Here is a 72,089-nt window from a genome sequence, read left to right on the forward strand (position 1 = left end):
GACAGCATCTGTGGAGAGAGAAACTGTTAAGGTTTTGAGTTAAATCTGACCCTTCTTTAGAACTGAAGGAAGGTAGAAACATGCTGGCTTTTGTGCCGTTGAAGGTAAGAGGGAAGGAAAATCAAAAGGGATAGCGTTGAGGACAGGAGAGATTGAATGACAAAGATCTCATGGAACAAAAGGCAAAGGGAGTGGTAATGGTTGTAGTTAAGAAAAAAACCATTTGTCCAGAGTGAGTACGAATGCTTTGTTTTTTTAACTACTATCATTACCATCGTTTTGCCTCTTGTTCTGTGACATCTTTGTCACTTAATCTCTCCTGTCCTCTACCCTATCCCAGACATTCCGTTTTCTTCTTCCTCCCCCTCTCCCTTTCAAATGCATAAAACCCATCATATTTTTACCTTCCTTCACTTCTAAGAGAGAGTCATATTTGACTCAAAACATTAACTCTATTTCTCTCCCCACAGATGTTACCAGACCTGCTGAATATTTCCAACACCTTTTGTTTTTATTCTCAATCTGAATACTGTCTGAACTCTAAATATAATTAACATAACTATAGAATATTCAACTATCCTCATGTATCCACTAATCAACTCAAGCCTATCCCCATCACATGTCATAAATGCTGTAATCATGGAAAATGGTTCATCTTCAAGGACTAAAAACACTATGGAAGAATTTGTGTTTTTTTAAAGATACCATCCCTTAAAGGGTTAATGCTAGGACTCTAGTTGTTGCTGATCCTGGAATAGACAGCATTTTACATGAAAACATAATTAAGCAGCTTTAAAGAAGTTGGAAACCTATTGACCACAGTGGACTGTTTACAAAAGGGTCACATGGTGGTTTATGGCTTTGAAAAAAACAACTATGGCTTTGGAAAACTGTGTTTAAAAGCTGGTAGGCTATTTTGCTTTGAGGAAAAACAAGGAGGATCAACTGCTTGGATAAAGAAGACAACAGCTCCTGAAGCCCCTGACCCAGTCCGAAGCAAAAGGTGAATGGAAGTTGCTCCAAAGTCATTCTATATTTTGAAATCAACTGACTGCAAGTTTTCCTCAAAGTCGGCCTGAAAGGTAGTGCAAGTGTCATCGATTGTTTCCCAGATGACTGCTGAGAAACCAACCGTGTGTGTGTGAGAAAGAATTAACGTATTTAGGAAGAGTGATTATTATACTTTCAGATTTCATACTGTATGTTAATAAGCTTTCCCTTTCTACTTGACAAGCCTGGTTTAATAATAAACTAATTTTGTTGTTTATTGAAGAAACCTGGGCATTGAGTGGTCATTCTGAGATTCATAGGTAATTTTTTAAAATTCATTCATGGGATGTGGGCATTGATGGCTAAGCCAGCATTTATTGCCTATTCTTAACTGTCCTTGAGAAGGTGGTGGTGAGCTGCCTTCTTGAATTGCTGCAGTCCATGTGGTGTAGGTACACCCACAGTGCTGTTAGGAAGGGAGTTCCAGGACTTTGACCCAGCAGCAGTGAAGGAACAGTGATATATTTCCAAGTCAGGATAGTGAGTGGCTTGGAGGGGAACTTCCAGGTGGTGGTATTTCCATGTGTCGGCTGCCCTTATCCTTCTAGATGGTAGTGGTTGTGGGTTTGGAAGATGCTGTCTAAGAAGGCTTGGTGAGTTCCTGCAGTGCAACTTGTAGATGGTACACACTGCTGCCACAGTGCACCGGTGATGGAGGGAGTGAATGTTTGTGGATGTGGTCCAATCAAGCAGGCTGCATGGTCCTGGATAGTGTCAAGCTTCTTGAGTGCTGTGGGAGCTGCACTCATCCAGGCCAGTGGAGTATATTCCATCACACTCCTGACTTGTGCCTTGTAGATGGTGGACATGCTTTGGGAAGTGTAGAGGTGAGTTACTTGCCACAGGATTCCTAGCCTCTGACCTGCTCTTGTAGCCACAGTATTTATATGGCTATGGTAAAGCACATACTTAGGCGTATAGCCAGCTAGAAAAATTATTTAAATATATGTTGTGACCCTTGGGGTAGTGGAACATCCCCTTGACTCGAGCAACCTTTGGAACTAGCAACCATAGGCCTGTGGAACATTCTCTGGGATATTAAGTAGCTCTCAGTTGACCAGTTTGCAGTTTTCAGCATTACAAAGGGAAATGGCCTAATTTAATTCAACGTCAAGTGAAAGATTAAAATATCAGAGGGCACAAGCCAAACATCAGGAAGTTAGTGAGAAGGGTAATGAGAAGGAATTTTTTAATATAAACTGTTATATAATAATCTATATTCAGATAGGTCAATGAATATTTTGTGAACACACTAATTTCCTATCCACAAATTTTACTTCCAGCTATCATGACTTTTTGAAAACTTTATATGTCAACATTTAGAATTGAAATTTTCTATGTAAACATTTACTTGTTATTCTGTGTTTCCAAGCCAATGCTTTTTACAAAGAAAATTCTGACATTTTGTCTCATTAACTTAAATTTATAATGGCCAAAATAAAGTTCTAAACAAAATTAAAAATGCAGATGATTACATCTTTCTCTCCAAAATTTTCTCATTGTAAGTTCCTACATTGTAATAGTGACTACAATGCAGAAGTACAGTCTTTGGCTGTAAAACATTTGGGATGCTATCTTCTTTCCTTCTTTCTTTTATTCCATCTCCCTTCACCTCTTAATTAGTTCTTTTCTTTCTTCAATCTCAGCCTTGACCATGATTAGTTTCTTTAACTCATAACAGTTGTCCAGAATTTTCAGCCACATCTGTGGATTCTGAGCATGTACACCTTGGAGAATTTTGCAGAAATCTGCACCTTGGTAGGGGTTGAAAGGTAGAAAGTCTGACCCTCATTATGTGAAGATCTAAGAGTTTATTTACTTTTTCCAAAAGAAACGAGATTGATAACTTAATTCGCAGAAATGATGGACATAAAAATTCATTGACAATTGTGTTTTTCTGTTCTGGACTCCTCACAAACAACACCTGTGAGAGGTAGCACATTCAGTATGGTGAAGAGTCTGTGTTTTTATGATCAAAAATAATGTGTTCAAGAATAGATTGCTGGTTATTGTTGTTGAAAATGCAATTTAAAAAAAATTCCCTCTTCTGAACTGTTTAAATGGCGATGAGCATTTTATGAGCTACTCCTTTGTTTGTTTGTTGGCATTTTTTTTGAAGGACTTTAATCCAAGTTCACTTAATAATGCATTAAGTTTGCCAGATTTGAATCCATGCCACTCTTCTTTGCCTTCCAATTCTTCTCTGGAAATCCTGCCAAATTCTCAACTCAAACTACTGTTGAGTTGTAAATAACCTTTACAAATATGATCAGAATATTTCACTAAGGTCTGAAAATGTGGGAAATTGTTCCTGTCTTTGTGCAATGATTGATATTGGCAGTTTGCACTATGAAAGTCACAGTGCCTCAGGACTCTTCAGGGATTTATTTAATTTTGGCTGTTTTATTTTTGTTGATCCAGATGTTGACAGCAGTAACAGAATCCTGTATTGGAATTGAGCTCATTTTTAAAGAACTAATTTTCATTTCATTTAAGCATCAATATTTGTTAACCTGTCAGACTGAAAAATACTGTATATGGAATTCTCATAATGCCTTTTTAGATCAACAGGAACAGGAGCAGAAGTAGGTCACTTGGCCCATTGAACTTGCTCTGCCATTCAGTAAAATCATAGCTGATCGCAACTCCATTTTCCTGTTCTATTGAGCAAGCATCCACAGCTTCTGGGATAGAGAATTCTAAAAATTCACAAACCTCTGAATGAAGACATTTCTCCTCATCCAGCCCCAAATGGCCAACCCCTTACGCTGAGACTATGATCCTTAGCTCTGGGCTCCCCAGCCAGGGGAAACAGACTCTTAACAATTCCCTGTCAATTCTTCTAAGAACATTCTACATTTCAATTAGATCATCTCTCATTCTTCTAAACTCCAGAGAATGTACAACAACAATTTATATTTATATAATGCTTTAATGTAATAAAATGTTATAAATGCTTCACAGACGCCGCATAAAACAAAATATGACACAGAGACACATAAGGAGATAATAGACCCATTCTAGTCAATCTCTCTTCATAGCACAGCTGTCTCAACCCAGGAATCAAGAGAACCTTTGTTACATCCCCAATACAAAAGCAAAATACTCCAGATTGTTGGAAATTTGAAATGAAACAGAAAATGCTGATGAAAGGTCGTCAACCTGAAAAATTAACTCTTTCTCTCGCCAGCACTTTCTGATTTTATTTGTTACACCCACTTTCTAACAAACATATCCTTCCTTAGGTGCAGAGACCAAACTTTGGTGAGACCACAGTACTCCTGATGTGGTCTCACCAAAGCCCTGTACAATTGCAGAAACACTTCCTTACTCTTTTATTCCAACCCTTCGACAATAAAGCCTAACATATATACCTTCCTAATTGCCTGCCATACCTGCGTGCTAACTTTCTATGATTCATGTATAAGGACACCCAACTTCTTCTGCATGCCAACATTTATAAGTCTCTCACCTTTTTAAAAATAATTCTACTTTTCTATTCTCCCTACTAAAATGGATAATTTCACATTTCGCCATATTATATGCCATCTTCCCTCTTCTTGCACACTCAGTAAGCTGGTCTATATCCCTCAATTATGTTTTATTTTTAATCATCTTTGAGACTGTTCTTTTGTTTATTTTTCTCTCTACCTGTATATCTCCAATAAAAAGATACTTCTTTTAGGAACAGATAAAGTTGGCCATGAGAAGCTTGTGAAAGTTCCCAATGAGTCACTGTTAAAGTGACGGAGGAGCTGTTAATTCTGCTCATGGTTCTCAATCAGTAATGATTGCTATCAAATCATTTTCACTCTGCGATTTGCTCCTGGAAAGAACAGACCCCTTCCTGACTCAATAATTTCTTAAAGTTTCCAGTTCATTACTGGAAAGAGAGGGAGTCTCAGCCAGAGAGGCAATCATATCTCTGCACTGCGGAGAGATTTGGCAAACTCTGTGAAATTTAGTTAAAGTCACTCTCCTCAGGATACAGATATGATAATGTCACACACACAGCCTCAGGACTGAGGTACAGTCCTATCCCAGCTCTCTGTTGGAAGGGTGATATATCAGAGTGATGGTAAAACTGATTCCTTTTAGATTACCAGCTGCCCTGCACCGATACAAACACAAGCAACAGCATCAGCGATTTATCAAGAGCAAGGAGCATGAAATTGATTCTTAACTTCTAAGAAGTCATTTGAAAAGTGTACCAGGAAAGAGTTACAAATAGTCTGCTCAAAGCTGCTTGGGGAACGTGAGGCAGACACGGGAATTTTCGGATGCTAAGAAGGGAGAGATGAATGGACCCTTCTTACCGTTACGAGATGTTGGGTACCAGTTGACATGAGGTAGCTACTGAGGGCTCAGTTAGATAGTGCCATCCTAAGCTGTAGTAAGATGAAACTGTTGTATTCATGTTGCTGCTTCTTCCTGTCTCTTATTTTCTTCTCTTAAACGTATAAAATTCTAACAGGGCTAGACAGACTGGATACAGGGAAGATGTTTCCCCTGGTTGGGGAGTCCAGAACCGGGGGGCTACAGTCTCAGGATACAGTGCAGGCCATTTAGGACTAAGATGAGGAAACATTTCTTCACTCAGAGCGTGGTCAACCTGTGGAATTCTCTTCAGCCTGCTCAGGAACTCATCTAGGAAAAGGGCAACTCCAAAACCAAACTTGCATCCTTTCAGCTGCTATGTTTGTGGTACACATGGCAACAATGTAGTTAGCTGCCTTGGATGAGGGAATGGGAGAGGCTCTGCACAAATTCCACTCACTTAAATATACTTAACCTGCAGGTTGTTCAGCAAATCATCAAGCAAAACACCAGATATACCAATCCTTGTGGCAATGGGAAAGTGGTAGAGGATGCTACTGGCAGTCTTCAATCATAACCCTGGCCTCAGGATGACGGTTGGTCTCCACAGATCAGAGCAGATGTGGAGTTTGTATCCGCCTGAGGCAACAGAGCAGGCCTTTTCAGGCACAGCACTGCTCTCCCCAATCTGAGGAAGGAAAGAGCCTGCCTTCCCTGCACCAGCCCAGGTTACCGTTCCTGGATGGTCATCCATTCACTACGGTCAAAATGCAAAGAACAAGACTACTAGTCATCATATGAAGCTTGGCTCATGGAATGGCAGAATACTTCTAGACAACAATATGAGACTAGGGTGCAGAACAGTCTTCATAGCCAGAATGCTGTGCAGGTGCAACATCTACATAGCTACCCTGAGCGAAACAAGGCTCGCTGAGGAGTTTCAAGTTGAGGAGGTTGGTGTAGACTACACATTCTACTGAACTGGCAAGGCCAAGCACCAGCTTTGACAGTTAGGCATGTGCTTTGCCATTTGATCTGAACTGGCGCGCACGCTTGACTCACTTCCTATGGGGATCAGCGATTGACTCATGGTTCGTCACTTAAGTCTCACCAATACCAGCATGCAACACTCATTATTGCCTATGCTCCGACAATGATGCATACAGATGAGGTCAAAAACACACTGATGATCTCAGCAAGACAGCAAGATAATTAAAGGAGTACCCCACCAGGAAAATCTCATTACTCTTGTTGATTTCCTTGCTTGAATGGGCACAGACATGGAGAGGAGTATTAGACACCATTGTATTAGCAGATCAAGTACCAATGTCCAGCTCTTTTTCTCTAAGTACAGTGAGTTTGACCTAACCATCACAAACACAGTCTTCCAGCAAGCAAACAAACTGAAAACAACATGGAGGCAGCCTATGTCCAAACACTGACACATGTTGGACCATGTTATTGTATGACAGAGAAATCACAAGGATGTCCGCTGTACCCTTTCGCTTAGAGGAGCAGAATGCTGGTCTATCGGCTTGTCAGGGGTTTTTGAAGATAAAATCTAAGGCACTTCAGCACAAAGGAAGCTTGATGTAACTGTTCTTAAAGACATGGACAAGAGGCAAGGACTGGAACACAAACTAGCCACAGGAATAGCTGATATCCTAGAGGACAATAATGCCGTTGAAGATTTTTTGAAAAAGTAAAAGGATGTTACTTACAGCATAGCATCTGAGGGCCTAGAATTTGTTAAACAGGAGCACCAAGATTGGTTCGACATCAACGACTGAGATATAGGTACACTTCTAGACAAAGTGTACAATGCTCCCAGATCTTACACATCTCACAAGAAATCACCAGCAAAAAAGTGCCAGATACCATCACACAAAACACACTAAGAGAGGTGAAGAACCGATGGGTGGAATAACAAGGCTGATAAGCTTCAAGCAGCTGCTAATAAAAATGTCCTGAAGGCTCTTCTTGAAGGCTTATGATCAATCTATGGCCTCAAAACCAACAGTGTGATACCCATCCTCTCAGCAGATGGCAATAAGCTCTTAACAAATAGGCAGGACATTCTCTTCAGTAATCTCCTAAACCAGGGGTGGGGAACCTTATTATGGGCCATTCACACATAGACAAAATCAGTTGCGGGACACAGAGACATAAAAATGAACTTAATTTAGTTTTTTGGAGAGAATACAGAAACATTCAACTCACCCGCTGTTTTCATGCAATGGCTGAATTTGAATATTATATTGTTAAATATTATTATGGTAATTTAGCTGAAGCTTTTATTCAAAGCAAGTTCATAATGATGATGATAAATTTTATTTTGAAGATGCTACTGGCATAGGTCTATATTTTTAGAAGTCCTGCTGCAGGCCAGATGAAATTCAGCAACAGGCCAGATCTGGTCCATGGTCCATAAGTTCCCCACCCCTAGCCTAAGCCAACAATCCATAGTGTGCAATGATAACATTGAGTCACTTTCACAGCACCACACACTGGAAGATCTTTCTCTTTATCCTTCTCAAGCAGAAGCCATGAAGGTCACAAATGGCCAAGTCACTCGGAGATGCTGAAGTATTCAAATACAGAGACTCACATGGTAAGGAAACTCATTAGTCTTTTCTCTCTAACCTAGAACCAGGGCGCTATGCCCCAAGACGACAAGGATGCCTCCACAACTCATCTCCACAAACAGAAAGGGAGCAAGTCCATCTGTGATAATCATCGTGGAATACCACTTCTTTCAACAGCAAGAAAATTTCTTGCAAAGGTTATTCTTACTTGAACTATCATTCACCTAATTGACTCTGTATCCAGAATACAGGACAGAATTCTCCCGTCCCGCCGGAAGTGGGTTTCATGGTAGGCAGGAGCGGAGAATCCAGCAGCAGGAAAGAAGTTGCAAATCCGCAGTTGTGAAAATAGGTTGCAATTCTCCCGATGGTGTGTTTACGGCAGGTAGGTTATCTTGCCGACTAGTGGCACAAAGGCAATTTGCATTCATTAACATGTCATGAATGCTCTTTAAAACAGCTGCTTGCCAGAAAATTGCAAGGCCTTCCAATCTTGCGTCACGCCAGAAGGAATTTACCTCAGCCTCAAATTTGTTAGAAAAGTGGTGGTGTGCACAAGCTGGACCTCAGTTCAGTGGTAACTTTGAGGTAAGTGGCACATACATTGCCTACCAGCCATTGCGCTGCGCAGGTCTGTGATGAATGCCTTTCTGCTAGGGCTGGAGGGTTGGTCTGATCCTGCTCATTGCCTACATTGTCCTGAGGGACACCGCTGTGCTCTGGTACTCATGCAGGCCTCCACTTTTAGAAACTAGCATTTCAACCAGGGGTGGGCTGTGAGGCAAGGGTGGGTGTTGATGAACACAAGGGGGGCAACGGGGAGGGAGGGCTGTGGGATGGCAGTGAGGGAGAAGGGCAAACACAAGAGTGTCTTTCTGGGATCGTCCTCTAACTTTTTGTTGCTGCAGGAGTGAGCAGGAGCCTGCTTAGAAAGAAAGGAGAAAGACCTCCTTGCGATGAAAGCCACTAAAAACCAATGACTTCATTAGCACTGTTAAAGGGCTACTCAGAACTCAGTGGCTTCACATCACAGTCACTGTATCTCAAGAGTAACACATAGGAATTTAGAACTTGGGAATGCAGGCAATAGTGAAGGAGGCACAACTGTATCATATATGACATTCCATTAATGAAGGCTTGTCACCTGTTCACCAGATTTAACATTCCTAACGAGCCAAAGGGCATACACTCATTGACCACGTTGTGGTGTTTGGAGGTCAATTATCTCAGCTCCAGGACATCACTGCAGGAGTTCCTCAGGGCAGTGTCCTAGGCCCAACCATCTTCGGCTGCTTCATCAATGATGTTCCTTCCGTCATAAGGTCAGAAGTGGAGATGTTCGCTGATGATTGCACAATGTTCAGCACCACTCGTGACTTTTCATATACTGAAGTAGTCCATGTGCAAATATAGCAAGACGTGGACAATATCCAGGCTTGGGCTGACAAGTGGCAAGTAGCATTCACACCACACAAGTGCCAGGCAATGACCATCTCCAACAAGAGAGAATCTAACCATCACCCCTTGACATTGAATGGCATTACCATCAACATCCTGGGAGTTACCATTGACCAGAAACTGAGCTGGACTAGCCATATAAATACAGTAGCTACAAGAGCAGACCAGAGGCTAGGAATCCTGTGGCGGGTTACTCACCTCCTCACTCCCCAAGGTCTGTCCACCATCTACAAGGCACACGTCAGGATTGTGATGGAATACCCTCTACTTGCCTGGACAAATGCAGCTCCAACAATACTCAAGGAGCTTGACACTACACAGGCCAAAGCAGCCCACTTGATTGGCCGCCCATTTACAAACATTCACTCCTTCCACCACCGACACACAGTGGCAGCAGTGTGTACCATCTACAAGATGCACTGCAGAAACTCACCAAGCCTCCTTAGGCAGCATCTTCCAAACCCACGACTGCTACTATCTAGAAGGACAAGGGCAACAGATACCGCCACACCGCCACCTGGAAGTTTCCCTCTAAGCTACTCATCATCCTGACTTGGAAATATATCGCCGTTTCTTCACTTCACTGGATCAAAATACTGGAACTCCCTTCCTAACAGCACTGACACCACAGGAACTGCAGCAATTCAAGGAGGCACCTTCCCTTCTCAAGGCTAATTAGGGATGAACAATAAGTGCTGGACAAGCCAGCAATCCTGTAAATGATTTTAAAAAAATGATTGACCTTGTGAGATTGGAGCACAGAGCTAGGTTGGGTCACTCATCTCAATTAAACTTTAGCATCCCAAGCAGGACTCAAGACGTTACATCTCTGCGATGCCATCTTGGTCACTTCAATGTGTGTGCTAGTGTCTCAGAGACAAGGCAGCATCAGCCACCATGCAAGTATGGCAGGAAAAACTATGGACCCTTACAGTTTCCATACATTTGATCTTCTGAGCCTCACTTTCTTACTCCTTGATTCATTAATGTCTTCAATGTTTCCTTGCAAAGAGAAGGCAAAAGCACATATGGATCCAGGGCTCAATGCTACCTTTGTCAATGTAGGAGGCGAAGGAGGGAGGTGCAACTCTGCAGACAGCTCCAACAGGAGGGACATGGTCAAGTGGAGCCACAGCATGAAAGGAGAATTAGGAAGAGAGATCCAGACAACGGGGATGATTCGCTAGACCGAGGGTTTATCATCCAAGAGTCTCCTATTTACAAATGAGTGAGAGACAATGCCATGCACGTCTGTGCTTGTCCCGAGCTCTGGTACATACATACACCACATTCTTCATGAAGACCTAACGCCATGTAGAGTTGGAGGGTATCCCCTGCCAGTGGCTTTGAAGGTGACCGCAGTGCTACATTTCTTTGCCTCTGGTTCTTTCCAAGGATCAACAGGGAATCGGTTCAGCATCTCGCAGTCCACAACACATCGATGCATAAAGGTGGTCACAGATGCCCTTCACAGGAAGGCCCATCATTATGTCAGGTTTGTTCTGGACAAAGATAGCCAGGCTACAAGACTCATTGGCTTCGTCACCATCTCAGGCTTCCCAAGAGTGCAGGGTGCAATAGACTGCACCCCTGTGACTGTATGGGCTCCATGGCAGCAGGCCCTAATGTTTATAAACCACAAGGGTGATCATTCCATCAATGTACAACTGGTGTATGATCACTAGGAGCACGTACTGCACGATTGTGCACAGTACCCTGGGAGTTGCCATGACTCCTACATCCTGAGTCACTCCCCAGGTACCTGAGATTTTTGAGGGGCCATTACATCTGCAAGGATGACTGCTTGGGGATAAGAGGTACCCACTGAAACGTTGGCTGATGACATTGGTATGTCACCCTCAGAATGCTTCCAAGGAGAGGTACAACACTGCTTACAGCTCCACACACTCCCTTATAGAGAAGACCATAGGGTTTCTAAAGATGCACTTCAGATGCTTGGACTGCTCAGGTGGCTCACTCCAATACACTCCCGACAGGATTTCCCGCATCATCGCAGTGTGTTGCGCCCTTCACAATCTGGCAATGCAAAGAGGTTGTCAGTGGATGAACTGGAGGAGGATGAGAGCTCATCGGAGGATGAAGATCCAGAGACCCAGGAACCTCAGGAGGCTGCTGAGGTTCCGTATGAGCACAATCGCGCCATGGAGGAAGGAAGATATGGGAGACGTGTCCGTGATATGTTAATTGCTGAGAGGTTTCACGAAGAGTGAAGTTAAGTGGGGGCATATGGCCACATCTCTCCTAGCCTTCAATGCCATTTACTTTCATCTCAGGGATGTCCACCCTCTTGCAGCGAGGATGAGTCCTACATTCACACTTACGGGTTCTGACCTCATGAATCGCCAGACCTTGATCTTTGCTTTGGTCCGGGGGGCCCTGTGAATGAGCTCACTCTGGGAACTGAAGCCTTCGCCACCATCTAATGATGCAAACACTGATGAGGCTAGGGGGTCTCCTCCTCCCGTGCATGTCTTTTCTTCTGGCGCTACCACTGAGGAGACACAAATGCTGCTAGAGTATCAATACTGATGAACTGCCCTCACTCAATGGTGTTCTTTGAGGAAGAAGGGTTCGAAACACTTACATCACACACTTCAAATAAAGATTTAAACACATCTCCCTGACATCACAGAAGGGTGCGGAAGCTAGTTCAACTGAGGTTGACATCACAGGAATGTTAATCTCACAGGGAGACACTATCACTGAGTGGGAGGGCAGCTAAAATTCAAAATAAGGGGATTTCAAAGAACAACATCACGCCTTCAGTTGCCTAAAATATTCACATAACCATCAAATGTATTCACAAAAGTGCAATTTCTTTACAAGTATAACACATCCATGACCAAGAAGTGTCATCATTTTTCTCTAAATTTTCCTAACTCTACAGCTATGCCTGGGTGCAGCCCCGACATCTGCAGCAGAGGTGGAGGCAGCCTGCTGACTGCTGCATCCTATTGCCTGTGATGACCTTGGCAGCTGTCCTCTGATGGCCTGAGGCCTGGAAGACCCTGGTCTGATAAGGGTCACCTGTTCAGGGGCAGAAGAGCCCTCGGCAGCCTGAGGAGCTGGAGTGGGTGGGGTCCCAGGCACAGGGGGCTGTGAGCGATTGCAAACCCTTGGAGTGTCCTGAGAGGAGGCCCCCAGGGTGTCCGGCTGATTCTCATCCTCCCTGTGGGTGCCCGAGGGCCCCGTCCTGATTGCTGCAGGAGATGGTACACCTGGAGTGATGTCAAGGCACCTCGTCCCCCTGATGTTGCCCATCATGATGCGTGGCCATGGAGTGCAGGGCTGAGCTTAAATCCGGCAAGATCTATTGGACCAAGGTCTCCATGATAGTCGCCAGCCTTCCCATGGTCACCTCAAGATGCTCGCATGTCGGAGCCATGACACCTGACAGGACGCGGACGGACTCCTCCATTGTTCACTCTAGTCTGCTGAGTGATTGTAGAATCTCTGCCTGATGTTCTGCCGCTTGTCGTTGCATCTCCAGCATTGAGTAGGTGGCCGCTTCCAGAGGCTCATCATCTGACTTGGCTGGTCTCCAGAATCCCTGCGAACGCCAGAGACCTGGTCTGTCCCTGCCTCCGTCTGCTGTGGGGATGCATCAGTGAGGTGTTCTCCAGAAAGCGAGCCTGAGCCTAATCTACAGATGAGCTCCACTGACGTGTGAGCCTCTGAGCTGGTAGAGGGTTCATGTGAAAGCTGTGATGGTTCTTCCAGAGCTTCCTCTTCAAACGTGGTCTGTGGGCTCACACTGGTGCTCAACTGGCTTTGAAGCCTTGATCTGCTGGTGCTTAGAAAATAGAAAATAGAGTTTCAGTTAATGAGCATGTGCGATATAAGACTGCATGTGACTCACCGTGATTATCAGGATTTGATGAGGTGATGGAGCTTAATCCGTACTAGGTTGCTGGGAGAGGCCGACCTCCCCTTCCCCACAGGAGAAATCCCTGTCCTCCCCAGCCTCCTTAACTGTGGGGGCAATGATGTTGGCCGTCCCTCCCCTGGTTTGCGCTCTCTCGTGCCTGTTGTGCACCAGCTTGGCCTGTATGAAGAAGAAAGAAAGGCATGTGATGAGAAGGGTTGGAGCAAAGGTTGGGTGAGATGCATGTCCCCTGTGTGTGATGAGCCCTCCCCAGAAGGGCCAGAGGATGGAGTGTGAGAAACATGGTAGATGGGATGGTGGTGATGTTAAAATCTCGGTGAGAGAATGAGTGTTAATAAGTGTCCCTGCTAATAGTTCTGTGAGATCCCTGGCCAGTGTGATGCAAAGTAGAAAGTCATCGGATGCCTTTCCTATTACCCGCAATACCGAGCAAGGCTGTGTTTTGGCTCCAGCTCTGATTGCCATGTACTTCTAGGCCATGCTCCAGTAAGCACATAAAGATATTCACATAGGAGTATATATTCAATTCAGGATAGACGGCAATCTCTTCAATTTGCAAAGGCTCAAGGCTTGTACAATGGTTACTGAACAGCTACTGAGTGAACTCTTATTTGTGGACAACTGCGCTCTCATAGCACAAACTCTGGAGGATATTCAGCTGCTTTTTGATCGTTTTGTCCTAAGCCTCAGAACACTTTGGACTGGCAATAAGTCTGAAGAAGACAGAGATCTTGTATTAACCAACCCCTGGCCACAGACGCCAAGATCCCACAGTCACTATCAACAACACACCTCTCATTTCAGTACAGAATTTTTGTAGTTGGGAATAACCCCTCCAATAACACCATGGTGGATGATGAAATCAACCATCGTCTGGCAAAAGCAAGCTCAGCGTTTGGCAGACTCACTCACAGACTTTGGAAAGAGCACGGAGTTTGTCTCAGAACAAAGATCAACGTCTACCAGGCAGTGGTTGTCACATCACTTCTTTATGGGTATGAGACTTGGATAACCTACTGGTACCACATAAAGCAAATAGAAGCATTTCATCTTCGCTGTCTGAGATCTATTTGCAACATCAGGTGGCAGACAAAATCCCCAACACTGAGGTTCTTGCAAAGTGCTACAAACTGGCATCGAGAGTCTGGCTGAACTTGTTCTCACGCTGAACAATTTCTCCTTCAACTCCTCTCACTTCCTCCAAATAAAAGGTGTGGCTATGGGTACCCGCATGGGCCCCAGCTATGCCTGTCTCTTTATGGGGTATGTGGAACATTCCTTGTTCCAGTCCTACTCTGGCCCCCTTCCACAACTCTTTCTCCAGTACCTCGATGATTACTTCGGTGCCGCTTCATGCTCTCATCGGGACTTGGAAAAATTTATTAATTTTGCTTCCAATCTCCACCCCTCCATCATTTTCACGTGGTCCATCTCTGACACTTCCCTTCCCTTCCTTGACCTCTCTGTCTCAATCTCTGGTGATAGACTGTCCACCGATATCCATTACAAACCCACCAACTCCCACAGCTATCTTGACTACAGCTCCTCACACTCCGCTTCCTGTAAGGACTCCATCCCATTCTCTCAGTTCCTTCATCTCCGTTGCATCTGTTCCGATGATGCTACCTTCAAAAACAGTTCCTCTGACATGTCCTCCTTCTTCCTTAACCGAGGTTTTCCACCCACGGTCGTTGACAGGGCCCTCAACCGTGTCCGGACCATCTCCCGCGCATCCGCCCTCACGCTTTCTCCTCCCTCCCAGAAACATGATAGGGTCCCCCTTGTCCTCACTTATCACCCCACCAGCCTCCGCATTCAAAGGATCATCCTCCGCCATTTCCGCCAACTCCAGCATGATGCCACCACCAAACACATCTTCCCTTCACCCCCCCCTTTCGGCATTCCGTAGGGATCGCTCCCTCCGGGACACCCTGGTCCACTCCTCCATCACCCCCTACTCCTCAACCCCCTCCTATGGCACCACCCCATGCCCACGCAAACGATGCAACACCTGCCCCTTCACTTCCTCTCTCCTCACCGTCCAAGGACCCAAACACTCCTTTCAAGTGAAGCAGCATTTCACTTGCATTTCCCCCAACTTAGTCTACTGCATTCGTTGCTCCCAATGTGGTCTCCTCTACATTGGAGAGACCAAACGTAAACTGGGCGACCGCTTTGCAGAACACCTGCGGTCTGTCCGCAAGAATGACCCAAACCTCCCTGTCGCTTTCCATTTTAACACTCCACCCTGCTCTCTTGCCCACATGTCTGTCCTTGGCTTGCTGCATTGTTCCAGTAAAGCCCAACGCAAACTGGAGGAACAACACCTCATCTTCTGACTAGGCACTTTACAGCCATCCGGACTGAATATTGAATTCAACAACTTTAGGTCGTGAGCTCCCTCCCCCATCCCCACCCCCTTTCTGTTTCCCCCTTCCTTTTCTTTTTTTTCCAATAAATTATGCTCTCCCCACCCCCACTAGAGCTATACCTTGAGTGCCCTACCATCCATTCTTAATTAGCACATTCATTTAGATAACATCACCAACTTTAACTTTAACACCTATGTGTTCTTTTGTACTATTGTTGTTGACATCTTTTGATGATCTGCTTCTATCACTGCTTGTTTGTCCCTACGACCACACCCCCACTCCACCTCTCTCTCTCTCTACCCCCCACACACACACCTTAAACCAGCTTATATTTCAACTCTTTCTTGGACTCGAACTCAAGTTCTGTCGAAGGGTCATGAGGACTCGAAACGTCAACTCTTTTCTTCTCTGCCAATGCTGCCAGACCTGCTGAGTTTTTCCAGGTAATTCTGTTTTTGTTTTTGTTTTGGATTTCCAGCATCTGCAGTTTTTTTGTTTTTATATCGAGAACATGCTCATCGGAACTCAGCTTCACTGGGTCGGTCATGTGGTTTGTATGGAGGATTCCCACATGCCAAAGGCAGTACACAGTACACTACAGCCAGCTGAGCATGGGAACCCGCACCACAGGATGTTCCAAACTTAGATATAAAGCGAATCGGAAAGCCAACCTCAGAGACTGCAAGCTGGATCCCAAAACATGGGAAAAAACAACCTTGAACAGATCCAAGTGGAGAAGTCTCTGTCATCAAGCGATTTTGATATTTGAGGAGAGCAGAATCAAGTGCCTTTAGGAGAAGCAAGTCAATGCCTCTATTCATTCTCCAACACTGACTTCATATGCAGTATCTATAATTGGTTTTGCTGAACATTTGTCTATCAAAGGGACCATCCCTTGCTTCCATCATTTCCCTCTTCCTTTGCTTTGTTAGCTCCCTCCCGTTACAATTACCCTTCATACTTATTGCTACCCCTATCTTTTCCCCTTTGAAGTATTCACTTAAGCTCATATTCACGCCTTCTTCTTCCTCACCTCACCACTAATCCTCCATCCACTCACATTCATTCTTCTCAAAGGTGTGTGGTAAGAAATCCAAAGTCTCTTCAACACCATCTTCAACCTATTACTCTTCTCCTTTTCCTTCCTTCTTATTTCCCCCATATATCCATTTCCCTCAGAAATTTTTAATGCTTTCAAAGTTCAACTTAATTGTTTTCAAAAAAATACTCAAATTAGTATGAGGATACAGTCTGGGCTGAATTTTCACCTTCGAGTCAAGAACCACGAGCTGAGTCACTTCCTGATGTTGCCTTCCCAACTTCTGAAAGTCAGCCCATTCCCCCGACATTTTTGTTTCCAGAGTAGGGAATGGGCTGGGGTCAGGGCTGCCACCTCCTAAAGTAGGTCTGACGTGGGAATGGAAGGGGTTGGATCCTGAGACCATCAGGTTAGAAGGCCTGCCTCCATTCACTGGGACATGGTTGTTAGGTCCCCTATCTTTCACTTCTCCCCCCCACATCATGTATTCTCCATGCCCCCATGAATACCCCTTGGCCTTGCTTTTCACCCATGTATCCTCCATGCCCAACATACCTCCTTCATGCCCCAGATGCATCCACTATACCCACTCACCAAGTATCCACAATGTACAGAACTATGAGCCCTACAATAACATTGAAATGTTCAGGAAATAAAAACAACAATCAGCCATTCAAACTCCAGTTGAAAAATTGCCCCTGTTAGTGCATAAAACTGTCAATCAAATACAACCACTGTAACTTCCCTTGAAAAAGTGCTCTCTCATCTCAAGTGCTCATTAATCTGTCAAAATAAACAAACAGTCATTAAAAAAACTTCTTCAACATTTAATGCTATTATCATCTCAAAAACTGTCAAAATAAAGCTCATAATCCCCTGCAGCAGCTGTGTCAACTACCCCTGCTGAGCGAAATCCATTGATGGGGCTTGGAGCTCAACGAAGCATTCATAATGGGATTACATTTAACAACTGAATAAACAGATCCTATAGAATACAATACAACACAGTCCTTGAAGTTGGCTGAATGGATGTCCAGCCATCTGCTCCTTTTTCTTTCAAAGGCTCAATGGAGTTTCAACCAAAGATGTTTGCCATCTTGTTCAGTATTTCTTCAGTTTGAAAGGATCTCTGGACTTTAAATCATTGTAAACTCAAACCACAGCCTTCAGCTGTCCCATTTAAATCAGATTCCCAATACTGTAGACTGCAGAAAAGCACTGTATCCATTGGATAAAGTACTCTAATACCTGTGAACACTTACACAATGCTAGTCAATTTAAAGGTTGCTTATAATTTAAGGATAGAACCCTGCAATTAACCACTGTATTGAAAACATACTTAAATCATCAAGCACCATTACTTTATGACTGAGGTTGTAAGTAGCTTTTAACTTGCCTGCTGAAGCTGACTCCACAACTGGCTTCCCCCAAGGTTCATGGATTGATATACCTGGCATGGTTCCCACAGCCTTCAGGAACCCATGCATCTCAATGGAAAAATGAATATCAGGAGTAATTGGATTTGCAGCAAGTTCTTAAATGGCGGCCCAGCACACCTCCAGTTTGGGCCTCCCGATACAGGGTCGCTCAATGTCAGAAGGAAAAAATCGGCCCTCTGTCTCTAAACATCAGTTTTTTACTTGCTCTATTTATCACTCACTTCCTTCTCTCTCACATCAGCAATTAAAATATGTACATTTTCTGTTAACAAAACACAGAGACTGCAAAGAGATATAGACAGATTAAACAAGGGGGCAAAAAGGTGGCAGATGGCGTATAATGTGGGTAAGTGTGAGGTTATGCATTTTGGTACTTAGACTAGAAAAGCAGAATATTTTTTAAAAGGCATGGAACTTCTAAATATTGATGTTCAGAGAGACTTAGGTGCACTCACACAAGGAACAGGGAAAGTGAGTATGCAAGCACAGCAAGCAATTAGGAAGGCAAATGACATGTTGGCCATTATTGCAGGGATGTTGGAGTACAAGAATAAGGAAGGCTTGCCACAACTATATGGAGCTTTGGTAAGATCACTATTAGAATACTGTGCACAGTTTGGTTTCCACATCTAAGGAAGGATATACTTACAGTGGGGCAGTAGAGCAAAGGTTCAATTGATTGGTTGCTGGGATGAGAATGCTGTCCTGAGTAAATTGGGTCTATATTGTCTGGTGTTTAGAAGAATGAGAGGTGATCTCATGGAAACATACAAGATACTGAAGAACCTGACAGGATAGTTATCGAGGGGCTCTTTCTCGGCTGGGGAATCAAACACCAGGGCAAAGTCTTTGGGTAAGGGGTCGATCATTTATGACTGAGCTGAGGAGAAATTTCTTCACTGCAAGGGCTGTGAAGCTTTGGTATTCTCTACCTGAATGGGTTGTGGATGCACCACCATTTAACATGTTTAAGGCTGAGATAGACAAATTTTTGGTTTCTCAGGAACTCAAAGTATGGGAGTGTGGCGCAAAGTGGACTTCAGGCAGGTCAGCCATGTTCATATCGAATGGTGCAGCAGGCTCGAGAGGCTGTATGCTCTAATCCTGTTCCTCTTTCTTATGTACTTATAATAGAGGAATTCTGTTTGTTTGAAATTCAGTTCTTCATTATTCAAAAAATCTCAAATTACAATGGAAAGATTTTCTCTCAGCTTAATATATTCCTGAAAGTTATAGAACATAAAACATGGCATTGTGAAAATATAATTTTTATATTCTTTTTAAAATTCTTAATTTAAACATTAGAAATTTTAATCACAGGGAGCAGTTTTCATTTCTGGAGAGCACCATCCGTGATTTGTGGAGAAAATCTAGCACAGCCTCAGGTGGTGCAGTTATAGGGGGCCTTGATACTTAAGTCCTGTTAGAGCATTGATATTATAACAAACTGTAACTTGCAAGTATGGACATTTTAACATTGGAATCTCAATAGGAAATGTCTGCATAACGAATTCCAATGTAGCTGTCATCCTATATAACAGCATTCATTTATTACTGTAAGATTGCCAACCCTCCCGAATTACCCTGGTGTCTCCAGATATTAAAGACTAATTTTCTGGACACTACTGCAAGCAGAGTTTGGGAGAATAGTCATAACGACAACAAAAAAATTTGTTTGAATGTTTTTATTAGTTTTAGAAATATTCAACATAATGGAAAAAGGCTGATGACTGACCGTGAAGAATCATCCAATCGGATAATGAAGAATCTATTTAGTTTTCCAATTGGGCATAGGAAAGCGAAGATGAACATATTGGTTGATCAATGATGCGGGTGTGGGGGTGGGGCAGTTGGATTCAGGAAGCTCCGAACAGTGCTGGCACAGCCGCAATGGGCCAAATGGTCTCCTGTGCCGTGATTCTATGAAGGGCATTGCAAGCTTCCTTCCCTGAACATTTTCACCATTTCAGAATCATTGAACATAACATATCAGTTCCGAAAATTTCTTACAGAAGCATAATAAAGCTTGTAGCTTTAAAAGTACAATATGGATGGGATTGGAAGAGATACAGTGCCCCACGGTGAGTGCCTTGCTGACATTCATTGTCTACACTTGCATGAAGAATGGGAACTGGGAAGAAAAGTTTTTTTAAATTGCGCAATATAACACTCTTGCTATTATCTGCTGTGAATTGCTGTTAAGTGGCAGCGAATTTCACGGCAGGCAGGCTTGTTGCTGAGCACGAATTGGCTGCCGTTGATCTCAGTCTTTCTCCGGTTGTGACTTCCTGTCACCAAGCCTATGATTGAGGCTCTTGGAATTGCTGCACACTTTAAATATTTCCTGATTGCACTGTTGATTCTGCTGGTGATCAACAAGTGCAACTTGGGGTGTAAGAAGATAAATGTCAGTGAGGGCATAAGTAATGACAGAGAGCAGGCAAGGGGCCTGACACTCATCAACAGAATCGCTCTGCGTGGAACAGTGACAGCAAAATTGCTTGTAATTTCAGAACTGTGTTCCAGTTTGTTCTGGATCATTCCACTGAAATTTACAGCAAACATTGGACTCGTCAGAAGACATAAGGAGCTGATGTCCTCATTTGTCAACAAAGCGAGCATTCAGCAGGATACAGGGAGATTACAGAGTTCCATCTCACTGCCTCATAACTGCGCACGCTACCTGAGTGCTAAGAATGTGGATCTCGTTACCACAAGGAGCAGCAAAGGTGCATTTAATAGAAGAATAGAAACTTACAGCACAGAAGGATGCCATTCAGCCCATTATGCCTGCTGTGCTGGCTCTTTGAAAGATCAGTTGTTAGTGTCACCCTCTGTCCCTGAAACCCCATGAGTTCCTTACCCGCCCAACACCCTTCTAAAATTATTTATGAATCATCTTTCACCATCTTTTTAAACAGATCCTGTATTCACTACCCCATAAATATTTAAGGGGAAACTAAAATTTTTTAAAGGGAAAGGAATATGCTCTTAGGGTTAGATGAAGTAGGGTGGGAAGAGACTCTTGTAAGGCATAGAACTCTTGGGCCAAATGGTCTGTTTCTGTGCTAGAATTCCACATAATTCAATTACAGCAGCTCCATGGACCAGTGTTGCCAACCCTTCAGGATTGTCCTGTGCTTTCCGTGAGCAAACCTGGGAGAAAAATATTAGGGCCATTAAACCTAATCGTGGGCTCTTACTTTCATTTTCTTTGAACACTCCTATTTATTAGTTTTAAAAATATAGTGGGGATTAAAAGGCTGTTACACTAACAGTCCAAGATTAATCCAGTTGGTGACAAAGGGCAAGATTTTTAGGTCTCACAAGGGCAGGGAAGGAAGTGGCTGAGGAATGGAAATACTGGTGCCAGCAAGTGTGCGATTTCCCATTGGCCTTCACAGCACTGGCAAGTTTCACCAGGGCCAGGGGTGGGTGGCCCAGGGAACCCACCCAATCCAGCAATAACAATCATTAAGCTTGTATGGCTAATGGCAATGGCTCATATACATAAGGAGCTTCATGTCTCAGTGCTGGCAGATTCTCATGAGCACTATGTCTCTAAGCCATTCTGAGGGATCAGTATGTGTCCTGAGCACACACCCCTCCCATATTTAGGAGCAGCAGGCAGCCTCAGGCTCCTCAGCAGAAATGCCTGCTGGAGGTCGAATACCCAGAGGCCTTGACCTGAGGGTTCAGTGTTGCACTCGCCTTGCCAGAGTGAATAAAGTCATTGAACCTCTCCCTGCACTGCAGCCAGTTTGCCCTGACCGCACTCTGCTTAATGTTGGCAACCTCAATCCAGGCCTGATTGGTCTGCAAGGGTGGTCTCCTCTTGCCTTAAGGAGGACCTCCAGGTCTCCGCCTGCAAAATAAAGCACAGACCTTATTTCTGGGTTCAGGGTTCCAGGTCTCTGCCTCTCATGCGCCATCTTTAATTCAGCTAATAATGCACTGAAATGGCAGTCACAGTCTGTTTACATTGAACCTTCTCTCTTTCTACCTCTATTCTCATCCCTGTGGCCATTAATTGGTTGTCCAAACTGCCTTCCAGCCCATTAGCAGCTGCCATCTTCATATCTCACTTGTAGGTGTCCTTGTACTGGAGAAATGGATGTCCAGTGATCAGTTCACCATAGAAGAATAGGAAATAGGTGCAGGAGTAGGCCATTCAGCCCCTCAAAACCTGCTTTGTCATTCAACTAGATCATGGCTGATGTCTACCTCAATGCCATTTTCACACACTATCCCCATATCCCATGATGTCTTTAATATCTACAAATCTATCGGTCTCTGTCTTGAACATACTCAATGGCTGAGCTTCCACAGCCCTCTGGGCTATAGAATTCCAAAGATTCACCACCCTCTGAGTGATGACAATCTTCCTCATCTCAGTCCTAAATGGCCTACCCTTATTCTGAGACTGTGTCCCTTAGTTCTAGATCCTCCCCCCTCAGCCAGGGGAAACATCCTTCCTGCACCCATCCTGTTGAACACTATTAGAATTTTCTATGTTTCAATGAGATCACCTTTTATTCTTCTAAACTCTAGAGAATACAAGCCAGTCTCCTCAGTCTGTTCTCATGGGACAATTCCACCATCCCAGGAATCAGTCTGGTGAACATACATTGCACTCCCTCTATGGCAAGCATATCATTCCTTAAGTAAGGAGACCAAAAGTGAACACAATACTCTAGGTGCATTCTCAACAAGGCTCTGTATAATTGCAGCAAAACATCTTTACTGCTGTATACAAATCCTCTTGTAATAAAGGCCAACATATCATTTGCCTTTCTAATTGCTTGCTGCACCTGTATGTTAGCTTTCAGTGACATGAACAAGGACACCCACTTCCCACTCTCACCATTGAAAAAATACTCTGAATTTGATTTATTCCTATCAAAATGGATAACTTCACATTTTTCCATATTATATTCCATTTGCCATGTTCTTGCCCATTCACTGAGCTTGTCTAAAACCACTTGATGCCTCTTTGTATCCTCCTTACAACTCACTCGCACCTAATTTTGTGTCACCAGCAAACTTGGAAATATTACAAAACAAAAACAAAAATACCTGGAAAAACTCAGCAGGCCTGGCAGCATCTGCGGAGAGGAGCACAGTTAATGTTTCCAGTCCGAATGACCCTTCAACAGAACTAAGTAAAAATAGAAGAGAGGTGAAATATAAGCTGGTTTAAGGGATGGGTGGGACAAGAAGAGTTGGATAGAGGACCAGTGATAGGTGGAGATAACCAAAAGATGTCACAGACAAAAGGACAAAGAGGTGTTGAAGGTGGTGATATTATCTAAGGAATGTGCTAATTAAGGGTAGAAAGCAGGACGAGCAAGGTACAGATAACCCTAGTGGGGTTGGGGTGGGGGGAAGGGATCAAAATAGGCTAAAAGGTAGAGGTAAAACAATGGATGGAAATACATTTAAAAATAATGGAAATAGGTGGGAAAAGAAAAATCTATATTAATTATTGGAAAAGACAAAAAGGAGGGGGGAAATCAGAAAGGGGGTGGGGATGGAAGGGAGAGTTTATGATCTAAAATTGTTGAGCTCAATATTCAGTCTGGAAGGCAGTTAAGTGCCTAGTCGGAAGATGAGGTGTTGTTCCTCCAGTTTGCGTTGAGCTTCACTTGAACAATGCAGCAAGCCAAGGACGGACGTGTGGGCAAGAGAGCAGGGTTTTCCTGATTTTCCCCCTCCTTTTTGTTTTTTCCAATAATTAATATAGATTTTTCTTTTCTCACCTATTTCCATTATTTTTAAATGTATTTCCATCCATTGTTTTATCTCTACCTTTTAGCCTATTTCGATCTCTTCCCCCCACCCCAGGGTGGAGTGTTGAAATGGCAAGCGACAAGGAGGTCAGGGTAATGCTTGCAGACAGACCGAAGGTGTTCTGCAAAGCGGTCACCCAGTCTGCATTTGGTCTCTCCAATGTAGAGGAAACCGCATTGGGAGCAATGAATGCAATAGACTAAGTTGAGGAAGGTGCAAGTGAAATGCTGCATCACTTGAAAGGAGTGTTTGGGTCCTTGGAGGTGAGGAGAGGGGAAGTAAAGGGGCAGGTGTTGCACCTTCTGCGGTTGCATAGGAAGGTGCCGTGGGAGGTGATTGAAGTGTAGGGGGTAATGGACCAGGGTGTCCCAGAGGGAACGATCCCTATGGAATACCGCCAGGGGGGGTGAAGGGAAGCTGTGTTTGGTGGTGGCATCATGCTGGAGTTGGCGGAAATGGCGGAGGATGATCCTTTGAATGCAGAGGCTGGTGGGGTGATAAGTGAGGACAAGGGGGACCGTATAATGTTTCTGGGAGGGAGAAGAAGGTGTGAGGGCAAATGCGTGGGAGATGGGCTGGACACGGTTGAGGGCCCTGTCAACCACCGTCGGTGGAAAACCTCGGTTAAGGAAGAAGGAGGACATGTCAGAGGAATTGTTTTTGAAAGTGGCATCATCAGAACAGATGCTATGGAGGTGAAGGAACTGAGAGAATGGATGGAGTCCTTACAGGAAGCAGGGTGTGAGGAGCTGTAGTCGAGGTAGCTGTGGGAGTTGGTAGGCTTGTAATGGATATTGGTGGACAGTATATCACCAGAAATTGAGACAGAGAGGTCAAGGAAGGGAAAGGAAGTGTCAGAGATGGACCATGTGAAAATGATGGAGGGGTGGAAATTGGAAGCAAAATTAATACATTTTTCCAGGTCCAGATGAGAGCATGAAGCAGCACTGAAGTAATCATTGATGTTCCGGAGAATGAGTTGTGGGAGGGGGCCGGAGCAGGTTACTGGAACAAGGAATGTTCCACATACCCCATAAAGAGACAGGCATAGCTGGGGCCCATGCGAGTACCCATAGCTACACCTTTTATTTGGAGGAAGTGAGAGGAGTTTAAGGAGAAATTGTTCAGTGTGAGAACAAGTTCAATCAGACGGAGGAGAGTAGTGGTGGATGGGGATTGTTCGGGCCTCTGTTCGAGGAAGAAGCAGAGAGCCCTCAGACCATCCTGGTGGGGGATGGAGGTGTAGAGGGATTGGACGTACATGGTAAAGAGAAGGCAGTTGGGGCCAGGGAACTGGAAATTGTTGATATGATGTAGGGTGTCAGAGGAATCACAGATGTAGGTGGGAAAGGACGGGACAAGGGGACAGAGAATGGAGTCAAGATAGCAAGAAATGAGTTCCGTTGGGCAAGAACAGGCTGACACATGATTTTGGGTAGGAGGTAGAAGCGGACTGTCTGAGGTTGGGAGACTATCAGGTTAGAAGCTGTGGAAGGAAGATCTCCAGAGGAGATGAGGTCAGTAACAGTCCTGGAAACAATGGCTTGATGGGTCATGGTCCAGGGAGAGGTAGGAGGAAGTGTCTGCGAGTTGACGCTCAGCCTCTGTAAGGTAGAGGTCATTGCGCCAGACAACAGCACCACCCTTGTTAACGGGTTTGATGACAATATCAGTGTTGGACCTGAGAAAACGGAGTGCAGCAAGTTCAGAGAGAGACAGGTTAGAGTGGGTGAGAGGAGCAGAGAAATTGAGACGACTAATGTCACGTTGACAGTTCTCAATGAAAAGATCAAGAGAAGGTAAGAATCCAGAGGGAGGGGTCCAGGTGGAGGGAGAATATTGGAAGTGGTTAAAAGGATCCATTGAATGGGGAGAGGACTCCTGCCCAAAGAAGTGAGCACGGAGACGAAGGTGGCGGAAGAAGAGTTCAGCATCATGCCGAGCCCTAAATTCATTGAGATGAGGGCGTAAGGGTATGAAACTAAGTCCTTTGCTGAGCACTGAACAGTCCCCACATCCAAATCATTGATATAGATTGCAAATAGCTGGGGCCCAAGCTCTGATCCTTGCAGTGCCTCACTAGTCACAGCCTGCCAACATGAAAATTACCTGCTTATTTCTACTCTCTGCTTTCTGTCTGTTAACCAATTCTCAATCCATACCAAAATTATACCCCCAATCCCATATGCTCTAATTTTGTTTACGAACCTCTTGTGTGGGGCCTTATTGAAAGCCTTCTGAAAATCCAAATACACCACATCCACTCGTTCCCCCTTATCTAGTTTGCTAGTTACATCCTCAAAAAACTCCAACTTGTCAAACATGATTTCCCTTTCATAGCGGAGATGGTGGTGTGGTGATAATGTCACAGGATGAGGAATCTAGAGACCTAGCCTCATGCTCTGAGGACAAGGGTTCAATTCCCACCATGGCAGCTGGTGGAATTTCAATTCAATTAATAAAGCATTGATTGTTTTAAAAACCTATCTGGTTCATTAATACCCTTTAGGGGGAAGAAATCTGTCATCTTCGCCTGATGTGGCCTACATGTGACTCCAGATCCACAACAGCATGGTTGACTCTGAAATGGCTTAGCAAGCCACTCAGTTCAAAGGCAATGACACCCATCTCCCATGAAAAAATAAATAAATCCATGTTGACTCCAGCATTATTTTCTAAGTGTCCAGTTAACACATCCTTTATGATAGATTCTAGTATTGTCCCTGCTACTGATATCAGGTCTCTGTTTTCTCTCTCCCTCCTTTCTTCAAGAGTGGGGTTACATTTGCTACCTCCAATGTACAGGAATTGTTCCAGAATCTATAGAATTTTGGAAGATGACCACTAATGTATCTACTATCTCTCCAGCCATCTCTTTCAACACTCTGGAATGTAGATCATCAGGGGATTTACCAGCTTTCAGTCCTATTAATTTCTCCAGTAATATTTGTCTACTAATACTAATGTCGTTCAATTCCTCATTCTCACTAGTCCCTTTGTTCTCTAGTACTTCTGGAAGATTTTTTGTATCTTTCTCCATGAAGACAGACACAAAGTATTTGTTTAGTTTCTCTGCCATATCCTTATTCTCCATTATAAATTCTGATGTCTTTGCCTGTAATGGGCCCACATTTGCCTTTGCTAATCTTTTCCTTTCTACGTGCCTTTAGAAGCTTTTATAGTCTGTTTTTAGATTTCTTGCTAGTTTACTTTCAGATTCTGTCTTCCATTTCTTTATAAGTACATTAGTCCTCTTTTGTCAAATTATAAAATGCTCCCAATCCATGGGCTTACTATTTTTTGACAACTTTATAAACTTCATCCTTTGATCTAACACAATCTGTAACTTCTCTTGTTGGCCACAGTTGGATCACTTTTCCTGTTGAGTCTTTGTGTCTCAAAGGAATGTACATTTGTTGTAAACCATGTATGAATTCTTTAAATTCTAGCCATTGCCTGTGTACCATTATACCTTTGAATGTAGTTTCCCAATTTACACAGCCAATCTGTCCCTCATATTTTAGTAGTTTGCTCATTTTCAATTTTAAGGTAAAATTCCTTCATATTATAATCACTTTTCCCTAAAGGCTCCTTTACAATGAGATTATTAATTAGCCCTTTCTCATCACGCAATACTAGATCTAAAATAGCCCATTCTCTAGTTGGTTCCTCAACATATTGTTCTAGAAAACCATCTTCTATACATTTCAGGAATTTGTCTTACACACGTTAGTGCTAATTAGGTTTACCCAGTCCAAATATAGATTGAAGTCCCCCATGATTACTGTATTACTCTTGTTACATGCACCTCTAATTTCCTGATTTATACGTTGCCTTAAATTACCACTACTGTTCGTATCCCATCTTAGCTCGTTCATCTTCACTTCAAAAATGCCTGCTTTACACCTAACCCTGTGATGATTTAAACCTTGCAGCCTGTCTTCAGTTTAATTAAATTAGTCACACACAACATACACACAGCTCCCACAAGCCTGCTTCACAGTATCCCACACAATATTGGAAAAATTATGTTTTCTTTATATCTTGCAAATGGAGTATAATGTGGGCAAAAGTGAAATTGTTCATTTTTGCAGGAAGAATGAAAAAGCTTATTATCTAAATGGAAAGAGATTGCAGAGCTCTGAGATTCAGAGGGATCTGGGCATCCAAATGCATGAACCACAAAAGATTAGTATTTAGGTACAGCAAGTAATTAGGAAAGCTAATAGAATATTATCATTTATTGTGAAGGGAATTGATTACAAAAATAGTGATGTTGTTCTTCATTTATACAGGACACCCGTAAGACCATATCAGGAGTATTAATTATGTTCAGTACTGGTCTCCTTATTTAAGGAAAGGTGTAAATGCGTTAGAAGCAGTTCAGAGAAGGTCTACTAGACTAATACCAGGACTGCGTGGGTTGCCTTATGAGGAAAGAGTAGGCTTGTATCCACTGGAATTTAGAAGCTTAAGAGGTGACTTGATTGAAATCTTTAAGATCCTGAGGGGTCTTGACAGGGTGGATGTGGAGAGGATGTTTCCTCTTGTGGGAGAATCTACAACTAGGGGTCATTGTTTAAAAATAAGGGGTCACTCATTTAAGACAGAGATGAGGAGAAATTTTTTTCTCTGAGATTTGTGAGTCTTTGGAACTCTCTTCCTTAAAAGATGGCTGAAGCAGAGTCTTTGAATATTTTTAAGTCAGAGCTAGATAGATTCTTGATTTAAAAGGGGAGTGAAAGGTTATCGGGGTAGGCAGGAATGTGGGGTTGAGGTTGCAATCAGATCAGCCATGATCTTATTGAATGGCGGAGCAGGCTGGAGGGGCCGAGTGGCCTACTCCTGCTTCTGTATGTATGTATGGCCTATGAACAACTCCCACCGATGTTTTCTGCCCCTTACAGAACGTCTTTGGATATACGGCTGTTATCCATCCTATGAACATGGCCAAGGCAGCACAGAAGCGTTGGCTTAGAAATGAGCATATGCTAATGCAATTAACACTCTCCAGGACCTCTCAGTTGGTGACCTTGTCCTGTCAAGAGATGCCAAGGATATGTCTGAGATAGCTAAGGTAGAAACTGTTCAGCCTTTCCTCCTGCATAGTATATGTTTTCCAGGTCTCACCACTGTAGAGGAGTGCACCAAGGACGAAGGCTTAGTAGACTCGCAGTTTGCTGTTCTCAGTCAGGTTGCTATTGTTTCACACTCTCCTACTCAGCTTGGACATAACAGCTGCAGCTTTTGCAATGTGTTTTTTGATTTCAGCATCATGTGACAGATAACTTCTCATAGACAGGCTGTACATCACCAGCCATCAACAACCCCCTGGGAGACATTGTCAATGCTGATAGATGACGGTATGGCAACATCATGGACCGTGACATTTGTCTTCCTGATGCTGATGGTCAAACCAAACCATTTACAGGCATGAGAGAATCTGTCCATTTGCCACTGAAGGTGTTCCTTGAAATGGAATGCTCATGTGGCACCGTCAGCATACAGCAACTCTCTCATGAGTATTTGGCACACCTTTGTCTTGAATACCAGGCAAGGAAGTTGAACAGATTTCCGTCAGTTCTGGTATGTAAGTAGACACCCTCTGTAGATGACCTGAAGGCACATGACAGCAGCAAAGAGAAGAATATGTCAAACAGTGTCAGTGCCCGAACACAACGCTGTTCGACCCCACTGCAAATTTCAAAGGGTTCAAAATGTTAGCCCATCATGGCTGACCTTACCCATCATGCTGTCATGGAGAGAGGAAATTACATTGAGAGCTTCGATGGGTAGCCAATTTTCCCCAGCAGCTTAAATAGGCCGCCTCTGCTCACATGGTCAAAAGTCTTGGTGAGATCTATGAAGGCAATATACAGTGGTCTCCTTTGTTCGTGGCATTTCTCTTGCAGCTGTTGGACTGAGAAATTCATGTCAATTGTAGATCTTCCAGTCCTGAAAACTCACTGAGATTCAGGGCAGTGCTTCAGCCAAGATCTGCAAGGGCAGTATGGGCAAATACTTTTCCTACAATTCTCAGCAGGGAGATGCCTCGATAGTTACTGTAATCGCTGCGGTCTTCCTTGTTCTTGTACAGGGTCACAATCTTTGCATCACACACTGCCCCCTCCCTCCAGCAGAGACAGCTGCTACAGGAGCACCTGTTTCCTGTGCTTGGTGAGCTCAGGTAGTCTAGTATCAGCAGCTGGATCTTTGCCCATGGCGAGTCAATAACTTTGCTAAGCTGCTCTTCTGTGCATTCAATATCCAGCTCTGCCATGACACGCAGGTTTTCAATGGTGTCTAGAGCTTCCTCGGTGACAATGTTCTCTCTAGAGTACAACTCAAAGCAGTGTTCCACCCATCTCTCCAACTGTTTATCGCAGCTGGTGTTGACTTTCCTTACCTTTGTTTTCAATTGAACCATTTTATTTGTTGCTGGATCTGTTGTCTTTTTGATACCTTCATACGTGCCCCTAGCATTCCCTGTCAAATAACATATATTCTGGAAAAGTTGTGACTAGTAGTCATTGGTGCACTACCTAGCAAATTATTGAACTTTACTTTCAATGGTTTTAGTGATATCAGGATCTTCTCACTTGCATCTCTTTGGTAATTAATAAGAGCGGACCGTTTGGCATCAATTATAGGTTTCATCACAGTAATGTGAGCCTCGAACCACTCAACAATTTTCTGCTCTTGATTCTGATATTTTGAGCGTGCAGTATTGTAGATGGTACCTTGAAGTATGTTCCATTTTGCTCCTGTACTCTGTGAGAATGCTGGAGAATGTCTGTTCATGAAAACATGAGTCCCTGGTATTAAATATCATGGTTAAATATCCCAGTACCTTAAACACACTGTACTCAAGTGGGTTAAACTTGTCAGTGCAGCACACAGCGTAAACTGACAGTTAAATATCACACTGTGATACACAATCTGTACTGTGAAAGTTAATTGGCATTTGAATTATGATGATGATGTCATGTACAGAATAATGATGGCACATACCATTGTGAAATTCCAAACATTCTCTGTGATCAGCGCCTGGAGGAAACATGCAGACATTTCCATAAAATTGCATTACATTCTGTGCAGGCAGAGAATGCCTTCATTATTTGCATGTTGGGGCTCTTACTAATCAGACCCTCATTAGGGAAAATTTACATATTGTGAACCTCCGACTGGTTCACATTCAAACAATCAATGGGAAATGTCAGAGCAGCAGCTCACACACAGCAGGAGAGATTAATCAGAGCTATGACAGAGAAACAGGCCATTTAGCCCACCAACTCCATGCTGGTGTTTATCCTCCACATGAGCAACATCCTATACTCCTGTACTGCCTTCTTCTTATATCACTTTATCCCCCTTTCTTCAACCATGTAACTGATCCATTCTTAAATTTTGTGTCATGCCCAGTATATTATGAGCTTTCAGTCAAATACTTTTAAAACCTGAACACAAACAAGGTATAAAAAAGGTTGCGACAAATCAAACATACATATGAACATACGAATTAGGAGCAGGAATAGGCCACTTGGTCCCTCCAGCCTGCTCTGCCATTCAATAAGACCATAGCTGATCTGAATGTTTCCTCAACCCCCAATAACCTATCACCCTATTGTTAATGAAGAATCTGTCTAGCTCTGCCTTAAAATATTCAAAGACTCTGCTTCCAGCACCAGTGGCTACAAGCCTAACCTGTCCAACCTTTCCTCATAAGACAATGCACCCATTCCTGGTATTAGTCTAGTAAACCTTCTCTGAACTGCTTCTAACGCATTTACATCTTTCTTTAAATAAGGAGGTGAGTCCTGTATACAATACTCCAGATGTGGTCTCAACAGTGCATAATCTCTCTACTTTTGTGATCAACTCCCCTCACAATAAAAGATAATATTCTACAGCTTTCCTAATTACTTGCTGTACCTGCATATTGATCTTTTATGATTCATGCACTGGGACACCCAGATCCCTCTGAATCTCACAGCTCTGCAATCTCTCACCATTTAGATAATAAGCTTTTTTTTCTCCCTGCCATGTAACATTTGGCATTTGGGCTACAGACAGTAGCAATCACAGTTGAACACTTAATTCATTAAAAACAAAAACAGAACAGAAATACCTGGAAAAACTTAGCAGGTCTGGCAGCAACGGCAGAGAAGAGCACAGTTGACGTTTCGAGTCCTCATGACCCTTCAACAGAACTGGCCTGTTTTTGTTTTGGATTTCCAGCATCCGCAGTTCTTTGCTTTTATCACTTAATTAATTAAGGTCATCTACAGCCATCTGGGTAATTCACACATCTCATTGAGGTTGGGCCAACACAAAAAGACTATGGATTTACCAGACTGCCTCTCTACATGTCTCATACTGAACAAAAGGGAAGATTGAAACCCACAATACAGGATGTGAAATTGGAAAGCGGAAGATCCCAATAGAGAGAAGGACTTCCCTTCCTGGTCACAACTTGATCCAGTTTAAAGTTCCCCTGAGGACCAACCTCCTTGCTATTCTACTGCATGAAGCCTCATAACCTGTTGTGAACCTTGGCTTTACAAGACCCTCCATTCAACTTTAAGGCATTGAAACCATCCTGAAAAATACAAGCCTGCCACTCAGGAGATCAGCGATCATAAACCAGAGACTGAGATACCTGTAATCCGTTTTGCATCAATCTTCACGGTGGAAGACACGAGTAAAATCCCCAAAGTTCAAGAGAGGCGGGGGGGCGGAGGTAAGTATAGTGGCCATTACCAAGGAGAAGGTGCTAGGAAAACTGAAAGGTCTGAAGGTGGATAAATCACCTGGACCAGAGGATTATACCCCAGAGTTCTGAAGGAGATAGCTGAAGAGATAGTGGAGGCGTTAGTGATGATCTTTCAGGAATCACTGGAGTCAGGGAGGGTCCCAGAGGACTGGAAAATCGCTAATGTAACCCTCCTGTTTAAGCAGGGAGTGAGGCAAAAGACGGGAAATTACAGGTCGATTAGCCTGACCTCGGTTGTTGGTAAGATTTTAGAGTCCATTATTAAGGATGAGATTTCAGAATACTTGGAATTGCATGGTAAAATTGGGCAAAGTCAGCATAGTTTCATCAAGAGGAGGTCATGCCTGACAAATCTGTTGGAATTCTTTGAGGAGGTAATGAGTAGGTTAGACAAAGGAGAGCCAATGGATGTTATCTACTTGGACTTCCAGAAGACCTTTGACAAGATGCTGCACAGGAGGCTGCTCAGTAAGATAAAAGCCCATGGTGTTAGAGGCAAGGTACTAGCATGGATAGAAGATTAGCTGTCTGGCAAGAGGCAGAGAGTGGGGATAAGGGGGTCCTTCTCAGGATGGCGCCCGGTGACTAGTGGAGTTCCGCAGGGGTCAGTGTTGGGACCACAACTTTTCACTTTATACATTAATGATCTAGATGAAGGAACTGAGGGCATTTTGGCTAAGTTTAAAAATTACACAAAGATAGGTGGAGGGGCAGGTAGTATTGAGGAGGCGGGGAGGCTGTAGAAGGATTTAGACAGGTTAGGAGAATGGGCAAAGAAGTGGCAGATGGAATACAATGTGGAGAAGTGTGAGGTCATGCACTTTGGTAGGAAGAATAGAGACATGGACTATTTTCTAAATGGGGAGAGAATTCAGAAATCTGGAGCGCAAAGGGACTTGGGAGTCCTAGTCCAGGATTCTCTTAAGGTTAACTTGCAGGTTGACGCGGTAGTTAGGAAGGCAAATGTAATGTTGACATTTATTTCAAGAGGATTAGAATACTAAAGCAGGGATGTGCTGCTGAGGCTTTATAAGGCTCTGGTCAGACCACATTTAGAATATTGTGAGCAATTTTGGGCCCCATATCTCAGGAAAGATGTTCTGGCCCTGGAGAGGGTCCAGAGGAAGTTCATGAGAACAATCCCAGGAATGAAAGGCTTAACATATGAGGAACGTTTGAGGACTCTGGGTCTATACTCGATGGAGTTTAGAAGGATGAAGGGGGGATCTGATTGAAACTTACAGAATTCTGAAAGGCCTGGATAGAGTGGACGTGGGGAAGATGTTTCCATTAGTAGGTGAGACTAGGACCCGAGGGCATTGCCTCAGAATAAAGGGAAGACCTTTTGGAACAGAGATGAGGAGAAACTTCTTTAGCCAGAGAGTGGTGAATCTATGGAATTCAATGCCACAGAAGGCTGTGGAGGCCAGGTCATTGAGTGTATTTAAGACCGAGATAGATAGGTTCTTGTTGGTAAGGGGATCAAAGGTTACGGGGAGAAGGCGGGAGAATGGGGTTGAGAAACTTATCAGCTATGATTAAATGGCGGAGCAGACTTGATGGACCAAATGGCCTAATTTCTGCTCCTATGTCTTATGGTCTTATGGTCTAATCCTTAGAAGTATATTACCTTCACCTGCATGCAATGCATGTGTGTGTGTGTGTGTGTGTGTGTGTGTGTGTGTGTGTGTGTATGTGTGTGTGTGTGTGTGTGTGTGTGATAGAGTGGGTAACGTGTTAATTTGGGGTAATTGTGTGAGAATAAATAACCTTCTTTAGTTTAACTCACAAAAACTTGCTGCTGAAGTTATTTAATTGGAACACACACTCAAAGAAGTAAGAAAACACACTCCTCTTTACATGCAAAACAGACTGATCACAGCCAGTAAGAAAACGCATACATTCTGTCTGTGGCTGTACGCATGGTCTCTACTCCAAATACTAGCTAGCATTCTATGCCTCTTTGTGCTTGCCATCCTCTAATATTTAATCTGATATCCCTTTGCCCTTATTCTAAACCCCTCAATTGCTGGAAACAATCTTTTTCTATTTATTCTGTCCCCTCTTGTTAGAATTCCTAACGCCTCTAGCAAATCACCCCACACTCTTCTCAGTTCTAACAAAAATAGTCTTTTTCAAGTCTTCCTTTTCATTTGTACTAGCTCAATCAAGGTAGCATCCTAATGAATCTTTTCTGTGCTTTCTGTATTATCTTGGTAACTTTCTTATAGTGCAGAATGTAAAGTAGGCTCTGCCGTGTTTCCTACAACAGTGGCTATACTTCGTTAAGTGCTTTGACCGTAAAGAATGTTGGGAAGACCTGAGGTAAAGAAAGATACTTTCTTCCTTTCTCTCTTTCTTTCCACTCTCTTTTCTCTTCCTTATAGCCTCACTGCTCTAGTGGACCCCAAGCCCAGGCCTCCTTTATTGAGTGAGTCTCAGGAGGTCCAGCGTTGGGTACTAACCCTGGGGTCCAGGTCTCAGGAGTGTCGCACATGCAAAGATTCAGCATTCAGCTATCTTCTGGTGCAATAGTGGCACAACGGGGAATTGGTCTCTTGTCTTCATCAATCATACAAAGTTTAAACATGCAATATAGTGGGTGAATATTTATAGCTACTTCTTGCCACAACTACAGAAAGTTGTGCTCCAGATTTATACTGCTACTGATGAATATTACCTCAGCCTGTCCACACTCTGCATCCCTGCTCCCACAAATTTGTCAATTCTCCATGCAAGAGATTTTGCAACTGCCATGATACACGGCATTCCAGGTCAGAGTGATTTTAACCAACTCACTGGGCAGAAATCCCATGGGATCAGGCGGAATGTTGGTTTTACATACCGCCCAATGTTGCCTTCAGTGGCAAGTAAAATCAAGTGGGGTGTAAATCCATTGTTACACCTGACTTCATCTGTTTTGTGATAGGTAGATTCAGTTAAAATTGCCCCCAGCATCGCAGCTGGTTTAAAATGCTAGCTTTTTTCTCTCTAAGACCATTGTGAAGACACATTCAGCTATTCAAGGAGAAGCCACCATCATATTCTCAGGGAAACTAAAGATGAGCAATAAATACTGTTCTTGCCTGCATCTCATGAATAAATAAAATTCTGCACACCTAACACCCACACATTTGGAGACAACCCAAGCCCAGCCTAATCCAGTCTGGTCTAGGAGAAATATTATAAAGATTCATCTGATGAAACTGAGAGCTTATGAAATGTAGATGTCACATAGCCCCGGTATCCTTCTCTCTATTGCTTTACCCCAGATGGTCTCTCATCTTTTCCCCAGTCACAGGATTAACCTGATGTATAGTCACAGGTACCCTTCTAACACCCTCAAGCTCCCTAAAATTTAGTCCAAGATACTCAGCTGAGCTGCTAAATGATGCAGTGGCAGAATGAAAGAGTAGGGGCTTCTCAGTCACCCTTCAACAATGACCACCAAACAGTCTTCCTGCTCACTCCTTGTTTGACTGACTTTGCTGTGAACAAATTAGCAACCATGTTTGCCTGAACAATACCAACTGCACTGGTATAGTAATTAATTGAATGTGAAATATTTTGGGACATCTTTAGCGTGTGACAAAATGATCTAATTAAAAATCCTTTCTCTCTAGCTAGAATTTCGCTAAACCTCCAGTATAGAGACAGTGGCATAGTAATAATTAACTAAACTAGTAATCTAGCAGCCCAGACTAACCTTCTGGGGGTGGGTTCAAAACCCACAGTAGCAGCTGGTGTAATTATTTAAAAATCTGGAATTGAAAGCTAGTATCAGTAATGTGACCATGAAACAATCTTTGATTGACATGAAAACCCATTTGGTGCACTAATGCCCTTTGGGGAAAGAAATCTACTGTCCTTACCTGGTTTGGCCTACCTGTGACTTCACACCCACAGCAATGTGGCTGATTCTTAGCTATCTTCTCAGTTCAAGAACAATTAAGGATGGGCAACAAATATTGGCCTTTGTGGTGATGTTCACATCCCATGAAAGAATAAAAAAACTGTCTAACAGCATGTAAAATGTTCTGATTTCCCCCCTCCCCTTGATTTAGTGTTAACTCTTTTATATACATACAAGCTCTAATGAGGGTTTAGTGCCCTGCTCTGGGTACCTGTGTAAACAACTTCACACAAAGGGACTGTTGCCCACTTCTCACTGCATAAATGCAGAGAAGGTCTGGAGATGAATTTGGCATTGGGTCTCCTGCCGGCACAGAGTTCTAGTTTCTAATATCCTCCCCCACTGGTGTTTCCAAACAGCAAACTCTCACACTCAAAAACAATTCTGCAAAAGGCAACAACGAAATAACCTCAATGTTACTCGGCAGGGAGGAGTCCTGCTCTAATGGTTACGTTTTGCAGGCTGATCCCAGGGGTGAGCACCAGTAATCACTAATTGTTTTAATTTATTGAATTAAGATTCTTGCAGTAAATGGAGATTGAATTTGTCTTTTTTAATTAACTGTCTTGCGGGCAGGAGGCCATGTAAACCCTTATCTGATTAATGACCATTCGCTCAGAATGTCAACCTTTTACCTCTAGAATTTGGCTTGAATTCAAATCCAGATCAGATATCTGTCTGTCTGAATTCACAGATATCGATGTGTGGTCCTGGCTTTGTCCAGGAGCCTCATACTTTATTATTTGTTAACCCACTTCATTGTTTAGTTCTTTCAGTGTTTGATTCTCGCTAACAAGTTTCAAGTGGAAGCACGTCATCCCAAAGGAAACTTCTTCAATGTACTGCAACAGAAGCCAAAAGTAATCAGTGGTGCTGTGTCATTTGCAACAAGCTGTGATTAAAATTCATAATTTAAGAATTAATTAAAATGAAACAATAATTTGTGTTTCTGTGATCCTCCCCACATACAGGGAGACCAATATTCACCAACACAGTACTAGCAAGAACTGATCATCATCCTTTGCCCTCCGAAATCAGAGAAAACAGTTGGAATATTATCCCAGTTTCTACAGTGAGATTTTTGATGACTGATGAGACCTATTTTTGCTATGAATATGGATCTTGGACATACCAGGCTGGGAATCTTGGGCTTTTTACATTCAACATCAGCGATGTGATAAATTCTAAGGTGGGAGGATCCTTCATGAATGGTTTTCACCAAACTCTCTTATCTTGAAAAAGTAGTTCCCATAGATGGACATCTTTTTTGCACATGTCAAAGTCATTTTTAAATGATATTTAGCTTATTTTCAAGTCCCTCCATGGTCTTGATGTCCCTGGTTATGGGACATATCTCTAAGTTCCCCTCCAATTCACTCACCATCCTGACTCAGAAATATATTGCCATTCCTTCACTGTCGCTGGGTCAAAATCCTGGAACTCCCTCCCTAACAGCACTGTGGGTCTACCTACACCACATGGATTGCAGCGGTTCAAGAAGGCAGCTCACCACCACCTTCTTAAGGCCAATTAGGGGCAATAAATGATGGCCTAGCCAGCAAAGCCCGCATCCCATAAATGAATAAAAAAAACCTTCCCTGGCCCTGTTTTGCTGAAAAAGGAGACATGCTGTCAAAGCTTTCCATCTAGCACTCATCAGGACAGAATTCACACAAATACCAGTTGTAAAGGGAACAACAATTTATACTGCATGAGAAGTGAGTGCTGGCAGGTAAGTGGACACTGATTGGTAGAGGTTTGACATGGTGAATGCGCCAGGGAGCAGTTAACTGCTAATATTTTGTTTAAATCCAAACCAGGCAGGTCAACTCTTACTGGTCAAGGCATTGCCATGGGGAATGAACCAGGGAATGGCATTTGCTCAAGCTTTTGTTTAGTTGAAAAAAAGTGCAATGCGTGGACATGGTCCTTCTGTCTGCAAAGGACAGGCCCCTGTCCTTTGAGACAGAAGCTCATTTGACAACCAATCAGCACTCTCTTCTCATGCAGTATAAATTGTTGCCCTCTTTACAACTGGTATTCTTGGGAATTCTGCCCTGATGAGTGCAAGATGAAAAGCTTCAACAACATCTCTTTTTTTCTGCAATACTCAGATTTTGTACTCTAAAATGATTATTTATATCTGTTCCTTAAATTCTGGTCTATTGAGCATCCCTGATTTTAATTTCTCCACCATTGGTGACTGTGCTTTCAGCTTTTTTGGATAAAAATCTATTGATCGTTTGCATTCCAGTAATTTTATATTTTACAAACATCAGTGAAATAGTGCCTTCAAAATTTGGATTTTTCTTCTTAGGATGAAGTCCATGTTTTTCCTTCAATACAAGTGAAGGAACAGTGAACATATGAGACAATGACAGGCAGGAAAAGACACTCTGACCCTCCAATCTGTCCTACACAGTTATAATACTTCACAAAATAGATACTCACACTTACTCAGAATCACATGATCTCCTGAGAGAGGCAAAGGAAACAGATAAAAATAAGGTCAATTGGAGAGGAAAACACTGGGAAATTCCTCTCTGAAATAAGGCAATTGAAACTATTCCAAGAGACCCCTTTAGCACTGCTGAATATTAGTGCTAAAACCCAGTCAGTGCTTGTCAAATGCTTCGGTTTGTATTTAGTTTCAACATCTATCTACAGCTCCATTCCAGCTATCTCTGCTCTGTCAGGAGAGAGAAGGGAGAGAGTGTGAACTTTAACACTGCTCACTGTGATCTCCCTGGCTCCCTACCACATCCTACAGCTGAGACTGAGCCTCAGTAACTCAGAGTTATCTCATTCCAGAAAGAGTTAGTGAGGGATCATGTGATTACCCAATTGTCTGATTAACTGTCAAGGTACCCAAATGCTCTTTCCAGGTAAAACAGCAATTTACTTATACTTCTAATTCTGTACAGATGAACATACGAATTAGGAGCAGGAGTAGGCCACTCAGCTCCTCCAGCCTGCTCCGCCATTCATTGAGTCATAGAGTCATAGAGGCCTACAGCACAGAAAAAAGCCCTTCAGCCTATTGAGTCTATATCGGTCAAACAAGTACCTAACTATTCTAATCCCATTTTCCAGCACTAGGCCCATAGCCTTGTATGCCATGGCATCGCAAGTGCACATCCAAATACTTCTTAAATGTTATGAGGGTTTCTGCCTCTACAACCTTTTCAGGCAGTGAGTTCCAGATTCCCACCACCCTCTGGGTGAAAATAATTCCTCCTCACATCCCGTCTAAACCTCCTGTCCCTTACCTTAAATCTATGCCCCCTGGTTATTGATCCCTCCACCAAGGGGAGAAATTCCTTCCTGTCTTTCCTATCTATGCCCCTCAATTTTATACACCTCAATCTCTTCTGCTCCAGAGAAAATAACCCCAGTCTATCCAATCTCTCCTCATAACTAAAACTCTCCAGCCCAGGCAACGTCCTGGTAAATCTCCTCTGCACTCTCTCTAGTGCAATCACATCCTTCCCATAATGTGGATTCCAGAGCTGCATGCAATACTCTAGCTGTGGCCGATCCAGCATTTTATACAATTCCAGCACAATCTCCCCAATCTTATATTCTATGCCTCAGCTAATAAAAGCAAGTATCCCATATGCCTTTTTAACCACCTTATCTATCTGGCTCGCTACCTTAAGGGACCGGTGACATGCACACCAAGGTCCCTCTGATCCTCAGTACTTCCCAGGGTCCTACAATTCACCGTGTATTACTGTGCCTTGTTTGTCCTGCCCAAGTGCATCACCTCACACTTATCCGGATTGAATTCCATTTGCCACTGATCAGCCCATCTGACCAGCCCGTCTATATCCTCCTGTAATCTAAGCCTATCCTCCTCACTATTTACCGCCCCACTAATTTTCGTGTCATCTAAGAACTTACTGATCAATCCTCCTACATTCAATTCTAAATCGTTTATATATACCACAAACAGCAAGGGACCCAACACCGATCCCCATGGAACCCCATTGGACATAGGCACCCAGTCACAAAAACACCCCTTGACCATCACCCTTTGCTTCCTGCCACTCAGCCAATTCTGGATCCAATTTGCCAAATTGCCTTGGATCCCATGGGCTCTTACCTTCGTTATCAGTCTCCCATGTGGGACCTTATCAAAAGCCTTGCTGAAGTCCAAGTGGACCACGTCAAATGCATTGCCCTCATCTACTCACCTGGTCACCTTTTCGAAAAATTCAATCAAATTGGTCAGACGTGACCTCCCCTTAACAAAACCATGCTGACTATCCTTGATTAATTCCTGCCTCTCCAAGTGTAGATTAATTCTGTCTTTCAGGAATGCTTCCAATAGTTTCCCACCACTGAGGTTAGACTGACTGCCTGTAGTTCCTTGGTTTATCCCTTCCTCCCTTCTTGAATAATGGTACCACATTGGCCGTCCTCCAGTCCTCTGGCACCTCTCCTGTAGCTAGAGAAATATTGAAAATTATTGCCAGCGCCCCTGCTATCTCCTCCCTTGCCTCACTCAACAGCCTGGGATACATTTCATCCAGGCCTGGAGATTTATCTACTTTTAAGCCTGTCAGACCACTTAGAACCTCCTCCCTTTCTATGCTAATTTCTTTAATTATATCACAGTCCTTCTGCCTAATTTCCATACCCACGTCTTCCCTCTCACTTGTGAACACCGACACAAAGTATTCATTTAGAACCTTACCTATGTTTTCCGGCTCCACACACAAATTACCACCTTGGCCCTTAATGGGCCTTATTCTTTCCCTGGTTATCCTCTTACTCTTACTGTACTTGTAAAATAACTTTGGATTTTCCTTTATTCTACCTGCCAATGTATTTTCATGCCCCCTGTTTGCTCTCCTAATTTCCTTTTTAAGATCCCCCCCTACACGTTCTATATTCTTCTAGGGCTTCTGCTGTTTTGAGCCCTCGGAATCTGCCATAAGCCTCCCTTTTTATCCAATCTTGTATATCCCTTGACATCCAGGGTTCCCTGGATTTGTTGGTCCCACCCTTTGTCTTTACTGGAATGTGTTTGCCCTGTACTCTCCCCATTTCCTTCTTGAATGAGTTCCACTGCTCCGGTGTAGATTTACTTAAAAGTAACTGTTCCTAGTCCACTCAGGCCAAATCATAACTGATCTTATTAAAATTGGCCTTCCCCCAGTTTAGAACTCTGATTTCTGGCCCATCCTTGTCCTTTTCCATAACAACCTTGAATCTAATGGAGTTATAATCACTATCTGTAAAATGCTTCCCCACTCGCCCAACTTCATTCCCTAAAATTAAGTCCAGGACTGCCCCCTCTCTTGTGGGACCTTCTACGTACTGGCTTAAAAAGCTCTCCTGGATGCATTTTAAGAATTCCGCTCCCTCTAAACCTATCACATTGTGACTAACCCAGTTAATGTTGGGGAAGTTGAAATCCCCCACTATTACCACCCTATTATTTTTACTTCTCTGAAATTTGCCTGCATATCTGCCCTTCTATTTCTCTGTGTTTGGGGGCCTATAGTACACTCCCAGCAATGTGATTTCTCCTTTTTTGTTTTTAAGTTCTACCCATATGGCTTCATTTGAGGAGCCTTCTAAGATGTCATTCCTCCTTACTGCTGTAATTGATTCCTTGATCAATATTGCGATACCCCCTCCTCTTTTACCTCCTCCCCTGTCTCGCCTGAAGATCCTATATCCTGGAATATTCAGCTGCCAACCCTGCCCCTCTCTCAACCATGTCTCTGTGACAGCAATGACATCATACTTCCATGTGTTAATTTGTGCCCTCAACTCATCTGCCTTATTTGTCAGACTGCTTGCATTAAAAAAAAACTTCCAACCTTGCCAAAATCCCATTTGCCTTAACAGGCCTATAATTTCTATGCCTTCCAGACTCACTTGCTCTCTCTTCTAATTTTGGCTGTGCATCTCCCCCTGCTGAACCACCTCTCAGGATACTATCCCCCTGCCAAGTTAGTTTAACCCCCCTTCCCCCAACAGCACTAGCAAACCTCCCCGCAATGATGTTGGTCCTATTCCGGTTCAGGTGCAACCCGTCCACCTTGTACAGGTCCCACTGCCCCCAGAAATGGTCCCAATGTCCCAGAAATCTAAAGCCCTCCCTCCTGCACCATCTCTCCAGCCACGCATTCATCTGGACTAACCTCCTATTTCTATACTCACTAACGCGTGGTACCAGAAGTAATCTAGAGATTACTACCTTTGAGGTCCTGTTTTTTAATCTGCTTCCTAGCTCCCTAAGTTCTGCTCGCAGGACCTCATCCCTCTTTCTACCTATGTCATTGGTACCAATATATACCACAATCTCTCACTGTTCCCCCCTCCCACCCCTTTAGAATGCCCTGCAAGCTGTTCAGTGATATCTTTGACCCTGGCACCAGGGAGGCAACATACCATCTGGAGTCATGTCTACAGCCACAGAAATGCCTGTCTGTTCCCCTTACTATCGAGTCTCCTACCACTATTGCTCTTCCCCTCTTTTTCCTCCCTCACTGTACAGCTGAGCCACTCATAGTGCCATGAGTGTGGCTGCACGCCCCAGAGGAACTGTCACTCTCGCCGTTTTCCAACACAGAAAAATGGTTCTTGAGCGAGATACACCCTGGGGATTTCCTGACTACCTGCCTGACACCTTTCTTCTGGCTGATGGTCACCTATTCCCTCTCCGTCTGCAGTCCAATAAGCTGTGGGGTGACCACGTCTAAAACCGTGCAATCCATGAAACTCTCAGCCTCGTGGATGCACCTCAGTGCCTCCAGCTGCCATTCAAGTTCGGAAACTCAGAGCTCAAGTAGCTACAGCTGGTGGCACTTCCTGCACATGTGGCCAATCAGGGTGCAAGGAATGTCCCACATGTTGCAGGTGGTACATAACATGGGACTGAGATACCCTGCCATGCCTCTAGTAGAAAGAAAAACCCCTTACTTTAAGTTAAATACAGTAAAAAAAGTTATATTATTTATGTACTTTAAATAAAAACTAGAACTCTTACCTTTCCTTTGCTTAATCTATTTTAAACTGGAGAAAAACTGGAGAAAAAAAACTGGAGAAAATCACTTACCCACTACTCACCAATCAGCTCTCCCCTTTGTGCTGATGTCACTTTTTGAAGCTTCCACTGCTCTCTCGTGCTGTCTTGTGATGTCACTCTTGATATTGTCAACAAGAACTGACTGCAGGACACTCTTCCCAGACTGCTTCACCACGATGCTGACTGCAGGACACTTTTCCCAGACTGCTTCACCACGATGCTGACTGCAGGACACTCTTCCCAGACTGCTTCACCATGCTGCTGACTGAAGGACACTCTTCCCAGACTGCTTCGCCGCGATGCTGGCAGCAGGACACTCTTCTTCCACCGCCTTTTGAGGAAGAGAGTTCCAAAGACTCGCAACACTCTTAGAGAAGAAAATTCTCCTCATCTGTCTTACCCCTTATTTTTAAACAGTGACTCCTAGATTCTCCCACAAGAGGAAACATCCTCTCTGCATCCACCCTGACAAAACCCCTCAGGATCTTAAAGGTTTCAATTAAGTCGTCTTTTACTCTTCTAAATTCCAGTGGATACAAGCTTAACCTGTCCAGCCTTTTCTCATAAGACAACCCACCCATCTCTGGCATTAGTCTAGTAGACCTTCTCTGAACTGCTTCTAACGGATTTACATCTTTCTTAAATTAGGATACCAGTACTGTACCTAATACTTCAGATGTTGTCTCACAATGCCCTCTACAACTGAAGCATAATCTCCCTACTTTTGTAATCAATTCCCCTCACAATAAATTATAACATTCTATTAGCTTTCCTAATTACTTGCTGTACCTGTATACTTACCTTTTGTGATTCATGCACTAGGACACCCAGATTCCTCTGAATCTTAGAGCTTCTCAATTTCTCACCATTTAGATAATAGGCTTTTTAAAAAGATATTCTTCATGCAAAAATGAATAATTTGACATTTGCCCACATTATACTCCATTAGCCAGATCTTTGCCCACAATTAACCTATCTATGTCACTTTGTATCCCCCTTACTCCCTCTTCATAATTTACTTACCTACCTATTTTATGTCGTCAGTAAATTTAGCAACCATTCCTTCACTCCCTTCATCCATGTCATTTATATAAATTGTAAAAAGTTGAGGCCCCAGCACTGATCCCTGTGGCACACCACTCGCCACATCTTGCCAACCAGAAAAAGACCCATTTATGCCAACTCTCTGCTTCCTGTTAGCTAGCCAATCTTCTATCCATGCCAATATGTTACCCCCTACATCATGAACTTTTATTTTCTGCAAAAACCTTTGATGTGGCACTTTATCAAATGCCTTCTGGAAATCTAAGTACAGTACATGTGACTCCTTCAAAAAGACCAAATAAATTGGTTAAACATGATTTCCCTTTTAGAAAACCATGCTGACCCTGCCTGATTGCCTTGAATTTTTCTAAGTTCCCTGCTATAGCATCTTTAATAATAGCTTCTAACATTTTCCCTATGACAAATGTTAGGCTAAATGGCCTGTAGTTTCCTGCTTTCTGTCTCCCTCCCTTTTTGAATAAAGAAGTTATATTTGCTATTTTCCAATCTAATGGAACCTTCCTAAATCTAGAGAATTTTGGAAAATTAAAACCTGTGCATCAACCATCTCACTAGCCACTTCTTTCAACACCTTAGGGTGAATCCCATCCAGACCTGGGGATTTGTCAGCCCACAGCTCCAACAATTTGCTCAATGCCACTTCCCTGGCGATTGTAATTTTCCTGAGTTCCTCCCTTCCATTTCCTGATATACAGCTATTTTCAGGATGTTACTTGTTCCTCTATAGTAAAGACTGAACCCAAATACCTGTTCAATTCATCCGCCATCTCCCTACTTTCCATTATTAATTCCCCAGATGCACTCTCTACAGGACCAATGCTCACTTTGTTAACTCTTTTCTAACTTAAATATCTATAGAAACTCTTATTATCCGCCTTTATGTTACTAGCTAGCTTTCTCTCATACTCTATTTTTTCCCTCCTTATTAATCTTTTTTGTCATACTTTGCTGTTCTTTATATTCTTTCCAATCTTCAAACTGTCTTTAACTATAATGTATTTACCGCTCATAATAACTTCTACATTTGGGAGACCAAACACACATTGGGTGATCACCTTGCTGATGACCTCTAATCCGCCTGTAAACTTAACCCCAAGCTTCCTGTCATCTTAATTCTGTCATCTGTCATTTTAATTCTCCATCCCACCCCTACTCTGACCTTTCTGTCCTTGGTCTCTTGCACTGTTTGAGAAAAGCTCAATGGAAGCTCAAGGAACAGCACCTCATCTTTTGATTAAGCACTTTATAACCTTTCAGCCTCAACATTTGAGTTCAACAACCTTACATGATAACCACTGCTCCTGTTTTTTCCAAAAGCAGGTGATGGTAATGATCTGTCGTTCCCATTTACATCTTCTCTAGATCCATCTTTTGTTTCTTTACTTGTCTCATTATCAACCCCTTGCACATTATCCCATTTGTCATTTAATCTCTCTTGCCTTTCACCCAATCACAGACCTTCCCTTTTGTTCTTTCCTCACCCTGATTTTTCTCCCTGCCTCTATACTTGATTAAAACCTGTTACATCTCCAACTTCTCCCAGTTCTGGGGAAAGGTCATAAACCTGAAATGTTAACTCTGTTGCTCTTTACAGAAATGCCTGAGTATTTCCAGCATTTTCTGTTGTTAGTCAGTAGGCTTCAGTCCAAGGCGATCATGGTTGGGTTTTTCTGTCCAGCTCTGCTGATGTTTCTGGCTCTGATTTTCACAGTGATGTTAGGTAGTGAGAAGCTAGTGATTTATGCTGTGTAGAGGAGTTGGTCCAGTAACAAAGCTGTCTTAGAGACAGTTGGAGTAGATTTTTGACCTTGTGCATTATGGGACAGTAATGAATCAATTTTCCTGCATTACATCTCTCCCAATTTTTAAATTTCATTGACCACCCACCTATATATATATATATATAATCTATCTATATATCAACTCATTTTTCCAGCCTCACAGTAAATTCAAATACCATATATATTTGTTCAAACTTCTTTGAAGCTAGTCTTTCTGCATATATGTTCATCAGTCCTGTATAAAGAAACTTGTTGATAAAATTAAAATGTGTGCGGCAACATGTGCAATAAGATGGTTAAAGAAAGAAAACAGAAATTACTGGCCAATTTCTCACATTTTTGTAGTATTGCTGAAAAAAGACATCTTGTCAAGGCTTTTCATCTTGCACTCATCGGGACGCTCGCACAAATACCAACGTCAGGGGAAGCAACAACTTTATACTCTATGAGAAGAGAATGCTGATTGGTTGGCAAGTGGACTCTGATTGGTAGAGACATTGCCATGGAGAATGCACCAGTTAATGGTGACTGATAGTTAGCTGCCAAGCATTGTTTGAAATTTTAAGTCAGGCAACTTGACTCTGATTGGCCAAGGCACTGCCCTAAGGAATGAATCACCGAATGGCTGTCACTTATTTTGTTTAGCTGAAACAGGTGCAATGTGCATATATATATAAAAACAAAAAAACTGCGGATGCTGGAAATCCAAAACAAAAACAGAATTACCTGGAAAAACTCAGCAGGTCTGGCAGCATCGGCGGAGAAGAAAAGAGTTGACGTTTCGAGTCCTCATGACCCTTCGACAGAACTTGAGTTCGAGTCCAAGAAAGAGTTGAAATATAAGCTGGTACGCAATGTGTGTACATATTCATTCTGTCTGCAAAGAACAGGGCCCTGTGTATTAATATATGTAGCTTCCACTGCAAGCAAATGCGCCTTAATGGACACCCAACTGACAATTTTAAATTGGCTATCAGCATAATCTTTAGCACACTGAGGATTATTTAATAAATGTTGTTCAATCACATCTAATGTTGGACACTGTGTTTTGAGTTTTGCCAGCACGGACTAGTTGGGTACAGTTTGTATCTTCTCTGTTACAAATAGCAGAAGGGACATGCTGTTTGATATGATCTGTATGTCTTTTGGACGTACGGTCTACATATCTAGCATCACACTGGCACTGAAATTCAAGCCAAAAAGACATTCTGCCTATCATACAAATAAGTAATGTGATATATGAATTTCACTGTCACAATATGAAACTGATTTTTGTGATTTCCCGACATTTCCTGCTCACGCCTGCTATGACGCCCACCGCAAATGGGAGTGGACAATTCCGCCCTATGCCTCAAGTCCAGCACTGAAGCTTTCTTTCACTCTCTCTTTCTGGCATCAAGGCTAGAACAGGAAACAGGGAAAAGGACTTGTGGATACAGCTGGCTGGGATTGCCACTTGAGGACTACCACTGGGGCTGAGGACTGGGAATTGGGGATAGCAACAGGGATTGGAGACAGGGATGGAGACTGTGCAATCATATGGCTTTGAGTATTTAGAAACTAGGTCAGGTTCATTGCCTCTCAGCTCAAATGCACCAGAGTGCAACTATTAATATTCCAGTCAGACACATCTGCTTGAAATGAAATGCCTGATTTGTGAATAATGTTGTTTTCATTCGACATGACTCAATGATGTAATTACAGGGAGTCACTGGAATAATTACTTTCCACAATAATTTAAAAAAAATCTATTACTCAACATCCAAGATAATTATGGAAAGATTCTAAATTATTTTATATTTAAATACTTGCTCCATATAGTCTTTCATCGGGACGCTTCTCTTTGGCACAGCAGGTTAACAACAAAAACTTGCATTTATATAGTGCCTTTAATGTAGTAAAAGACCTCAATGCAGGAGAATTGCCCAAATAAAATTTGACACAGAGGCATATAAGAAGATTTTAGGACAAATGACCTAAAGCTGGATCAAAGAGGTTTCAAGCATCTTAAAGGAGAGTGGAGCAAGGAGGTCGACAGGTTTAGAGAGGGAATTCCAGAATTTAGGGCCCTGGCAGCTGAAGGCACAGATGCCAGTAGTGGAGTGATTAAATTCAGAATGTGCAAGAGGCTAGAAGCGGAGCAGCACAGTGATTTTGGAGAGTTATAGGGCAGAAGGAGGTTATAGAGATCAGGTGAGCCAATTAAGGGAGTGGAAAACAAGAATAAGAATTTTAAAATCAAGGCATTGCCAAACCAGGAGCCAATGTATGACAGTAAGCACAGGGGTTAAAGGTCATTAAATGACTGCCTACAGCAGTGTGTATGCAGGAACTAACCACAAGCAGCTAATTATATGATTCCTAGACCATAGACATGGGTTTCTATGCATTCATACAGACTGCAATCCAATGTCTGGAACAATCCTCTAGACCTGCTGGCCTAGAAATTTGGGCATCCTCATTTTGAGGGAATGGGGGAATGATAGGAAGGGTCACTGTGATTGAATGGTGGGTTTCAAGGCCTCTTCCCCATCAATATTGGATCTCAGGCCTCACTTTCATTAAGCCACGAGCTGTGGAGACCAATAGGATCACAACTGTTCCTCCCAACTCCACATACAGGTAATTATATTTTAAAAACTTAACTTGGCTATGGTTTATAGTGCTTCCTTTAAGGACTCCCATTAGGCCACCATGTGGACCTGGTTTTCCTGAGTTGATCTGGTGCTTGATACATCAGGGCAGACCTATCCAACAGTGTAAGGGTTGCCAACTCTGGCTGAACATATTCCTGGAGGTGCAATCACATGACCTCCAGCCTCAAAACCCTTCACTCTTGCTTGCCACTACTGGTTACGCAACACGCCCAGCTTCATGATGCCCTGTCTTCCCACATCAATTGAAAAAAAGACTCTTTGTTAGTCAATTAAATGATTCTTGGCTGTCATTCAAACAGCCATACTTCCCCATGCCCAATATTTTTGAAACAAATAAACAAAAGTGTAAGAAGTAAATTAAAAAGACGTAATTCTTCTTGTTCACATTTGATCTGTCTCTGGGTTTTGCTGCCAGCAGTGTTCTGGAGATTTAATTCTTAAATTACTGGAGACTCCAAGGCCTTGTGAGAGAGTTGACAACCATAAGTGAGGGCTTCAAACAGTGCCAGACCTCTCAGCTGTGTGTGCAAAAGGTGCTGTCCCGGTTTCAAATGTCAGCATTGCATACTGATGTTTACAGTCTTCAGCAATGTGGCAGACAATGTACTCCTGGCACATAAATAGTGTACACTCCCTGGTTGTGATGTCAGAGGCTTAAGAAGCCAAGCAGCCCTCGAAAAATGGGTGGGTGAAATTCCAGGCTGGGGTACAGGTGACATTGGAGCAGCCAGAAGAGGCTGATACCAGAGAGGATCACAGATCTCTTTTCCAGTGAACCAGCTCCTTGTAACTAGAAAACGCTGCTCATGGTACCTATCTGTATTCCCTCTGAATTTCTCATCGTTCTCACTGTGTTTTAACCTGGATCAGCGGTAACTGTACAAAAATAACCCAGTAAACTTGCCAAAATGGATTCAGAGCAGTCAGCACAACGAAGCTGCTTTACATTTTGAAACTGACTGCCTTGTGAATTGTGGGAGTCCCAGACTGTGGAGTTCCTCCAATTTCCTCAAGTGAAAGTTTACTAAATGTTTCAACAGATAAGAAATGAGCTAACAAGGGATATTAGCAGGTTCGGGAAAGTGCTGAGTTCAGTGCCACTGGTAGCAGTATTGGGATCTCTATTATTTCTAACTTACACAAATGACTTGGATTCAGAGGCTCAATAAAATTGATCAGATTTGCAGATGGTACTGAAATAGAATGGGCTGTTGACTCTGGAAACCACAAATGTATTCTACAAAATGCCTAAGTGGGCAGATCGATGACAGAAGATATATAATACAGACCAGAGTAATGCATTGCAACTTGCAAGAAAAGCAGGGTTTCCTACATATTTCGTGAATCATGTCAGGACAGCTAAGGATGAAATTGAAAGAGGCCCAGGGGTTTTAATGGACTAAGCACACAGTGCAACCATTCTCTACTCCTCCCATCCTTACTTGGTCTGTCCTGAATGTTAATAACAGACTGAGTTAAGACATATTGGAAGGAAGAATTTCAATGGGCTGAATTGCCTTTTACATCCTTGATTTTTTATGCTCTTTAATAATGGTGACAAATTAAAAATAATAGTTTCCATAAATAATTTGATTTTGAGTTTGAAAAAAGTTTGGGATAAGAAGTTACAAAGGTGCAAATGAGCTGACACATAATTGTTCTATATATTTTTCAGCGCAGTTAAGGTCAGATTTCACCACAGATTAAGTAACAAACTATTTACTGGCAGGAAATATAACCTAGCTTCAATGAATTTTGAAACAAAATAGAAACTCCCTTTTATTATTTGTGCTTTATGAACTTGTTATTAGCAATAAATGCTCCAGCTGTAACTTTAACATGGCACACATACCAGAATGATACCTGAGCATCACCAGCACTTAACCTTAGATTTAAGGATAACTCAATGCATAACTGTACAGAGTTATTATTTATACAGGTTAAGGGTTACTTGATGCATAACTGTAGTCACTGTTTATTCAGCACGGTAAGGGTCACTCACTATGTAACTGCACACTTATTTCATTCTTTTTCGTTTGTTCTTGGGATGTGGATAGTATCTATTAACCATCAATAGTTGAAGGCATTAAGAATCACCATGCAGTATGGAACTGGAGTCATATGTAGGCCAGATCAGATGGAGTCACAGATTCGCTTCCCTGAAATGAACCACTGAGACGTTACAACAATCCATCAGCTTCCATAGTTATTGTTTTTATTTGTGTGACAGCCCATAAATTGCTAGGTTTTATTGAGTTTGATTTTACAACTCGGTACGAGGACTAAAATGGTTAAATTATGAGGTCAGGTTGCATGCACTAGGCTCTTATTCCCTTGAGTGCAGTAGACGAAGGGGTGATCAGCTTTGGTTTCTCTTCCTAATTTTGCATCACTTTCCCCCCAAGGACCTATCCTTGGCCCCCTCCTACTTATATACATCTGCTCCTTGGCAAAATCATCCAGAAAGACAGCATCAGTTTTCACATGTGTGCTGACAATACCAAGCTCTACCTCACCTCTCTAGACCCTCTACTGTCTCTAAATTGCAAAACAGTTTATCTGACATACAGTACTGCAAGAGGACAAACTTCCACCAAATAAATGTTAGGAAGACACCGAAGCCACTGGCAGGGAATATCATTCAAGAATGCAACATGGCCACACAGGTAGTAGCCTGCGCCGCTGCCAAACCCCACCCCTCCCCCACCCACCCAGGGAATCAAGGTAAATCTGCCTCCCCCATTATCTATTGTCTCTCCCACATACTGGGCAGAATTTCACCCACGTTGGGCGGGCTTGGCAGGAGGGGGCGGGGGTGTTGGGAATGCAACTGCCGCCTGTGATCAAGGTCGGAAGGCAATTTCATGCTGGGCGGGCCAACTAAGGCCCGCCCAGCGTGAAACACGAGCGGATGTCTCAGCGCTGCCTGTGTGGGTGGGGGGAGGAGGGCAAGTGGGGCCAGTGCAAACTTGGTGCATGCGCACAAGTGCACACTTCAGAATCTCACTGAGGCACAGAGCTGCCTCAGGGAGATAAAGAGTTGTGAAAAAAAATAAAGAAAATAAAAATGTAATGAAAATGTCCCCTCATGTGACTCTGTCACATGAGCAGGGGCATGTTATTAATTAAGTTTTAAAATTTTAATTTTAGTTTTATTTGCTTTAGGAAACCTCATCCCGCATATAGATGAGGTTTCCTAAAAAGTGCAAAGGCCGCTTGACGTTCTCGCCTGCCCACCAACTGTAAGGTTGGATGTGCAGTGAAAAATTCAACCTAATTGATCATTTAATGGCCTTAACAGGCCTTTTAATTGTCCGTGGGCACGCTGCTGACTCCGGCGCGTGCCTGCCGAACAAAATATTGCGTGACTGCGCATTGATGTCAGGACACTTGTCTGACGTCATTGCGCGTCATTTTACGCTCGAGTAGGTAGGGCGCACGCCCACCCACCAAGTTAAAAATTTTACCACTCTTTTCCTAGTCATCAAATCCATCTCTCTCACTGTCTGCTGTCTGAGGCTGAATCAGGTTGCTCACAATCTTAAAGCCATATTTTCATACTTGCTCTATCCCTAAGATCTATCACCACCTCCAGAACATCACCTGATTCTACCCTGCCTCCCTTCATCTTCTACTGAAACCCTTATCCATGCCTTTGTTACCTCTAGACTTGACTACTCCAATTCACCCTTGGCTGACCTCCCTAGATCTACTCTCTGCCAATTTAAGGTCATCCAAAACTCTGCTGTCTGTGTCCTAACTCATGTCAAGTTCGGTTCACCATTAATCTCTGTGCTCATTGGCCTACATTGGCTCCTGGTTGAGCAACAATATAATTTTAAAATTATCATCCATCATTTCAAATCCCCCCATGATCTCACCCCACCCTATCTCTGTAATTTCCTCCAGCCCAAAACCCTCCAAGATATCTGCACTCCTCCAATCATGACCTTTGATGCATCACTGATTTTAGTTGTTCCACCATTGGTGGCCATGCCTTCAACTGCTTAGGCCCTAAGCTCTGGAATCCCCTTCCCAAACCTCTCCATCCCTCTTGCCTCCTTTAATGCACTCCTTAAAATGTTCATATTTGACCAAGCCTTTTGTCATTTGTCCTAATGTCTCTTTCTGAGGTTCAGTGTAAAATAATGTTTGATAATGCCCCAGTGAAGCACCTTGGGATGTTTTACTACATTAAAGGTGCTAGATAAATCAACTTGTTGTTGATTTAATTGCGGTGTTTAAGATGATTGAAGCATCATAAGGTAGATGGAGAGAAAGTATTTCCTCTTTTAAGGCATCCAAAACAAGGGGCCATAACCTTAAAATCAGTGCTAGAATGTTCGGGGTGATATCACAAAGCACTTTTTCACATAAAGAGTAGTGAAAATCTAAAACTCTCTCCCCCAAATTCGACAGAAGCTGGAGGTCATTTGGATATTTTTTTAGGGAAGGATGTTAAGGATTACAGAACCAAGGCAGGTAACTGGAGTTAAGATTCAAATCAGCCTCGAGCTGAGTGGTGGAACAGGCTGGAGGAGATGAATGGCCTCCTCCTGTTCCTATGTTCCTATAATTCCTTCTCTCTCCACAGACATATCTGCACTATGTTGGATTTATTATTGCCTTCTGCTTCATTGAAGTTGAATTTTACACTTAAAGGTCTGATAGATTTTGATCGTTGTCACTGTGTTAACAATGCATGCTGTTAATAGTGCACACATAGGCCAACAATTTCAGGCAAACATGTCAAATGCATGAGTTGCAAATCTCCATAACTTGCTAATCGATTTACACAGCTTCACACAAACGTCATCTCAACAGCTTTTTGCTAAAATAAAGAAAAATTTGCATTAAATTGACAAATGATGAAATAAGAAGATTGGGATCTGGGATCTCAGCCTTCATTTAGTGAGTTCAATGCTCAGTGACTTTCAGGGATTATTAAAGTTGATTCTCAGTTAACTTTCATAAGAATCAATGCTGGCATTGAATTTCTCTCTAAGGCTGAGGGTTGTAGAGATCCCAATCAGGAGACAGCTTAGTCACCCGCACAAACCACAACTCAGGATTTTTATATCTTTTTATCAGAAAACAGCAACTTTAAGAAATTTCAAGGCTGCTGAAACTTTTCCAGGGGGCTAGACAAATCATTACTGATGTCTCCATGCACCATTTGAACCGACAGTCATACCTTTTAGTTGTAATACAGATTGTCCATGAGATTTAAAGGCCTTTCTAACTTTCCTAAATTCAGCAATAATGCACTGATACTTGCTGGCTTTATAACAGCGTGTAAAAAATGTATGCAGCTATTAATGCATAGATTGGACAGCAAATTCAAGTGAAGAAGACATACAGCATGAGTTGCAAATCTTCAGACATATGAGCATACAAACATACAATTTAGGAGCAGGAGTAGGCCACTCAAGCCGTCAAGTCTGCTCCACCATTCAATAAGATCATGGCTGATCTGATTGTAACTTCCCGCCTACCCCGATAATCTTTCACCCCCTTACCAAGAATCTATCTACCTCTGCCTTAAAAATATTCAAAGACTCTTCTTCCACTGCCTTCTGAGGAAGAGAGTTCCGAAAGCTCACTACCCTCTGAGTGAAAAAATTCTCAGTTTTGTCTTAAATGGGTGACACTTTATTTTTAAACAGTGACCCCTAGTTCTGGATTCTCCCACAAGAGGAAACATCCTCTCCACATCCACCCTGTCAACACCCCTCAGGATCTTATATGTTATAATCAAGTTGCCTCTTACCCCTCTAACTCCAGCAGGTACAAGCTTAGCCTGTCCTCATAAGACAACCCACCCATTCCTGGTGTTAGTCTAGTAAACCTTCTCTGAACTGTTTCTAACACATTTACATCTTCCTAAATAAGGAGACCAATACTGTACACAGTACTCCAGATGTGTTTTCACCAGTGTCCTGTATAGCTGAAGCATAACCTCCCTACTTTTATACAAAGGTATAAAATGCTGGAAAAACTCAGCGGGTCTAGCAGCATCTGTGGAGAGAGAACAAAGTTAATGTTTCAAATCAATATGACCCTTCTTCAAGCTCTGAGGAAGGGTCATGTGGGCTCAAAACGTTAACTATGTTTCTCTTTCCACAGATGCTGTTAGACCTGAGTTTTTCCAGCATTTCCTGTTTTTGTTTCAGATTTCCAGCTTCAGCAATATTTTGCTTTTTTCTCCCTACTTTTATATTCAATTCTCCTCACAATAAACAATAACATTATATTAGCTTCCCTAATTACTTGTTGTGCCTGCATACTAACTTTTTGAGATTCATGACATTCATTACGACACCCAGATCCCTCTTCATGTCAGATCTGCAACCTCTCACTATTTAGATAATATGCTCCTTTTTTATTCTTCCTGTCAAAATGTACAATTTCACAATTGTCCACATTATACTCCATTTGCAAGATATAAAGAAAGTATCATTTTATTTTCTACAACAACTTTTGATGAGGTACCTTATCAAATGCCTTCTGGAAATCCAAGCACAGCACATCCACTGGTTCCCCTTTATCCACCGCACATGTGACTCCTTCAAAGAATCCCAATAAATTGGTTAAACATGATTTCCCTTTCACAAAACCATGTGGACTCTGCTGAAGTAGACCTTGCCGATTAACACTGCCTCACAAATCTCAACCTTCGCCTCCCTTTGTTTACAAGAGATTTGCATGTTAATTGTGCATTAAATTTGTCGCTTGGTAGTAGAAAGTGTAAGCACCCATTTAATGATGTGATCATTGTTATGCAATGTCAATTAATCTCCCTGGCCCAGAAAGGCCCCAAATTTAAACTGAGGAGTGTCAGTCCTTCAGGTAGTAAATTGTTCTTAGAGATTTAAAAAATGTTATTGTTTGTTAATTTTACCTTTACTTTTCTGTCTCATTTTTCAATCCAACTTTTCTCTCCCTCTCTACATTGGATTGTTATAGTTACTGTCTGCGACAGAGTATGCAATGAAGGATCATCTCCTGTTCACCTACCTGAGACAACAAGACTTCTGTTTATTGGGAAGTATCTGAAACCAAATTAAAATAGGAGAGTGAGGAGCGCATCCCGCTTGGTCCTACACAGTTAGTACCATGTTTGTGTTGCAAATTATTCATCAGTCAACATGGGTGGTGCTGGCTAGGCAAGCATTTCTTGCCATCCCTAATTGCCCTTGAGGAGGAGGTGATGATCCACCTTCTCAAACTGCTGCAGTCCATGTGGTTTAGGTACACCCACAGTGTTGTTAGGAACAGAGTTCCAGAATTTTGACCCAGCAACAGTGAAGGAATGGCAATATAGTTCCAAATCAGGATGGTGTGTGGCTTGGAAGGGAACTTGCAGGTAGTGGCATTCCCATGCATCTGCAGTCCTTGTCCTCCAAGGTGGTAGAGGTTGCGGTTTGGAAGGTGCTGTTGAAGGAGCCTTGGTGAGTTACTACAGTGCATCTTGTAGATGGTACACACTGCTGCCATCAGTGGTGGAGGGAGTGAATGTTTAAGGTGGTGAATGAAATGCCAATCAAGGGTTCTTTGTCTTGGATGATGTCGCGTTTCTTGAGTGTCAGGGGACAGTATTCAATCAAACTCCTGACTTGTGCCTTGAAGAAGTTGGACAGGTTTTGGGGAGTTGTCACAGAATTCCCAGCCTCTGACCTGTTCTTGTAGTCATAGTATTTATGTGGCAGGTCCAGTTCAGTTTCTAATCAATGGTAACTCCCAGAATGTTGATAGTTGAGGATTCAGTGATGGTAGTGCCATTGAATGCCAATGAGAGATGGTTAGATTCTCTCTTGCTGGAGATGGTCATTGCCAGGCACTTGTGCAGCATGAATGTTACTTTCTACTTATCAGTCCGAGAATGAATGTTGACCAGGTCTTGCTGCCTATGGACACAGGCTGCTCCAGTACCTGAGGAGTTGCGAGTGATTCTGAACATTGTGCAATCATCAGTGATCATCCCTACTTCTGACCTTATGATGGAGGGAAGGCAATTAATGAAACAATGGGCCTAGGACACTACCCTGAGGGACTCCTGCAGTGATGTCCTGGGACTGAGATGATTGACCTCCAACAATCACAACCATCTTCCTTTGTGCTAGATATGACATCAACCAGTGGAGAGTTCCCCTCTGATTCCCATTGACTTCAGTTTTGCTAGGGCTCCTTGATGCCACATTCGGTCAAATGCTGCCTTGATATCAAAGGCAGTCACTCTCACCTCACCTCTTGAGTTCAGCTCTTTTGTCCATGTTTGGAACAAGGCTGTAATGAGGTCAGAAGCTGAGTGGCCAAGGCGAAACCCGAACTGAGCAGGTTATCGCTGAGTAAGTATCGCTTGACAGCATTGTCAATAACTCCTTCTTTCACTTTGCTGATGTTTGAGAGTAGACTGATGGGGCTGCAATTGGCCAGATTGGATTTATCCCTCTTCTTGTTGACAGGACATACCAGGACAATTTTCCACATTGCTGGGTAGATGCCAGTGTTGTAGCTGTACTGGAACAGCTTGGCTAGGGGTGCAGCTACAGCCGGAGGACAAGTCTTCAGTACTATTGCCGCTATGTCATCAGGAACTATTGTCTTTGCAGTATCCAGTGCCTTTAGCTGTTTCTTGATATCATGTGGAGTGAATTGAATTGGCTAAAAACTGGCATCTGTAATGCTGGGGACCTCAGGAGGAGGCCAAGATGGATCATTCACTTGGCACTTCTGGCTGAAGATGTTTGAGCCTTGTCTTTTGTATTGACGTGCTGGACTCCCCATCATTGAGGATAGGGATATTTGTGGAGCCTCCTCCTCCAGTGAGTTGTTTAATTGTTCACCCACATTCATGACTGGATGTGGCAGGGCTACAGAGCTTAGATCTGATTCATTGGTTGTGGAATCACTTAGCTCTGTCTATTATCACTTGCTGCTTATGCTGTTTGGCATGCAAGTAGTCCTGTGTTGTAGCTTGACCAGTTTGGCATCTCATTTTTAGGCATACCTCGTGTTTCTCCTGGCATGCCTTCCCTAAAGGACATTAGTGATCCATGTGGGTTTTCCATGGTCACCATTACTGAGACTAGCTTTCATTTCTAGACTTTTTAATTGAATTTAAATTCCACCAGCTATCGTGGTGGGATTTGAATCATGTACCCAGAGGGTTAGCCTGGGCATCTGGATAACTAGTCCAGTGATATTACCACTATGCCAATCTGTACACAAAAAGTAGTATTTCAAACATTTGTGAGTCACAGATCCTTCACCACAATTGCATCTGTTGGCCATGCAGCACCTCAAACCTGTTTCACCTTCAATCAGTTCATGTCTCATCAGTACCTTAACTTCATCTACCCCCCAAAATCCGAGGGGCTGTATGAACTGCTTTTGTTGCTATGTTTCTCTATCTCTCTTTCTCAGCCTCAGTTTCCCTCTCCCTCCCCATCAACATCTCTCCTTTCCCCCAATGCCACTGCATGAACCTGCACGTGTCAGAAACGATTTATATTTCCTTTTTAAAATTTTTTTCATGGGATATGGCCACTGCTGGCAAAGCTAGCATATGTCGCCCATCCCTAATTGCCATTGGGAATGTGGTAGTGAGCCACCATCCTGAACCGTTGCAGTCCATCTGGTGTGTTTCCACAAAGCTCCATACAGGAATAGATTCAGTTTTCCTTTTCTTAAAAGCTAAATTCTGTTGGTAAGGGATGGCCTCATCCACAAGGGTATCAGGAATATCAACTAAGATTGAAGCAAATATTTCCCAGACATTACGAGTCTCAATGCTATTAACCAGCTCTGCAGCAAAGTGCCTTTTAATATACTTTGACCTCAGCTGATATCAAATTTTACATGAACACAACACAGAACAGTTTGTCAATAGTTTAAAAATCCACTGTGATATGAAACCATCCATGGGGCATTGATGCTCTGTTTGATCCTTAATGCATTTCCACAGCCTCCGGGGATCTGACAAACAGCTTTTAGATAAGATCGTTTCATCAGTAAACCACTGACTGGAACTGCCATTCTGCCCCGCAAAGCTGCCAATCACAGGACTCTACAGATAGACATCACAGACAAACTGTCAGTAAAATGGTTATAACACAGAAGCTTGGAATAACTTGTGAGCTCAAAGTCTGATCAAGAAGCTCACAGCCTAACCAGCCAGCTTAAGGCCTGACTAGCGAGTTCCCAGTCTATCCAGGGAGGTTGTCTGGTATCGCCTACGCTTCCTAGTCATGCTGTGACCCCTTCACTAATCCCTGTGACACTCCATTGGTGACCCCATCACTAACCCTTGTGACACTCCACTGATGACCCATTACTAATCCCTGTGCATAGTTTGAGAGCACTTCCTTCACTCCTGTACTTTCCAAGTTCATTTGCTTATTTTACACAACAACATTTGTGTAATGTCTTTAAGTAGTTAAACAGCCCAAGGCGCTTTACAGAAGTGTTTATCAAACAAAATTTGACACTGAGTCACGTAAAGAGATATTGGGAACATAAGAAAAAGGAGCATGTGAAGGTTACATCTCCATTGAACCTGCTCTGCCATTTAATAAGATCATGGCTGATTCTCAACCTCAACTCCACTTACTCGCTCTATCCCCATATCCCTTGATTCCCTTAGAGCCCAAAATCTATCAATCTCAGCCTTGAATGTACTCATTGACTGAGCATCCACAGCTTCTGGGGTAGTGAATTCCAAAGATTCACAACCATCTGAGTGAAGAAATTTGTCCTTATCACAGTCTGATGTATCATCTTATTTTGAGACTCTGCTCCCTAGTTCTAGACTCTCCAACCAGGGGAAACAGCCTCTCAGCATTTTTTTAATATTCTTTCATGGGATGTGGGTGTCGCTGGCTAGGCCAACATTTATTTCCCATTACTATTTGCTCTTCTTGAACCACAGCAGCCCATGTAGTGTAGGTACATCCATAGTGCTGTTGGGGAGTGAGTTCCAGGATTTTGACCCAGCGACAATGAAGGAACGGCAATATATTTCCAAGTCAGGATGGAGTGTGATTTGGAGGGAAATTTTCAGGTGGTGGCATTCCCATGCATCTGCAGTCCTTGACTTCTAGGTGTTAGAGGTCATTGCTTTTGGTAGATGCTGTCAAAAAAGCCTTGGTGAGTTGCTGCAGTGTATCTTGTAGATGGTACAAACTGCTGCCACTGTGCGTCGGTAGTGGAGGAAGTGAACGTTGAAGATCGTGGATGGGGTGGCAATCAAGCGGGCTGCTTTGTCCTGGATGGTGTCCAGCTTGTCGAGTGTTGTTGGAGCTGCACTCATCCAGGTAAATGGAGAGTATTCCATCATACTCCTGACTTGTGCCTTGTAGATGGTGGACCGTATAAAGATTTCTCAGAATCCTATGTTTAAATAAAACAGTTCCTCAAAAGTTTGGTCAAAGAGATAGCATTTAAGGCACATTCCAAAGGAGGAGGGAGAAGTAGTAATGTTTGGGAGCAGGCATTACAGAGATTGGGTTCAAGGCAGATAGAGTCATGACCACCAATGCTGGAGTGAAGGAAATCAGAGAATGTGCAAAAGACCAGTAATGGAGAAATGCATAGGCCTCAGGTTGTAAAAATGTCTCTTCTTGACAGAGACCGATGATCCAGCTCCCTCCACAGCTCTTTAAAAAGACTTAAAATTTCAAACTGCACAGTTCCAGGCTGCTTGACAGACGCTGCCTAGCTTTTATGTTGATAGCCAAGGATTAGCATTAAACAGTTTTTAAATATCTAATTGTGCGTAAAACTAACAAACTATAAATTACACATTTCTCCCCGCTCAGGTCCTATGTTCATGTAGAGTCTCAAAAAAGCCAGCACAGCAATGATTTGAGCGTAAGCTCACCACACACTGGGCTAATTACCAGCACAAGCTCATGATGTTGGCATTTTCTGGATCTGTTACGAGGACAGTAAATGCCTCTAATTAACTGATATTACCTTGTCAGAGCCGCTGTGACTCCGATGGATTCATTTTCCTTCCTCCTTCTCATTTATTTTTTGAAAAGCCCCTGCAGTCTCATCAGAGATGAGGTCTGTAGGCATTAGAGCTGCTCAGTGTCTGATTCATCAAACTGTGAGGGGGTATAGGTCAACGCCTGTGGTTCCTCACAGTGAGGGAGTATTGGTCAGTGTCTGTGGTTCCTCACAGTGAGGGGGTATTGATCAGTGTCTGTAGTTCCTCACAGTGAGGGGGTATTGGTCAGTGTCTATGATTCCTCACAGTGAGAGGGTATTGGTCAGTGTCTGTGATTCCTCACAATGAGGGGGTATAGGTCAGTGTCTGTGATTCCTCACAGTGAGGGGGTATTGGTCAGTGTCTGTGATTCCTCACAGTGAGGGGGTATTGGTCAGTGTCTGTGATTCCTCACAGTGAGGGGGTATTGGTCAGTGTCTGTGATTCCTCACAGTGAGGGGGTATTGGTCAGTGTCTGTGATTCCTCACAGTGAGGGGGTATTGGTCAGTGTCAGTGATTCCTCACAGTGAGGGGGTATTGGTCAGTGTCAGTAATTCCTCACAGTGAGGAGTTATTGGTCAGTTTTTCTGATTCCTCACAGTGATGGAGTATTGGTAAGTGCTGATATAGGGTGTTGGATACCGTTCGGTGGATCTTAATAAATTCTTGGTATTCTTAAGTCGGTAAACTGTATGTGTTTATTAACTACTAGAACTATGTACAAATATACAGTAAAGGGTTCAAGCTAGGAGCTCTCTGCAAATGACTGTCCAACACTAGACTGACCACCTGGTCAGGTCATGTGGTCTCTTACATCACAGAGTGGGCAGTACTGTACTCAGTCCATCTTAACCCTATATGTGCCAGACTATTATACCACACCTTCCCTGAGTCTTTACCCTTCAAGTCTCTGAGTTCATAGCTTCAGGTGGTCTGGAGGCCTTTTAACCCTTCCATATCTTGTTTGCACTATTGTCAGATGTTTTGTTGGCTCTGTCTGTTAATTTGGAGATTGTTCTGGCATCTGAGTATCTTTTCATCCTCTTTTTACATTCTTTGGTATTGAACACTCTGTCGATTCAGCCGTTGTGGTGATCGATGATTATTGTTCCAGCCCATTTTTCTGGGGTGGATAAACGCTGTGTTCATCTCTATGTCATTTTTTTCTCTCTTCTTCTTTCATCCTCTGTGATGGAAATAGCCATTCTTGTTATGTGGATGTGGTTTTTAAGTAAGCTCACCTTTGCATTTGGCTGTGTGCTGTGCTGTTGACAGTGGATACTTGGTTCCCGCACCATCTGTGGCACTGTCATGCTTGCCGAGAGTTGCAGCGTTTGTTCTGTGGTCACAGTGTTGACGTCATCAACAGTCTTCGGAGCCTCTTCTGGTTGTTGGTTGCTCTTTTGCCTATTCTCCACTGGAAACATCCTGTAGTCATCTGATTGGTTGGTTGGTCTGACTAATGAGGGCTTTTCAGCACCTGTAGCAAAAATGAACAAACATGCTCTGCAAAAAGAAAATGTGAACGAATGCAACTATAAATATGAAGTTATAAGAGAATCCAGAAATAAATAAGGAGTTATAAGATTAAAAAGTGCGATTCTCACATGAAGTAGGTGTTAAAAAATAAAAGCAGAGCTCATCTGCTGGATAAAAGGAAAAGGTTGAAAAGTTTATAAACATGCCTGGACATACTTGTGTGTTCAATGGGAACAACATCCTATAGCATAGAATATGGCATATTCTCTAACACAAGGCAGTTCTGAAAAATTAGGAAATGGCCTTTTCACCACTTCAGCAAGACACTGATAAACTGTAAGATACTACAATCTAACAATAGATAACCTTAAGGATGACCCGAAATAACTTGTTAACTGGTCCTTGGAAACTGGGTGTTGCAAGGAAGTGATCACTATCTGTTTGATTCTGTTTGATTGAAGGATGTTGATGAAAAACAAAGGATGTTGTACAGCATGAGTGCTCAACATCCTTCCTGCTGGTTTAGTTCTTTTAGGGTATAAACACTGGAACTACAAAGTAGGATTTTAGTTTCATTGGATTCACTCCAGCATCTCTCAGGTTCAAGGTGTGCTACTAAATTGTGGTGATGATAGTTCTCCTCTTAATTGGGATAGACGTATCTTGCTAGACTCGGTAGCTTTCTACTCAGAGATTTAAGGTAAATACCACTTTAAATATTGATGAATATCATAAATATTTCTCTATAACATTAATTAGACCTGGATTCTCTACTTGAAACAAGATTATACTTACCTTTCCTAGAACTTTCAATGTTGCGATTGAATTGCCATCAAAAGTGAATTGCATGCTTGGTTCTTTAATAAACTTCTATGTAATTTAGAAAATATATTGCCTGATAGGTATCTCTGCTCAAGAGACAAAAAGACTGCTGGTGTACATCAGCTCGAAGCTTTGGTTGCCGCTGTACCTTAGTGGTTCCAGAATCATGCCGATGACCAAAAGATGGATTCCTCCAAACCCATAGAGTGGTGTGTCTGTTGTTCAAAGCAAGAGGTCTCAAAGTCATGGTTCTTTGTTTGATAGGACTGTAACACTAGCTCTCATGTTCAATTTAAAGTTTGTGAGATAGCCATTAATTGAAATGTCCTCATTTCAATATGAAAACCCTAGATCTTTGACCTCACCCTCCTCTCACTCTTGGCGTGTAGTCTCAACTTTATTAATCATCTTTGGGTCTCCTGTGCATTTAGATGGTTTGGCCTTGCACAGTTTGCCAAAGTGTCCAATGCTATTACATTGAAATATTGGGATGAAATTACAGGACATTGATCTCGCCTGTGAGGGCACTTTGCTCCACAGTGCTGGCGTAGTCACTCTACTGGTCGGTTAGGGTATTGCATCCCTTGGCCTGGAATGTCCTTATTGCTGTGTTTTTTAACCAACTGAACTGTAGGGTTTCCTTTGTATCATGGTTAACTTTCTCCTCTTAAAATGGACCTATGCTGCACTGAGTTCAGACTGCCTAACAATCTGGATAGCTTTCTCAAAGGTTAGATCTTTCTTCACTTGCAGCATGTCTGAGAGTGTGTCATCCGCTACTCCTACAACAATTCTACACTGATAAGTTCAGATCTTAGGTCTCCGTATTCACAGCCTTCAGCCATCCTGTACGAGTCATTAATGAATGAGTCGACAGGTTCCCCTGGCTGCTGCACACGCTTATTAAATTTAGCCCTCTCAAGGATTTTGTTGCTTCTTAGGTTAAAATAAACATCAAATGATTTTAGTAGTTCTGCAAATTTAGCAAATGATTTGTTGATTCCTTGTCTAGCTATAATGTTGTCTTCTATCAGACCCAACAAATAAATCAGTGTGTCAGTTTGTTGAGCTTCTGGCTTTTTATCCAGGCCTGAAGCAACCATGTATCCAAAGTCTCCAATTATGTGATAGATTTGGGCCTTGGATAAGTCCAAATTGATCTGGAAGCTTGGATTCCTGATCGATGATTGAAAAGTAGCTGTGGTGCCTCTTTGAACGATCTATCTAATTAGTTCCACTCCCCTGCTCTTTCCCCACAGCCCTGCAAATGTTAACTTTTCACCTATTTATCCAATTCCCCATTAAAATTTACAATCGAATCTGTTTCCACCGTCCTTTCAGGCACCATTCCCGATCACACGAGCTCGCTGAGTAAATAAAATCTCATCTCTACTCTTTTGCCAATTATTGTAAATCAGTATCCTCTGGTTACTGACCCGTTTCTTTCTATTTATTCTATCAAAACTCTTCATAATTTTAGTAGACACACGTCTGTTAAATCTCCTATTAAGCTTACTTGTTCCGTGGAGAGCAATCTCAGCTTCTCTAGTCACTCCACTTAACAGATGTCCCTCATCTCTGCTAACGCACCAGTAAATCTCCTCTGCACCCTCTCCAAGACCTTGGCATCCTTTCTAAAGTGTGGTGCCCAGAATTGGACACTGTCTGTCGGACAGATTTAATTGATTATCCAAAAGTTAACTAATTAATTACAGACCAGCAGACCTGATGGTTGTAAGGATTTGTGTTAAGGTGAAATACTATTATGAGATCCCAAGAAACAACATTAAGCTCTTAGTATTTGGGCAACGCTCATTATCAAACAGTCACTGCTACCCATCACGACTTACACCAACGGAGTTGTGAGTAGTGCTGTGTACAATGGCCTGATCTGTTACACACAGGGCAATCGTGTGACACTGAGGTGATATTGGAGCTGTGGAAAAGTATTGGAACTTTTGAAGGATCCCATCTGAACTGTTGACCAGCCTCCTCTCTCTTTTTGATTTTGAGCATTTTCTGTTTTTACCCAGGGGCCCATCTCTGATACAAGGATTTGCAAGGGGGCTCTGTGTCTTACATCTTGCTGTCTGCAATGTTCTGACAACAGAGATATTTACTGGTGTAACAGAGGCCTCATAGTGGGTAGGTTGAGGGAGATGTCTGACAGCATCTGCTGAGGCCGTGGAGAGGAGGTTGCTGGATATGGGTAAGGGTTTAATTGTTCAAAAGGGGCCAAGGGTAGTTAGGACCCCACTCTCCAAGTCTTCCCTTTTTCAAGGCTATTGGACCCTGCAGCTCACCCAATACAACAGGATTCTCCCAAATCACCACAATTGCCAAACTTTTGTTGCACAATGCTTAACAATCCCCTTCCCAATCCTCCGAAAACTTCTTCCCAGAATTCCCACCATTCCCAGATCTCTGAAGTTCCACTCTGTTCATAAACTTTTTGACCACATTCACAGTGCTCCCTTAGCCCAAAAGTTTCTGAACCCAAAGATTTCCTTCTCTAGTGACTGGAAGCCAGTGTCCAGTGGCGTACCACTGGGATCTGTGCTTGGTCCCCTATTATTTGTCATTTATATAAACGACATAGATGACTATGTTGGGGGTAGGATTAGTAAGTTTGCGGATGACATGAAGATTGGCTGGGTGGTTAACAGTGAGGTTGAGGGTCTTGGGCTACAGGAAGATATAAACGGGATGGTCAAATGGGCAGATAAGTGGCAGAAGGAATTTAGCCTTGAAAAGTGTGAGGTGATACACTTTGGAAGGAGTAATTTGACAAGGAAGTATTCAATGAATGGTATGGCACTAGAAAGTTCTGAGAAACAAAGGGACCTTGGCGTGTGTGTCCATAGATCTCTAAAGGTGGAGGGGCATGTTAGTGGGGTGGTGAAAAAGGCAGATGGGACACTTGCCTTAATTAATCGAGGCTTAGATTACAAAAGTAGGGAGGTCATGTTGGAGTTGTATAGAACCTTGGTGAGGCCACAGCTGGAGCACTGTGTGCAATTCTAGTCGCCACATTATAGGAAGGATGTGATTGCACTGGAGGGGGTGCAGAGGAGATTCACCAGGATGTTGCCTGGGATGAAACATTTAAGTTATGAAGAGAGGTTGGATAGACTTGGGTTGTTTTCGTTGGAACAAAGAAGACTGAGGGGCGACCTGATCAAGGTGTACAAGATGAAGAGGGGCATGGACAGGGTGAATAGGGAGCAGCTGTTCCCCTTAGTTGAAGGGTCAGTCATGAGGGGGCATAAGTTCAAGGTGAGGGGCAGGAGGTTTAGGGGGGATGTGAGGAAAAACTTTTTTACCGAGAGGGTGGTGACGGTCTGGAATGCACTGCCTGGGAGGTTGGTGGATGCGGGTTGCCTCACCTCCTTTAAAAAGTACCTGGATGAGCACTTGGCATGTCATAACATTCAAGTGCTGGTAAATGGGATTAGTTAGGTAGGTCAGGTGTTTCTCACGTGTCGGTGCAGACTCGATGGGCCGAAGGGCCTCTTCTGCACTGTGATTGTGTGATTCTGATTCTAATGCTTCCAAATCTGCCAAAACTTCCTTCTCAAATGTTACTGAACACTGGGATTCCCTATCCCAAGGTTCCTAAATCTGAAAATACCACAAGACCTCAACAATATTCTGGTGGATGCCAGAGTCCCATCCCAATGAACCCAAAGCTGCCCAGTTGGTGATGTCACTGTCCTGGGGAGCACTACTTGACATACCTGTTCCACCCCTCTTCTTATAAAGCCTCTAACTCATGAGCAACAAAGGAGGAAACTTGTCATTAGGACAAAGTGCTTATCAATAATGCAACTTCTGCAGTTAATCAATCAATACAAAGTAAACCAGTGGGAAAAAAAGAAATGTCAGATAAGGTGAGAGCATTCTGCAGAGATGCCAAGTGAAGTGTAAGAAAGATTTGTTGTCGTGGCGTCCATTTATAGTGGATAGGCCTGAATCAATCTCAGTTTAAAGTGAAAACAATAATATGTAATGGAATAAATTGACATCTCTTTTATAATGAAAATTACTACCCATTTAAAGTGAAAATTGATCTTCCGTGGAAACACATCCAACAAACAGAGCCAAACTTATAGGTACAACAGAATGACTGCTGAGCACCATAAAGCACCTGATGACTCTCAATGTATGCCGGAATGTGTTAGTTAAACTTTATAAAGCTGTCGATATATTTTAGTTATGGTCAATAGTCAATCACCATCCTTTTCAAGGATTGCATTGCCTATCTCCACCCCTGCCTCAGCTCATCTGCTGTCGAAACCCTCATCAATGCCTTTGTTACCTCTAGACTTTCACTTATTTCCAGTACAAAGAACGGAAGCAATCTGTGTGAGGAATTTATTTGAGGTTGTAAGTGAGCATTGTTTATAAATTGCCTTTTGAATAGAATTGAGTGTTGGGAGATTGAAGAAACAAATGCCGTAATTTAATAAGCGGCCTGTGACCACTGCTCGCTTGTTCCGCACATTTTTCACACATCTCAAAAATGTCACAGTTAATTTGATGCCACAAATAGTTGATGTAGCGATTAAACCAGGCAGGTAGTCCGTCCTTCAGATCAATATTAACAGAAGGGTTATGAACTCAATGACAAAAAGAGCAAGATGAGCTTTTAATAAATGTTATTTTTGTTTCCACAAATCTGCTGACTAGGGAAAATAACATATAATAAAGACACATTGACTGCAGATGATATTTCTTGTGTGATTATTAAGTGCTATGGCTGTACCTATCTAACATCCTGCTGTGACATATTAGTTACTGATGAATGAGACAGGCATGGTTGCCCACTGGGATTCTAGTGCACTGACCCTCTTTCACCATTATGCCACAGTTCCAAACTTTGTTCAGGTTTTCTGTTTCATTTCTCATTTCTTCTTCCCATTTCCTCATGTTCTTAGGGAGGGAATTCTAGAGCTTAGGGTCTAGGCAACTGAAGGCTTGGCCACCAATGGTGGGGCAGTTAAAATTGGGGATGCTCAAGAGGCTGGAATTAGTGGAATGCAGAGATATCAAAGGGTTATGTGGCTGGAGGAGGTTACAGAGATAAGGCAGCGGGAGGCCATTGGAGGGATTTGAAAACGAGGATAAGAATTTTAAAACGGAGGTGTTGCTAGACCAGGAGCTCATGTAGGTTAGCAAGGTGATGGATTTCTGTGAGTTAGAGTAGAGACAGCAGAGTTTGGATGATAATAAATATATGATAATATTCATAATAAAAAAAGTGAAATAATTGGTATTGTTTCATTCTGTAAGTGACCAGAAGTGTGATGGTCCTTTCTGTTGTCAACTGACTGACCTTTCATGAAGCAACCTTTAAGACCTGACAGGGGAGAGAATGTCTCTTTTCATTCATGCTAAAATCGAGCCTGGATATTCGCCATGGCGAAGAGGATCTCCATTATGACGAAAATTGCGAAATGTCTGAAAATCTTATGTCCTGCCCCTAAACATGGCACTTCCCATTTTCATTGGGGTGGAAATTAGGGCAGTTCATGTTTCACACAAGGGTGGTTCACCTAGTCAGCTCGTCCTTTAAATCATCAACTGCCCCGACTGAAATCAGATTTTGGTAGCCTAGGAGTGTGAAACCTGAAGTGTGCAGATTTGACCTGGTAAGAGCAAGTCTGAACTTTGTGCATTTCTTTGGATAGTCAGTCCTTTGGAGATATACCTTTGGAACTGGTCCTGGGACATCTTTGGGGGAGTTCAAGTACCCTTTGGGGAAGGTCAAGTGCCCTTTAGGGGAGGTAAGGTGCCCTTGGGATTGTTAAAAGTTGTGAGAATATATGTAAAAAGTGCATTAACAAACTGTCAAATTCATTGGATCTGTCAACAGATCTGTCAAAATCAACTGTCAAAAGTCTCAAGAGGAGGTGCCAAAAGCACTTGCCAAAGGGAGTGTCAAGTTGTCAAGGCATTTAAAAGTCCAGCCCTTTAAAATGTTTGAAAAAATGCCTGGAGTATTTTTAAAAAATCATTACTTGCTATTTCACTCTGTCTGTTGACATAAGGCCGAGAGCTTCCATTACTAGATTCTGCTGCATGACTTATTTCACAACCATCCATTATCATAGTATGGTGCTTGCCATTTCACAGTTTAATTGGCAGCTGCAGGTGGTTATAAATTCTTTGAAGTGGGGCTATGAATTCCAATACTTGTTGTTATAAGGGATTGTGCACTTGAATGAAATGTTTGTTATAAGACTTTATGAAGTTGAAGGAATGTAAATGTAGTAAATGGGTTTCTATGAGTGTTATTTCAATATTACGAAGTCTGCAGTACTCACTTACAATTTTATTTTATACAACTTTATTTATCCCATCTCTACATGGGTCTTGAGGTCTGGCCAGGATGGATATTGGATGAGTTGGCATGATAGGTGTAAGGGCAAAGGGTGGTGGGTGGGGGTATGGGTTGGCATAAGTTGACACAAAGTTGGCATGGAGGATATGAGGTCATGAGGTGGCATTATCTGGCATGGATGTTTTATGTTTCAATCCTTTAAAAATTTTTTTTTTAACACATTGCTGAATCCCCGAGGCAGGCCTTCCACTCTGCACCTGGCATCCTCCTCAATACTTCTAACTTAGCCCACCCCAACCCACCCCATCCCCTCCCAACCCCTGGAGTGAAAATCCAATGCCTGGGCAGCCGTTTTTAAAAGTTAGGTTCTCAGAGCTGTGAGTTCGCCCGATTCAGTGCACACTACTCACAGACAAAAGTCCAAGCCTAGGTGTTGAATAGAGTCTACTTCAGGAGCCTGGCTTTGAATGCATTGGTCCAATAACATCTCCATCATAAAAACTGCTGTCTACTTCCCTCTCGATAACATCACCCAACTCCATTCCTGACTCAGTTCATTTAGTGCTGCAACCCTCATCCATGCTTTTGTTTATCGCTAGACTTGCCAGCACTAGCTGCTGCACTCCCACCTTGCACCCTCAATGAACTAAGTGAATCTAAAACTTTGCTGCCAGATCCTAACTTGCACTAAGTCCCATTAATTCATTATCTCTACGATTCCTGACCTACGTTAGCTCCCAGCAATGCCTCCATTTTAAAATGCTCATCCTTGTGCTCCTCCATGGCCACATGCCCTCCATACGTCTGCAACCTCCTCCATCATTACAACCCACTGAGATTCCTCACTCATCCAATTCCAGCCCATCGTGTATTTTCCATTTTCTTTGTCTTCATTGGTGGTAGTGCCTTCAGCTGCCTGGACACTAAACTCTGGAATTTCCTTCCTAAATCTCTCTGCCTCTCTCTCTCCTCCTTTAAGACGCTCCTTAAAACAGACAGCTAAGCTTTTGGTCGCCTGTCCTAATATAACCTCCTTTGGATCAATGTCAGTTTTTGTCTAATTGTCCTGTGAAGCATGTTTTCCTTTATTAAAGGCTCCATTTAAATGCAAGTTGTTGTTGTTCTATAACTTTGGAAGTATAAGCTAAGTCTCAAATTGAACTTTATTAGGATTAACCATAACTCTGTATCTAACCCAATGCTGTACCTCCCTGGGAGTGTTTAATGAGGACACTGTAGAAAGAGCTTTACTCTGCATCTAACCAGTGCTGTACCTCCATTGGGAGTGTTCAATGGGATGAGATAGAGGGAGTTTTACTCTGTACATTGACATACTCCTGGGGAGTCTAATCTGCTTTTCCTCACATGTAGACAAAGTGAAATGATCTGGCCAATCTGAGACCAGCATGTTCCACAGTTCCTGAGTGGTTGTGATGGTCTGTCTATTTTGAAGCATCATTTTTCTGCGCAGCAATCTTGTCACTTGGTTAGTTGGTGCCCTGCTCATGACCTGATAGAGATTTGTGTGGGGTGTTAAAGTGAAAATACATCTGCCAGGAAATCTTTACTCTTATCTTTAGAAAGATGTTTTTGTCTGTCATTCTCAAGATCAACAGCTCACAGAATTCTCAGCGTACTGCAACAACAACAATAACTAGCATTTATATAGCACCTAAAACATAGGCAAACATCCTAAAGTGCTTTTTGGGAGCAATCATTAAACAGAATTTGACATCAGGCCACTTAGGAAATATTAGGACAGGTAATCAAAAACTTGGTTAGATTGTGTCAGAATCTAGGCAGATGAAGGCTAGGCCACCAAAGCTGGAGCAATGGAAATCAGGGATGTGCAAGAGGCCAGATTGGAGGCACGCATAGATCTCAGAGAGTTATAGGGGTGTTGGCAGCCGGATAACCCTTAAATACTGAGAATAAGAGGCTGCTCAGCTGGCAGGCAAGCCTGTGTTTCAAGGCAACCGCCGGGGAATACAGAGTTGGGGAGGGCAAGGGGTGCGGAGGAAGGAAGAATTTGATTGCAGGGAGGCAGGGATAGTCCTTGGTATTGCTAAGGGGAAAAGATCTTAAGAGGTCTTAGATTGAATGGCATGGAGTATAAGTGGGATGTGGGGGGAGCGGGTGGAATGCTTAGAAAATATTGGCCAGGATACCGGGGAGAACTCCCCTGCTCTTCTCCAAATAGTTCCATGGATTCTTTTACATTCGGCTGAGAGGACAGGCAAGGTCTCAGATTAATACCTCAT

Source organism: Carcharodon carcharias, chromosome 25 (assembly GCF_017639515.1).
Source record: "Carcharodon carcharias isolate sCarCar2 chromosome 25, sCarCar2.pri, whole genome shotgun sequence".
Taxonomy (NCBI): Eukaryota; Metazoa; Chordata; class Chondrichthyes; order Lamniformes; family Lamnidae; genus Carcharodon; species Carcharodon carcharias.